The sequence below is a fragment of the Sorex fumeus genome, unplaced genomic scaffold (genome assembly GCF_029834395.1).
Source record: "Sorex fumeus unplaced genomic scaffold, SorFum_2.1 ptg000098l, whole genome shotgun sequence".
Taxonomy (NCBI): domain Eukaryota; kingdom Metazoa; phylum Chordata; class Mammalia; order Eulipotyphla; family Soricidae; genus Sorex; species Sorex fumeus.
In genome coordinates this window covers 76,243,439-76,315,527 of record NW_026606155.1, presented here as the reverse complement: position 1 = coordinate 76,315,527, position 72,089 = coordinate 76,243,439, and the positions used below count along the sequence as shown (strand labels likewise).

Genomic DNA, 72,089 nt, shown 5'->3' with positions numbered 1-72,089 from the left:
CCCCGGTGACCAGAAACCTCTACAACCACAGCTCGAGTATGCGGGAACTTGGACTTTTCCTCAAATCTGCCGGGACTACAACACCCAGGTAACCTCAGATTCCGGAAGTCACGCCCACAGCCCGCCCCCCAGCGCCATATTTACAGCATTCAGCCAAAGAGAAGGACAACATGGAGGGCGGGATCCACAGATCCCGAAGGAAAAAAAAATAAATAAAAAACAGGTTCCAAAAAGAGCCGAGACCATCGGGAAGCCCCAGATGGGGTAGGTACCGCATCCCGCCTCCCCCAGATGGAACCCCGGTGACCAGAAGCCTCTACAACCACAGCTCGAGTATGCGGGAACTTGGACATTTCTTCAAAACTGCGCGGCTGCTCATGCGGCCGCGCAACATCTCTCTATATACAAAGTGATCCATGGGAAGTAAACCACCCAACGTTTCTCTCTGAAAATCATAGTTAAGCTTGGAGCACAGCCACAGCCCCAGAAACACAAGGACTTAATGCATAACCCAGCAGCTTGGAGCAGAAAAGTGAACGGGCTATGCGTTAATCCAGGCCATCATGACTGTCCGGAGGGGAAAGGGTGTTGGTCCCTTCCACCCTCCTCCCTCTGGAAAGAAAGATGGCGGCCACATGGGAGCCTTGTGGACAGCAGGTATGAGCCGGGGGTGAGGGGGCGACTAAAACCTCATGGGAAGGGGGGCGTTCTGGTCCGTCCTTCACGCCCTACCGAGGTCGCCAGTTGCCCCCCACGAGCGGCTCTCCAGCACGGCCATGGCCCCAGAAGCACAAGGACTTAATGCAGAACCCGACAGCTTGGAGCAGAAAAGTGAATGGACTATGCGTTAATCCAGGCCATCAGGTCTGTCCGGAGGGGAAAGGGTGTTGGTCCCTTCCACCCTCCTCCCTCTGGAAAGAAAGATGGCGGCCACATGGGAGTCTTGTGGACAGCAGGTATGAGCGGGGGGTGTGGGGGCGACTAAAACCTCATGGGAAGGGGGGCGTTCCAGTCCGTCCTTCATGCCCTACCGAGGTCACCAGTTGCCCCCCACGAGCGGCTCTCCAGCACGGCCACAGTCCCAGAAGCACAAGGACTTAATGCAGAACCCAGCAGCTTGGAGCAGAAAAGTGAAAGGACTATGCGTTAATCCAGGCCATCATGTCTGCCCGGAGGGGAAAGGGTGTTGCTCCCTTCCGCCCTCCTCCCTCTGGAAAGAAAGATGGCGGCCACATGGGAGCCTTGTGGACAGCAGGTATGAGCCGGGGGTGTGGGGTCGACTAAAACCTCATGGGAAGGGGGGCGTTCCGGTCCATCCTTCACGCCCTACCGAGGTCACCAGTTGCCCCCCACGAGCGGCTCTCCGGCACGGCCACGGCCCCAGAAGCACAAGGACTTAATGCAGAACCCGGCAGCTTGGAGCAGAAAAGTGAATGGACTATGCATTAATCCAGGACATCAGGTCTGTCCGGAGGGGAAAGGGTGTTGACCCCGTCGCCTTCTCCTCTCTGGAAAGAAAGATGGCGGCCGCATAGGAACCTTGTGGACAGCAGGTATGAGCCGGGGGACTGGGGGCGACTAAAACCTCATGGGAAGGGGGGCGTTTCGGTCCGCCCTTCATGCCCTACCGAGGCCACCAGTTGCCCCCCACTAGCGGCTCTCCAGCACGGCCACGACTCCAGAGCACAGAAACCAATTTCTTAACTATCTGACTTTCAGTAGAAATACTTCCAGGGTCAATAAGTAAAATAGCAGAAATCCAAAACCAACATATAATTCTTGAACCCAGCTGTAGACAGCAAATCACTTCACAATGCTTTGTCAGCATGTCTGACTTGGGGGGGTTGGTAAACTCTAAATAATAGTGGTGAATCTTTTATTGAAACAATGAATCTAATCAAAGCAGATAGAGTGTTAACTAGAATTCATCTGCCCCACAGGGACTGGGAGGGGTGGGGGGTGGGGTTTTATTGGGGTTCTTCATGGTAAAAAATAAGTTTTGGTAAAGGGAAATGTGCTTGATATTTGCATGACTGAGACCTAAACCTGAAAGCTTTGTAACCTTTCCCATGGTGATTCAATAAATAAAATTAAAAAAAAAATCTATCTTGTTTCACACACAAAAAAGAAAAAAAATAGAAACATAGTTGTAGCATATCAGCTCCTATATTTTATAGAGTAGGATAGGTAGCTATGAACACCAAGCAACAGCTTATGTGGCACATATAATAATTTATAAAAGTTAAGCTTCAATTAGTATATAGTGATTTTTAAATTTTAAATTAAAACTAATGTCACTTTGAATTACCTCATTTTAGGAAGTTAACTATGAGCCCAAAGTTATAAAACAAATCGGTGAAAGCCAGAGAGATAGTATGAAGAGTCGGGTGCTTGCCTTGCACAGAGCTGACTTGGGTAGGATTCCCGCAATACATATAATCCTTTAAACACAGATATCTGTGACCTCTGAGATCACTGGGGGTGGACCAAAATAATAAAACAAAATAAGGAATGCCTTGAAAAATCCAAATCTGAAATGTATCTATCCTTTGTAAAAGGTAAAAGGTAAAGGCCCTCCCGTTGATCATCGATTTGCTCGAGCGGGCCCAGTAACGTCTCCATTGGAGACTTTGTTGTTACTGTGTTTGGCATATCGAATACGTCACGGGGAGCTTGCCAGGCTCTGCCGTGCAGGCGAGATACTCTTGGTAGCTTGCCGGGCTCTCCGAGAGGGGCGGAGGAATTGAATTCGGGTCGGCCATGTTGGCTGCGTGCAAGGCAAACGCCCTACTGCTGTGCTATCGCTCCAGCCCTTGGTAGTGAGTTATCATTGGACTGTTTGTTAATTATTCACTGATATGCACCATCATGTGGATGCACAATGATGGGTCTCATTCTCCTAACCCTGAAAGAGCCTTGAATATGGCATTTTTTAAAATCTCAGGGCTAGGACGAAGGAGACGTTACTGGGGCCTGCTCGAGGCAATCGACGAACAACAGGATGATAGTGATCGTGATCGTGATGCACCATCATCATATTTTGAACACCTATATATCAAACAGTTTCAACTTTGGAGCATTACTATGAAGACAATACAGTACTGGACTTTATTCAGATTTTACAAGTATTCCCATTAACATTAATTTTCTAGTATTAAGAACAATACAGGTCATGACACCACCTTGACTTACCTTGTCTTGGCGGTTCTTCTGGTTTGTAAGTTTTTGAGTCTTGTGTATCATGGTTGCAACAGTGATGACAGTATTACATATTTATATATTTGTAGAATTGTCTCTCAGTGTGGCTTGGTATGAAAATTTTTCTCCTAATAAGGATGAGTTTCTGGGATTTTGTAAATATTATAGCAATAAAGTAACTTTAAAAAATTGCATTATATTTAGGGGTACATAACACATACATACCATTACTAGTGACTCTAAACTGGCTTAGTTGTTTTGTTATCTGATCCCAATTAAAAATAAGTGATTTATTAGTACCGATCGTCATTTGTGTTCTTTCTTTCTACTGAGTAGTCATTTCCTAACCTCAAGTTTTCTATGAACTTGATGATGGTATTCTGGAATTGTCGTACCATATTTGATAGGGTTCAAATATGGTAACACCTACAAGGGTGATTAGAGGTCACCCCAAAAGCTTCTATCCCTCTCGGAAAGACTGGCAAGCTACCGAGAGTATTCCGCCCGCACGGAAGAGCCTGGCAAGCTATCCGTTGTGTATTCGATATGCCAAAACCAGTAACTACAACTGGTCTCATTCACCTGACCCTGAAGGCTTCACCGACATGGCAGCACTGAAAAGGATGAGAAAGGAGAGGCCGACAAAATCTCAAGGCCGACCTAGGCTGCCACAACGAAGGAAGACAAAAATGATCGTCTGTACTTTCAATGCACGTACGCTAGCATCAGATGCATCCATCGAGGACCTGATGGTACAAGCGCGAATGATCAAGTACGACATCATTGGTCTGACCGAGACAAGAAGGCACGAATCTCACCATGCCGTTTTCGACACTGGAGAAGAATTATTCCTCGGAACATGCGATAAAAGAGGTGTTGGAGGCGTCGGTGTCCTTGTCAACACAAACTTGGCCAAGAGCATTGATTCATTCGAATGCTTAACAACCCGAATCGGACGTTTACATTTGAATAGATGTGGCTCACTGCCTGCAGTTTCTATCTTCGTTGTCTATGCACCAACATCTCATTATGATGAAAGAGAAATCGAGAAGTTCTACATGGAGCTAGAGAAGTTCTATAAAGAAGACCACACCTTCTACAAGATCATTGTGGGTGATTTTAATGCCAAGATAGGACCGAGAAGATCAGCTGAAGAACTTCACATCAGGACCCATGGCCTAGAATGGAACGAACAGGGTGAGAGACTGTCTGAGTTCATCATGTCGACCAAGACCATTCATGGTAACTCACAGTTCCAGAAGGCAGAATCTAAACGATGGACATGGGAGTCTCCCGGTGGACGATTCCACAATGAAATAGACCACATCATATTCAATCGACGGTTTTGCCTGACTGATGTCGCTGTTGTCCCAAAATTTCGAACGGGATCGGACCACCGTCTCCTACGTGCAAAATTCTACTTCACAGAACGGGGAGAAAGGGCTGCAAAGTTCAAAAAGAGAACTCCCAGAATGACCACCAACTGGGAACTCTTTGGTACTATTGCGGCAACATGGGAAGATGCCATTGTTGACAACATTGATGAGGAATACGATCGACTGGTTCAGCACCTCCATGAATGTGCGAGGAACGCCAAGAGAGAGATAGCCACAAAAAATCGCCTATCTTTGAAAACTCTTGAGCTAATTCGCCAGCGTGGTTTGGCGCATGCCTCAGGCAACCGTAAGCTAACGTCTGAGCTCGCAAAGCAGTGCAGAGATGCGATCAAGGAAGACCTCAAAGAGAGAAGAGCAGAAGTACTGGTAGATGTGGCAGAAGCCGGGAAAAGTATTCGTAACACCCGCCTGTCCTTCGGCAACTACAAGACCAAGATGACTGCCCTCCGACGTCCTGATGGATCCATCACATCCTCCAGAACGGCAATGGAGAAGATTATCCACGACTTCTACTCAAATCTCTTCGATAGCCATGTCCACTTGCAGACATACCAAATTCCACAGGATGGATATGTCGTTCCCAATGTTATCCCTTCTGAAATCCGACACGCCATTTCGTCGGTAAAGAAACAAACAGCACCCAGCCCAGACAAGGTCACACCTGAACACCTGAAGAACCTGCCGTCAGTACTCATCAATACACTGGCTCGGCTCTTCACTCGCTACCTGTCTGAATGCAAGGTTCCGTCCCAATGGAAAACCAGCAGGACCGTACTACTGTTCAAGAAGGGAGACATCCATGACATTGGCAACTATCGCCCGATCTGCCTATTGTCTGTCATCTACAAATTGTTCACTCGAGTCATCCTAAATAGGATTGGCAGAACACTAGATGAAGGACAACCATGCGAGCAAGCCGGGTTCCGCAAAGGATTCAGCACCATCGACCATATCCACACGATAACCAAGCTCATTGAGGTTTCTCGGGAGTTCAAGATGCCGCTCTGTTTAACGTTCATTGATTTAAAGAAGGCCTTTGATTCTGTTGAGACGGAAGCGGTCATTGAAGCCCTAGCCAATCAGGGTATTCAAGCCCAATACATCAGGATCCTCCGTGAGCTGTATTGCGGATTCACTACCAGGATCTCACCATTCTACAAAGAAGTGATCGTTGATGTCAAGAGAGGGGTGCGGCAGGGTGATACCATTTCACCGAAACTTTTCAGTGCCACCCTCGAGAACATCATGCGACGACTGGAATGGGAAGGAATGGGAGTGAAGATAGATGGTCGGCAACTACACCACCTCTGCTTTGCTGATGACATTGTTTTAATAACAGCAAACATCAGCCAAGCGGCACAAATGCTGGCCGACTTTGACCGTGAGTGTGGAAAGGTAGGACTACAGCTGAATCTTACGAAGACAATGTTTATGAGAAACAGCCTTGTTCCTGACGCCCCATTCGCTCTCAATGGAACGACCATCTCCGAATGCAACAGCTATGTGTACTTAGGTCGAGAGGTCAACATGACAAATGACCTGGCACCCGAGCTGCGCAGGAGGAAGAGAGCGGCTTGGAACGCCTTCAAGAACGTCGAAGAAATAGCTAAGAGGACGAAGAACCTCCAGCTCCGGGCACATCTCTTTGATTCCACTGTTCTTCCTGCATTAACATATGCCTCAGAGACCTGGGCCCTATGCAAACAAGATGAGAACGCTATTCAGGTCTCCCAAAGAAGAATAGAAAGAGCTATGCTTGGAATTTCACGTTTCACTCAAATGAGAGAAGGAATCCGGAGTTCTGACATCCGTCGACGTTCAAGGATCAGGGACGCTGTCTCATTTGCCAAGGTATCGAAAATCAGATGGGTTGGTCACGTAATGAGATTTAAAGACGACCGCTGGACTAGAGCTGTTACCGACTGGATTCCACGGGATGTCAAAAGACCGCGTGGCCGCCCACCTACCAGATGGTCAGACTTCTTCGTCAAGATCATGAACGATCGGTTTGAGGCCCTTCATGTTCCCAGAGCGAACAGATGCCATTGGGCTACACTAGCACGCGACAGGGACAAATGGAGATGTTACTGGCGCCCGCTCGAGCAAATCGACGACTAACGGGAAGTTAAGTGATTAAGTGATTAAGTGATGATGGTAAATTTCATTTTATGTAATTTTATGTAACATATTTCTTGGGAGTGTAAATAAAAATTTCTTCCAACTTCCTTTTTTTTAGTCTAGATTACAAAACAATCTGTACATGATTGCTTATGACCTGCTTACCTTGCTCTTTAGATTCAGCCTTTCTTTCTTTCTTTCTTTCTTTCTTTCTTTCTTTCTTTCTTTCTTTCTTTCTTTCTTCCCTCCCATATATATTGGCTTTTTTTGGCCCACTCTTGGCAATGCTCAGGGCTTACTCCTGGCTCTGCACTCAGGAATTACTTCTGACAGTACTCAAACGGACCATATGGGATACCAGGAATCGAACCCAGGTTGGCTGCATATAAGGCTAACACCTTACCTGCTGTATTATTGCTCAATTCCCTATCTTAGTATTTGATGCTACCGTTTGTTCATATTCTTTCTGCCTCCAAATGACAGATTCAGTAAGAGACAGTAGAATTTCAATGAATAGATTACTTTGAGTTAAATGTGTATATAGTAATGTCCCTTGAGTATGAGTTGCTCTGGAAGAGCCAGATATTAGTTAAACAAAGTCTATATTCAAAGAACTTATTTGTAAAAAATCTTTTGTGTCATTTATTTTATCTTTTTTTTGGTTTGTTTTAATGTTAAACCTGGCAGTGCTCAGGGTACATTCCTGGCTCTGCACTTAGGAATTACTCCTGGCAGGCTTAGGGAGACCCTATGATCAAACCCAGGTCAGCTGTGTGTAAGGCAAGTGCCCTACATGCTGTGCTATTGCTCCAGACCCAATATGTCATTTAATTATTTCTGTAATTTATTTTTAAATTTACCCAATTTGTTTATGTATAGAGAAAAAATGCTTATAAACCTGTTATATATGATTTAGAAAACAAGTATTATCAAGTTATCCAGAATGTGTTCATAATAATAAGACTTAAGTTGGCAGAGAAAATGGAAGATTGATTTCTTTTTCTTTTCTTTTTTTTATTTTTTATAATTTTATTTATTGAATCACCATGAGAGCAGTTACAAAACTTTTGGGTTTAAGTCTCGGTCATACAATGAAACACCTGTACCTTCTCCAGTGCCCATTCTCCACCACCAAGAACTCCAGTATACCCCCATCCCACACACTCCCCCTGCCTGTGGGGCAGATGATTTTCACATTACTCTCTCTCTACTTTGATTACATTCAATATTTTGACACCAGACCCACCATTGTTATTTGGGATTTTACCCCAACACTCAGATCTGTAGAAAAGGCAACAATAGATAATTTGTTTTCTATTGCTGGTTAAGAATAACATATGGAGCAGAAAAGCAAATGGACTTGTGTTGATCCGCGCCACCAAGCCTGCCCGGAGGGGGAAGGGCGTTGACCAGCCCGCCTGCTCCTCTCTGGAAAGAAAGATGGCGGCCGCACGGGAGCCTTGTGGAAAGCGGGTTTGAGCCGGGCTCGGGGGAGCGGCGGGGACCTCATGGGAAGGGGGGCTTTGTGGGCCGTCCCCCACGCCCCACCAGGGTCGCCAGCTGCCCCCCACGAGCGGCTCTCCGGCACGGCCACGGCCCCGGAGGCACAAGGACTTAGCACAGAGAACCAGCCGCTTGGAGCAGAAAAGCAAATGGACTTGTGTTGATCCGCGCCACCAAGCCTGCCCGGAGGGGGAAGGGCGTTGACCGGCCCGCCTGCTCCTCTCTGGAAAGAAAGATGGCGGCCGCACGGGAGCCTTGTGGAAAGCGGGTTTGAGCCGGGCTCGGGGGAGCGGCGGGGACCTCATGGGAAGGGGGGCTTTGTGGGCCGTCCCCCACGCCCCACCAGGGTCGCCAGCTGCCCCCCACGAGCGGCTCTCCGGCACGGCCACGGCCCCGGAGGCACAAGGACTTAGCACAGAGAACCAGCCGCTTGGAGCAGAAAAGCAAATGGACTTGTGTTGATCCGCGCCACCAAGCCTGCCCGGAGGGGGAAGGGCGTTGACCGGCCCGCCTGCTCCTCTCTGGAAAGAAAGATGGCGGCCGCACGGGAGCCTTGTGGAAAGCGGGTTTGAGCCGGGCTCGGGGGAGCGGCGGGGACCTCATGGGAAGGGGGGCTTTGTGGGCCGTCCCCCACGCCCCACCAGGGTCGCCAGCTGCCCCCCACGAGCGGCTCTCCGGCACGGCCACGACTCCAGGGCACAGAAACCAATCTCTTAACTAGCTAACTTTTAATAGAAATTCTTCCAGGGTCAATAAGTAAAATAGCAGAAATTCAAAACCGCGCGGCCGCGATAGCGACATCATTTTACTCTTAAACCAAGTTGTAGAAAGCAAATCATTTCACAACGCTGTTTCAGTATGTCTGATTGTGGGGGGTGGGTCGTAAACTCTAAACAATAATTGTGCATCTTCTATCGAAATAATCTATCTAGTCAAAGTAGATAGAGTATTAACTAGAACTCATCTGCCTCACAAGAATTGGGAGGGGTGGGAGGTGGGGGTCTATTGGGGTTCGGGGTTAAAAATGAGTATTGGTAAAGGGAAATGTGTTCGGTATCTACATGACTGAGACCTAAACCCGAAAGCTCTGTAACTTTTCCCACAGTGATTCAATAAATAAATAAATTATATAAAAAAAAAAAAAAAAAAAAAAAAAAAGAATAACATATGATGTGGCGTGGCTGAGTAGTGGCTGCGTGATTTTGAAATTCAAATTTTAACACTTAAATCTGGAGGGATTTCTGCCAAAACCTGCTGGGTTCCGAGATTTGTTCCTGGGTCTCTGGGATCATGGCTGTTAAGCATCTTGATCAGGAGCCAGAAAGGTTGTTCATGGGCAGTGACTTGGGGTCTTGTTGGGACAGAGGGGAAAGGGCCGGCTCCACCCTTATCCTGTGAGGCCCTGTGTGTCTCGTCATTGAGGGGCCAAACCTGACTGTCCAATGGCCTCTGGAGGATGGCAGCTACAGAGCCGCCTAGGGGGAGCAGGCAGAGAGACAAAGCCCTTTCTCCCGTGGGGTGGCCCAGCAACAGTAATCTACTGCGGGGTCTGAAGGCATTTCTGCCAAAAGCCACTGGGTTTCGAGATTTATTTCTGAGTCTCTGGGTTCATGGCCGTTAAGCAGCTTGATCAGGAGCCAGAGAGGCCGTTCATGGGCGGTGACTTGGGGTCTCGTTGGGATGGGGAGGAAAGGGCTGGCTCCACCACCATCCCATGAGGCCCCACGTGTCTTGTCACTGTGGGCCCAAACCTGACTGTCCAGGGGCCTCTGGGCCACTCGGCGGCCAGGGGGAACAAGCAAAGGCACGAAACCTATTCCCATCTAGGGTGGCCTGGCACCGGCAACCTATTGCAGGGACCAGAAGCATTTCTGCCAAAAGCCATTGGGTTTCAAATTTTGTTTCTGAGTCTCTGGGATCATGGCCATTAAGCAGTTCTATCAGGAACCAGAGAGGCCATGCCTTCAATTATATAGCTGAGCTGGAGGTGGTTTGTGGGTGTGTCTCCTATATATCTAACTTTTGGCCGTTTACTTTCTTGGTAAACTTTGTCCCAAGTTTTTGGGGTCTGACCAAAGGCACAGCAGCAATTTTGGGGTATCTGGAAGTCTGAAGGTGCCACCAGGCTGCTGATGCATTCACCTCACAGGTGCAGATTGACCTGCTGGCGGCCCCATACCCCCTTCTTTTTCTTTTTTTCAGGTCACATCCATCTGTGCTCAGGGATTACTCATGGTTCTGAGCACAGGGATCACTCCAGGAAGTGTGGTATTGTGAACTAAACCCAGATTAACTGTATGCAAGACAAAAGAATAACCTGCAGTATTATCTCTCTGGATGAGGTTTATTTTCTTAAAGATTCCAGTGTTGTTTCTCTCTCCTGTGACTCATTATCAACATTTCCCTTTTGTTGCTTTGATTATAATGAACAGAATTTTAGGAGACAATTTCCCTGACAAATTGACTTTAATTTGCAATCCCAGGTCATTGTAGCATTATTTGGACATAACTTCTAATGCTGTTAATTTTTCCATTTATAGAAACACTTCACAGGTATCTTGTGTGTGTGGGACAATAATCTGAGAATAACTACAAGGGAAACATGGGGTAAAGTTGAAAATCGGAGAAATAGATTAAATTAGAGAAATTGCAACAACAAGAAAAACTCAGGTAATGGTCTGTGTGTGTGTGTGTGTGTGTGTGTGTGTGCTTGTACATATTAAGCTATGATCTGGAGGCAGACAGGGGAAGATTGTGGTGGTTGGAAGGGATGGTGAGCACAAGAGACTAAATATGAATTCTTGTGGATATGGAGAAAAAAAGAATTAACCTTAATTTTTAACTAGTTCTTGGAAACAGTTTGGTGAAGCAGAAATACAACTGAAGATGTTATGATATAGTTTGAGGTGTTAACCACACCAACGACTCTTAATTGAAACTGAGAGTAGAGACAAATATGCTTGCCTTAACAGTCTAGTGGGCTACTGTAATGCCTTCTTTAGAGAACTGATATATAAAGAAGAAAAGTTCACTAAGTACTAGTGGTTTGCTTTAATGCTATCTTGAGAGATCTAAGGTAAAGAAGAACAGTACATTAAGTAATAGTGATAAGTGAAATTAAAGACAATCCGGGCTTGGGGAGATGGCTGAAAAAGCTGGAGCACATACTTTGCATGCAGGAGCCTGTGTTGATGCCTCCATGGTTCCCAGGCAGAGATGGGAGTGGCTCCCAAGAACTAAGCCTAGAATGAACCTTCCCCTCCTGACTCCTGGTCATCCAAAAGTACAAATTCACAGAATTCTGTGCAGAAAGATGATTTAAAACTTGCTTAGAAGAAAAAACATGTTTGGGGCTCTAACTTATCTTAAACTAAAATAATGAGTATCAGTTAAAATTGAGTGATGAAAGATGGAGGAAACAATAGGAAATTATATGTGCAACATTTAATATTTAGCAATTAATCCTCTGTTTTAGTTTGACTTCCAGGCATTTATTAGAATTTTTACCTAGGTTCCTACAGGAAGATGTTTGGTAGTGAAATGGAGGTACAAGATAGAGTGACTAAAACAAAATGATCAAAGATGTATGAAATGAGAAAAGACTAAAGCAATGGAGACTCTTAAAATTAAAGGATACATATCAATGATTTATATTTGCTTTTACCTTTGCCATGGAGGGCCATGTTATATCTTTTACCACACACAAGGATATTAAACATTTATATGTGAGTGATTGACAATTTTTTTACATTTGTAAAGAATTTTATGGCTTTCAATTTAATAGAGTGGGTAGGAAATTTTCCTACTATAAGTCAGAAATCTCCATATTATTATGTCATGAGGAGCAGAAAACCAGAAAAGAAAATAAATTTTCACCCTCCAAACTGGGGAAAAACTAATATATCTTGGATAAACAAAAGAACGGAGCTGGCTAGACACATTTTTAGATCTCTTCCAGTTGAGTGATCTTATTAATTGGGGAAAATGAGTATCTCTCTTTTTTCTCCCAAATTTGAAATATAGAATTACCAGGAATCTGTTCTAAGAAATGTTGTAGAATCTGGAAAGGCCATGTATCCTAGTCTGAATAAATGATGGCATAATTCATGTCATTGCAATTCTTGGTAAGTTCTACTAAGAGCTAGATAACTCACAGTGGAATATCTTGTCAAGTTAGATGTGCATGCACTCTTTTCATGGAGGGTTAGGGTTTAGAGTGACCAAGTACCCAGAACTAGTGTCACTCTCTAGAAGCCATTCAGAGGCTACAAATCAGAGCCGTTAAATAAATAAATAAATACAAATCAGAGCCATTAAATACATAAATTCTCAAGAAATTTCAAATATGGAGAAAGAAGCTGGGTAAGTTTTTCAATCTACTGATACTTGCGTTTTAGAATAATTTTCTCTTCTTTTCTCTGTAAGGGGTTGTAGAGACATTTTGTCATTGACATTCAGTCTTATTTGTTACCAGCTTCAGCTCACAGTTTTGGGGTCTGCCCCCTTCCTGCTTCATTCATTTGTTGTCTGTAGCAAACTATCCTAGACAATTCTTTTTGGATAATAAAGTTTAACATGAATCACATATTTTTTTAGTGCCAAAGCTTTCACTTCTTGCACGCTTAAGATTTCAGTAGCAAAGTCATCTGGTAACTTAGCTGTTTGTAATAGCTTAATAAATCATCCTTCCCTTAGCAATGTGAGTAAAACTAGGGAAGGCAGTTTATTAACTTGCAAGAAAGTCTCTCTCAAGCTAGGTGCTAGATGGAAATAATGTGGGGCTTTGGACATTTAAAATTGCAAGGAAAAATAAGCTCTCACTCTGTCACTTTCCCCCCATTATAATTTCCCATCAGACTGATCATTGTACCTTCCTGCTGCATTCAATAATTTAGTTTTGCTTTTTCTCCCCCTTTATCATTTATTTCCTTTTCGATTTAAAAGTGTATTTAACTTCCTATTAAAAAATCCTCTTGCTCTCGAGCTAGTCTCTTTGTGAACTTTATGCTGAACCTCGTAGAGTACTGTCCTTTTGTTTATCAATTTGCTTGAGTGGGCACCAGTAACTTCTTACAACAAATTGTGAGCCTTGTTGTTGAACTTCATATATCCCCCAATAAATTTTCATCATTTTTCTTATTTTCTTTTTCTAACTCCTTTCCTTTTAAGTTAATTTATAGTCACATTTACCATTATTTCAATTCCTCTTATTTGTTGTTTTGTTAGCTAAATTTCAGTCTAATGGAATGCTACTCATATTTTCTCTTTGTAGTATACTTCCTTTGTTATTCTATTTTATGGACATCCTAAAAAATTTGGTCAGACCCATTTTTTCTTTTTAGAAACAGTTAGAAATAAATTTAATCGAAAAAATTCCTTTGCATTTATTTCCTGCCCATATCTAGAGAATCTTCCTTTAGTTATCTTATAGCTCATGACATAAGAGTTTTGTTATGTCATAGATTTATTTACACAATTATTGTTTAAAATTTTTCTGATAACTTAGTTTCACTTTATATGTGTTTATCTTATTTTATATGTTCCATTATTTACATATATTTCTTTTTGCATGTTTATATCAAAGGCTAATCTAAGGAAATTTTAGATATGTTATATAAATATTTGACAAATGACTAAATGAAAAAGACAAAAAAATCTTCCAGCATCATTTAAGAGTTGCTTTTCAATAAATAAAACAATTATGATGTATGAAACATTTCCCAAGTGTTTTATATGTTGGAGAGATTAAAATGATAGATATTTATTAGAGAACCATGAAAAAACTAAGTAGTGTGTTAAAAATAAAATATGTAAAAATTCAGATAAAGGAAGAAGTAAAAACATTGAGAGATTTCCTGAAGATGAAAACTGTGTGAGCAAGTACAGTGTTTGAGACTCCCTAGGTGTTTGATGAATCAGAGTGTTTCTTCAAATGCTCTTATCATGTCTGGAGAAGGAAGATCTGAATGTAACAAACCTAAACTCTTTTTTTAGTCATGAATATGTATGACACAAAGAAAGGAATTATTGTTATGCCTAGAACTTAAAAGTTTATTTAATTAGTGAACAAAAATCATTCAGAGTACCACTCAAGAGTTAATATATACGTTGCTCAGGAGTTTATTATATATCTACTTATCTAAGAAGATACTGTTGACTATTTATTTTTAGTGGACATTAGTTGCTCAGACTTGCTCCAGATAGTATTTTAATAATAAACTAAAATAGATCAAAGGCCGTTTATTGAGTATTTCAAATTAATAATTGAAGTTACAAAATAATGAAATAATTTCTTTTGAGGACAGGATATTCTTTTTTTTTTTTTTTAATTAGTGAAGCACCATGAGGTACAGTTGTAGATTTACAAATCTTTGTGCCTGAGTTTCGGTCATACAATGATCAAATACCCATCCCTCCACCAGTGCCCATTTCCCCCCAACCCCCCTCCCACCCTGCCTCTGTGGCAGGGCATTCCCCTTTGTTCTCTCTCTCCTTTTGGGTGTTGTGGTCTGCAAAAGAGGCATTGAGTGGCAATCATGTTCAGTCCATAGTCTACTTTCAACATGCATTTCCCCTCCTGGGAGGATCCTCCAAACACCTTTCATTTGGTGTTCCCTTCTCTATCTGAACTGCCCTTTCCCCTAGAATATCCGGCTGGCCTCTAAGTTATGGAGTAATCCTCCTGGTGTTGATCTCAGCTATTCTTAGGTATTGATCTCATATTTTGTTGCTTTATATCCCCCAGATGAATGCAATTTTTCTATGTCTATCCCTCTCTTTCTGACTCATTTCGCTTAGCATGATACTTTCCATATTGTACCACTTGTATGTAAATTTCATGACTTCATCTTTTCTAAGAGCTACGTAGTACTCCATTGTGTAGATGTACCAGAGTTTCTTTAACCAGTCATCTGTTCTTGGGCACTCAGGTTTCTTCCAGTTTCTGGCTATTGTAAACAGTGCTGCAATGAACAAACAAGTGCAGATGTCACTTCGACTACACATTTTTGCCTCTCTGGGGTATATTCCCAGGAGTGGTATCGCTGGGTCAAATGGGAGCTCAATTTCTAATTTTTTGAGAAACGTCCATACTGTTTTCCAAAAGGGATGAACTAGTCGACATTCCCACCAACAGTGAAGGAGTGTCCCTTTCTCGCCACATCCACGCCAGCATCGGTTGCTTTTGTTCTTTTGAATGTGGGCCAGTCTCTGAGGTGTGAGATGGTATCTCATTGTGGTTTTGATCTGCATCTCCCTGATGATTAATGATGTAGAGCATTTTCTCATGTGCTTTTTTGCCATTCGGATTTCTTCTTTGAGAAAGTTTCTGTTCATTTCATTGCCCCATATTTTGATGGGGTTGGATGTTTTCTTCTTGTGGAGTTCCACCAGTATTTTGTATATCCTTGTTATCAACCCCTTGTCAGATGTGTATTCAGTGAATATCCTTTCCCATTCTGTAGACTATCTTTGTATTTTGGTCACTGTTTCTTTGGAGGTGCAGAGGCTTCTTAGTTTAAGATAGTCCCATTTATCTATCTCTGTTTTTACTTGCTCGGCCAGTGGCGTGGCATCTTTGAAAGTACCATTAGCCTCAATGTCATGGAGGGTTTTGCCAACTTTGTCTTCAATGTACCTTATGGTTTCTGGTCTGATGTTGAGGTCTTTAATCCATTTTGATCTTATTTTTGTACATGGTGTTAGGCAGAGTTCTGAGCCCATTTTTTTGCATGTAGCCGGAGGACAGGATATTCTTGTGCAAACTTTGTGTAACTTGTAGCTTATCCTTGTGTAGTTAAACAGTTAGAATCAAATGTATGTGATAACTCCTGATTAATGGGCAAATGAAAACATTATTAATATGAATCTACCTGAATGATGATATTCTCTCATTATTATAGTATTATTCTTTAGTCCCATAAATTTCTCCATTTAACAAATGTGAAGCAATTAAATAGTGATTAATATTAATCACTAATGTGACTATAATGAATGTGGAGACTGTGGAGATATAACCAAGGCATTTCTTTAGACGGGTGCTTACATTTCATTTGGAGAGATGGACGTTTTTTTTTCTGTGTCATCCGAAATTTAATTTTTTTTTGCTTTTTTTAATTATTATTAGTGAAACACCATGAGGTACAGTTGTAGATTTACAATTTTTTGTGCTTGGGTTTCTATTATACAATGATCAAATACCCATCCCTCCACCAGTGCCCATTTTCCACCACCATGGATAATATCCCTCCCACCCCCATCCCTCCCATCCCACCCTGCCTCTGTGGCAGGGCAATCCCTTGTGTTCTCTCTCTCCTGTTGTGGTCTGCAAAAGAGGCTTTGAGTGGCAAACATGTTCAGGAGATGGACATTTTTATAACCATGACAGACATAGAGAAATAAATACTTAGAACAGAGGACATATAGAGATTTGTGCAGATAGTCCTGCATTTCACAAATGAAGGGCTTTTTGAGCTGGAGCTCTAAAAGCTGGATTTTGTGCATTGAAAAACAGAATGAGAAAAAAATGTGGAAGTTGAAGAAAGAAAATCGTGAAAGTTTAATTGAACAATATGAATAACATAATAGACGTAAAATGGGAGCAAGCATACCCAGCAATATTTGGCACTACTCCTATTTTGGTGATTGAGATCATCACTCCCAGTGATGCTTGGGGAGCCATATGGTGCGAGGAATTGAAACCTGACTTCCACATGCAAAGCCTGTTGCAAAGCATACTGAACTACTTCCCTAAGCCCTAGAAAGAGGTTTTGAAAATGATATTCTGGTATTGATAGGTGACTCAACTGAATCCATTCACAAGATATCATAGTCAAAAATATTTGAAGATGATCTGACATGTTACTGAAGTAAAACAATCTGGGTTTAAGGAAGTAGGGAACATTGTGTCATACTGGAGTAAAGCAGAGGGAAATAGTTTGAGAAATAAAATTATTTGGTGGTATTAGTTTTGAAAACCGTAAAACTGGCACCTCTGACTAGCTGTCTAGTGTTCACATGGTACAGATGATTTGGCTCTATGAGATGTTAATACATCACTGTTTCATGGTCTGAAGCTTTTCTTTCTTGGATACTAATAGTTGAGCAAACAGGTTTATTTTTGTTGTTCTTCTTCTTATAGGTAACATGAAAATTAATTCTGATGTCTGAGCAATGGATGGAACCAATCATTCCAGAGTATCAGAGTTTGTGTTCCTGGGACTCACAAATTCATGGGAGATTCAGCTTCCCCTTTTCGTCTTCTCCTTTTTATTCTACGTTGCAAGCATGGTGGGAAACCTTATCATTGTGCTCACTGTAACCTTGGATGATCATCTCCACTCCCCCATGTACTTCCTTCTCGCTAACCTCTCAGTCATTGATATGCTATTTTGCTCAATCACAGCTCCTAAAATGATTAGTGATATCTTCAAGAAGCACAAAGCCATCACCTATTGTGGCTGTCTTACACAGATCTTCTTTAGCCATGCAGTTGGGGGCACTGAGATGGTGCTGCTCATAGCAATGGCTTTTGACAGATATGTGGCTATATGTAAGCCTCTCCATTACCTGACTATCATGAGCCCACGGACGTGTCTATGCTTTCTAGTCACCTCCTGGATCATTGGCCTCATCCATTCATTTGTTCAATTAATTTTTGTGGTAGATTTGCCTTTTTGTGGCCCTAATATATTCGACAGTTTTTATTGTGACCTTCCCCGTCTCCTCAGACTTGCCTGCACAGATACACACGAACTGCAGTTTATGGTCACTGTCAATAGTGGGTTCATTTCTGTGGGTTCTTTTATCTTGTTGGTCATTTCCTACATCTTCATCCTGTTCACTGTTTGGAAACATTCTTCTGGTGGTTTATCCAAGGCCCTCTCCACTTTGTCAGCTCATATTACTGTGGTGGTTTTGTTCTTTGGGCCACTGATGTTTTTCTACACTTGGCCTTCTCCCACATCACACCTGGATAAATATCTTGCTATTTTTGATGCATTTATCACTCCTTTTCTGAATCCAGTCATCTACACATTCAGGAACAGAGAGATGAATGTGGCAATGAGCAGACTGTATAGTCGTTTTATGCACTACAGGAAGATTTCCTAAATAGATTGTCTATGAAGCCATGTAACTATAAATTGTTACTCAAATCTGACTGCAGAAAAGACCCTGTAATGTTTCAGAGAAATATTTGATGTTTAGGCTTTATTATATACCTTCAGATTAATTTACTAAATAATTAAATATCTCACCATAAAATTAGAAATGAGGATGTTCTTTGACACGCTGTACATCAAAAAGTTAAAACCCAAATTATATGATTAATAATCATATAATAAGTATGGTATAGGACATGTAATTAATCAGAAATATTTAGCCATTTACTACTTAGACATATTGTTCATTGAAAGACAACTTAGACATTCATATTTTTCCCTATTCACAAATAACCTTGATTTTAATTATCTTTGTTCATGATTTTTATTTCTTATTCTCTCAGTTGGGCTGGAGTGACAGCACAGCAGTAGGGCGTTTGCCTTGCATGCAGCCAACATGGCCGACCCGAGTTCGATTCCTCCACCCCTCTCGGAGAGCCCGGCAAGCTACCGAGAGTATCTCGCCCGCATGGCAGAGCCTGGCAAGCTACCCAAGATGTATTCAATATGCCAAACACAGTAACAACAAGTCTCAAAATGGAGACATTACTGGGCCCGCTGGAGCAAATCGATGAACAACGGGAAGACTGTGACTGTGACCATGTTTATTCTCTCAGTTGCTACATATTATGCTTCCTTATTTGAACCCGCAAAGCATGGAAAATCCCATATTAAAATTTTAGAACTTAAAGGTAGAATTAGTCACCAAATTCATTGTTTCTATTTCTCTCAGTTGGCAAAATTGAGGGGCTGCAGTTCGCACAAAGGCTTGCAGCCAGAAAATAGGAAGCGAATCCTGGTAACAGAAACTATTGTTGATCAGTAGTTTCCCTTTTACTTTCAAATCAATTTTGTATTTGAATTTATCATCATATCCTATTCTTTTAGCTTATTCTTGAAGGCTTGTTTCCACTCAGCTTTTAAAATTAATATATACTAATTTATTTTTCAATCAAATTTTATTGATTTACATTGGTTACCAATATTATAAAATTTCAGGAGTGCAGCATCACATAGCCTTTTCCAGAAGGGAAAAACCTAGCATTTATCATTCCTAAATATCATTAAATTATCTTATTAAGATTTTACCAAATTGAAATTTAAATTTTAAACCATTGTTTTTATCATAAAAAGATTTTTAAAATTCAGTATTAAATCACATATCTTTTCTCTCTAGAATAGTTTCCAGAGACCTTTGATTATATTCTATTTTGTTATCTTGAAGTCCCTCTAAATAATGTGATGAAATGATATTTCCTCTTCAATGAAAAATAGTAGCAACTCGTGAATCATCTACTCTTTCTCAGAAAGAGAAATTTTAAATATTTCACCAAATAGAAAATAAAGTATTAATATAATATGGGTGAAGTTTCTCTTTTTCTGGAAACTATGCAGTTGTTATTTAATACAATTACTAAGATACAGAAAGAAATATCACTGTCACTGCCCTTCCGTTTTTCATCGATTTGCTTGAGTGGGCCCAGTAATGTCTCCATTGTGACAATTGTTACTGTGTTTGGCATATTGAATATGTCGCAGGTGGCTTGCCAGGCTTTGCCATGCGGGCGAGATACTCTTGGTAACTTGCTGGGCTCTCTGAGAGGGGTAGAGGAATCGAACTCGGGTCGGCCATGTTGGCTGCTTGCAAGGCAAACACCCTACCTGCTGTGCTATCGCTCCAGTCCAGAAAGAAACGTAATTGAGACAATTCTTAAGACAATAGAGCTCTGATGCTCACTCATCACGTCCAAGGAAGATAAACACTAATTTGACTTATACTGTAATTTTATACTATAGGTATTGTTATTCAATAACCTCCCTCCCTTCCTCCCACCTGCAAAACCTGAAGAAAATTATTTAGAGTTCTCAGGGACCAGTGATATTCTACTTGACTGTGTGGGCCTGAAGTTTCCGTGCTTGGATGCTTGAGGTCACTATGGCCATAGCTGTGAATACTGGGGGTGTGGTGGTGAGGGGCAATCCACTTGGGCACATACAGATCCATAGAGTGCTGGGAATCAAACTAGGGCTTAGTATATGCAAAGTTTGCACTCCAAGCCCTTTGATTTACCTCCCAGACCAAGAATTTTCAGTTTTACAGTTGGCAAACACTGAAAACAGTATTTAGTATTTGCTACTGACAATAGTCTAAGTAGTGAGAGTAGCACTATCAAGCTCCTTCCTCTGAAGGAACTAATTTTAAACGTTGTGTGTTTATTATGCAGCATCTGCTTTGATTGTATGTTAGTGTTAAGGCTCTGTCTTAGTTTGGATACAGGTAAGTTATTTTTTGGTATAGGATACTAAATTTTTCCTTCATATAAGTGAATAGTAATTGATTATTTTCTTTACATTATATTGGTTTAAGGAAGATAGAGGAGATCTGGATGAGCAGGAGAAGTCCATCAAAGAAGTGGGGGAGCACATAGTCAATTGGGGGCTCTTAAATCTGGCATAAAGAGTATTTTTTGACAAGTATACTTTGTGGCTCAGTGATAATGAGAGCTAAGCCTTACACTGGTTTTCAATACTTATGGGTAACATCTAGATTACCAAGGCTGTCCATGCATGTTGGGGTTACCTTTACTTCTTTTATAAATTGTTCCAAAAAATTTACTTTAGTCTTATATTTGTTCCAGTTCTTCAAGTAAGCTACTTTGGTAGCTGCCTTCCCCCCCCCCCCCCCCCCCGCCCACCAAAGGAAGATTGAATAGGAATATTGGTTCAGGATAGCAGAATAAAATGATGTGGGGTTTGAACTTACTTTTCAAAAGGTTTTTGGAATTTCCTGGGCTAGAGCGATAGCACAGCAGGTAGGGCGTTTGCCTTGCACGCAGTCAACATGGCCGAATGGAGTTCGATTCCTCTGCCCCTCTTGGAGAACCTGGCAAGCTACCGAGAGTATCTCATCCGCATGGTAAAGCATGGTAGGCTACCCATGACAAATTTGATATGCCAAACACAGTAATAACAATGTCTCACAATGGAAGCGTTACTGGGCCTGCTCGAGCAAATAGATGAACAACAGGAGGACAGTGCTATAGACAGTGCTATGGAATTTCCACAGATGTATCATAATTCATTTAATTCATCATCAGTTTACATATGTTTTAGTTGTTTCATCCACCTTTTAGAATTTTAATTAATAAATTAATTATGGGATGTTTGGCCACACATGATGTGCTCAGGAGCTACTCCCAGGAGTCACCCAGATATCAACTGAAAGCAAGGCCTTAACTTAACAAAATCTTAACTCCTGCAATATCTCCTCATTCATATTTAAAAAAAATTTTTGTGCCACTATCAGCTGTGCTCAGGGCTTACTCCTGTCTCAGTATAGGCTCAGAAATCACTGCTGGTGGGCTCTGGGGACCATATGAGGAACTGGGATTGGCACTGTTCAAGGCAAGCAACCTACCCACTGTATTATTGTTGTGGCCCAAACCGTCATTCACTTTTAAGCTCTAATCATTGGAGTTAATTACATTCTAGCTAATCTTTGTTTACATCTATAATTCACAATATATTATTGTATAAAAATGAGTATTGTCTAAATTTGTTCTCCTATCAAGAAACAAACATTAAGCACATTTTACTTTTAGAGGTGATCAAGATAATTATATTTATTTTGAGTTGATAGCTATTTTTAGAGATAATATTTCTGGTGGATAATATTATATTTACAAAATGTTCAATGAAATAACTCAAAGATATAAAATAAAATTATTTGCTTATTTTCTTCTTCCTCTCTAGTGTTTTATTATGAATTTTCAGGTCCTTTGGTTGCTCTGGTCAAGACAAATAGTTCTCTAGGGACAAAGTCCCCTGATTCATGAACTTCTCATCATCCTACTGATGTTTTTGCAGTATCACTTGGTCATTGTCTTTGAGCTTTAATTAGCTTCATTTTTTTCTTATGGAAAGATTTTATATGGTACTTTGTGCTGGAGAACATAGAAAAATCTCACTCCTTGAAGAAGCGCTTCTCTTTTAACAGGTAAAAGGAAGGATTAAAATCAGCAATGGAAAAAAATTTAGTTTCTAATTTTGTTTTTGGCCTTGCTATGAATGAGTCAGATCCTCAAATGATCTAATGTTACCTTAAAGTAAAGTAGGCAATGTCTAGGTTAAGGTATTAAATAATATTAGGAAATAATTGTGAAAACTTTTGTTGCCACATTTGGATGAAGTTACTGATCTTGACTTTTGGCTAGACATTCATTGAGTCTAGGAAAATGTAAAAGACATAAGTTCAAATAATTTTGTAATATTTTAGATTCAGCATAGGTTGCAATTAATCACTGTTCTAGAACTGAAAAGAAATTTTCACTGTCACTTGATAAATAGGCAAGAAACAATGGATGACTAATGAAAAAATTGTTAAACTTTTTTTATTGAATTACTGTGAGATAAACCCTTGTAAATAGTTCATGATTAGGTTTTAGTCATACAGTGTTCCAATACGCATCCCTCCACAAGTGTACATTTCCCAGCAAAAGTGTCCCCAGTTTCACTCCCACCCAGACTTTCCTCCTCCTTCTCTTCCTCCTCCTCCTTCTCCTTCTCTTCCCTCACCTCTTCCCTTCCCTTCCCTTCCCTTCCCTTCCCTTCCCTTCCCTTCCCTTCCCTTCCCTTCCCTTCCCTGCCCTGCCCTGCCCTGCCCTGCACTGCCCTGCCCTTGCCTTCCCTTCTCTCTTTCCTCTTCCTCCTCCTCCTCCTCCTCCTCCTCCTCCTCCTTCTCCTCTTCCTCTTCCTCCTCCTCCTCCTCCTTCTTCTTCTTTCCATTTGAGTATTGTGGTTTACAATACAGATACCGAAAGGTCATTGTGTACATCCCTTTACCTACTTTTAACACTCAGTTCTCAGTTCCAACATAATTTCCAACTATTATTGTTGTACTGGTTCCTTCTCTATATTATCTACCCTCTGCTCTATATACACTTGTGGTAGATTCCAACCACTGACCGGTCCTCCTAGCCCCTATTTTTCCTGATTTTGAATATTCGTCTTCATGGAAAAATTTTAAAAGGGTAATTGTATTTTTGTCCTTGTTAGGTTTCTTTAAAGGTTAGTATAAAATAATCATCTTCTATGAAAAGGCAAGCAGCTATATTAAGGACATGTGGGAGTTATTTCAAGATGACAATGAGTTTCACAGACAACTAGGTAGGAATATAAAAAGATGGAGACCGTAAAGTAAACAAATAATCAATTCCCAATGTAATGTTATTAAAATATATATTAAAGTTTGAAACAAAATAGCACATGAAACTCCATAGAGTTTAGAATTGTTTTCTAAATGTGGGTTAGATTTAGTTTCTTTTTAACATCAATTTTATGTATAAGCTATAAGAAGAGTGAAAAAGAGATTCAGGGAAGTTTGACAAATGGACGTATAGAAATAAGTGAGAACTAGACCCTAAGAGGAAGTACAAAATGTACTGAGTTAAATTTTATAAGCAGAAAGTTAGAGTGACTTTGTTACATTTAGCATCTAAAAGTTCATTTGAAGAGAACACAGAATTGTTATTTATGTTATTCACAGTCCCACAAAGTTAAAACTGTGTCTTGAATTAGAGAAAGCAGAATTTTACTTGATGTAAAGGGTTGTGGCAATTTGAGAACGATAATGCAAAGAGTTTCAGTTGAGGGAGAGGTTAATTCAATGCTTTTAGATTGAGGGGAAATTTATAAGGATCAAGGTTTAAGATCAAACGTCTGTAGGTTCATTTCAACTTGATCACAGTTATTTGAAGGATATTTTCTTCACTATGAAGGATTAAATATTTGGGAACATGTTTGGAGAATTAATTTATTCAATACGGGTAAAGGAAAAAGAAGAATCATAATAGAAGATGGAGTTGGAACTTGTGTTTCTGGTCATAGATACTTAAGTAACTAAAAAGTTCTGTGCAAAATTAGTATGTTTAGGAAAAGTCATTTCAAATCATAGCTGATCTATAAGATACTTTCAGAACACCTTCATCTTAAAGTTTCTCCCTTGGCAAGACTTTTTTTAAAAAATTTATTTCTTTATTGAATCACTGTGGGAAAAGTTACAGAGCTTTCGGGTTTAGGTCTCAGTCACATAAATATCAAACACATTTCCCTTTACCAATACTTATTTTTAACCACGAACCTCAATAGACCTCCCACCCCTCCCAATTTCTGTGAGGCAGATGAGTTCTAGTTAATACTCTATCTACTTTGACTCGATACATTGTTTCGATAGAAGATGCACAATTATTGTTTAGAGTTTACGACCCCCCTCCCCCCCAATCAGACATGCTGAAACAGCGTTGTGAAATGATTTGCTTTCTACAACTTGGTTTAAGAATAAAATGATGTTGCGTGGCCGCTATTGCGGCCGCGCGGTTTTGGATTTCTGCTATTTTACTTATTAACCCTGGAAGAATTTCTATTAAAAGTTAGATAGTTAAGAGATTGGTTTCTGTGCTCTGGAGTCGTTGCCGTGCTGGAGAGCCGCTTGTGGGGGGCAGCTGGCGACCTCGGTCGGGTGTGAAGGACGGCCCAGAATACCCCCCTTCCCATGAGGTTACTGCCGCCCCCCCCCCCCCCCCCCCCGCGGCTCAAACCTGCTGTCTACAAGGCTCCCGTGCGGCCGCCATCTTTCTTTCCAGAGAGGAGTGGGCGAGTGGGTCAACACCCTTTCCCCTCCGGTCAGGCATGCTGGCACGGTTTAACACATAGTCCATTTGCTTTTCTGCTCCAAGCGGGTGGCTCTCTGTGCTAAGTCCTTGTGCCTCCGGGGCCGTGGCCGTGCCGGAGAGCTGCTTGTGGGGGGCAGCTGGTGACCTCGGTCGGGTGTGAAGGACGGCCCATTACGCCCCCCTTCCCATGAGGTCCCTGCTGCCCCCCCACCCCCCCACGTCTCAAACCTGCTGTCCACAAGGCTCCCGTGCTGCCGCCATCTTTCTTTCCAGAGAGGAGCGGGCGACCTTGGCAAGACTTCTAGGTGGGTATTCATGATATTCTTCGGCCTTGATGTACAAATCTCTTCTTGATGCTTGCTCTGGACTGAGATTTAAAATTGGATCCGGTCTCAAGTAATGTTAAACTTGTGTTGGGGAGCTGGAATTATAGTACAGCAGATAGGGCATTTGTCTTGCAAACGGTCAACCTGGGTTCGATCTCTAGCATCCTATATGGTCCCCTCAGCATTGCCAGAAATAATTCCTGAGTGCAGAGCCAGGAGTAACTCCTGAGCATGGCTAGATGTGACCCTTCCAAAACCTTTGTTGGCCCAAATGTTCCAATTCTTATATTATCTGATATCTGAATCACTATAGTAATCCTTTGACTACATTTAGCCTCCATATTTATATTATTTTGTGTTTTAACCTGACTTTTCTTAGAATTCACAGTTTTCATGTAGTTGCTATTAATTGCAGAGTCAGTAAACTTAGTTACATCTGAATAACCAAGAAGGTATGCTTTTTTATGCCCATCACAGGGTCTCACTCTTTATTTATGTAGTTATTTTTTTCTTAAATATTTATTAGTGAAACACCATGAGGTACAGTTGTAGACTTACAAATTTTTGTGCTTGGGTTTCAGTTATACAATGATCGAATACCCATCCCTCCACCAGTGCCCATTCTCCACCACCAACAGTCCCAGTGTCCCTCAAAACCCCCCTTCCCCCCATCCCACCCTACCTCTGTGGTAGGGCTTTCCCTTTTGTTCTCTCTCTCCTTTTGGGTGCTGTGGTTTGCAAAAGAGGAATTGAGTGGTAGTCATGTTTGGTCTATAGTCTACTTTCAGCATGCATCTCCCATGCTGGCAGGATCCTCCCAACACCCTTTATTTGGTGCTCTCTTCTCTATCTGAGCTGCCTTTTCCCCTATCGTGTGCGGTTGTCCTCAAAGCCATGGAGTAATCATCCTGGTACTTATCTCGGCCATTCTTGGGTGTTAGTCTCCTATTTTATTACTTTATGTTCCCCAGATGAATGCAATCTTTCTATGTCTGTCCCTCTCTTTCTGACTCATTTCACTTAGCATGATACTTTCCATGTAGTACCACTTGTATGTAAATTTCATGATTTCATCCTGTCTGACAGCTACATAGTATTCCATTGTGTAAATGTACCAAAGCTTCTTTAACTAGTCATCTGTTCTCCGGCACTCAGGTTTTTTCCAGATTCTAGCTATTGTAAACAGTGCTGCAATGAACAGACAACTGCAGATGTCGCTTCGACTATACTTTTTTGCCTCTCTGAGGTATATTCCCAGGAGTGGAATTGCTGGGTCAAATGGGAGCTCAATTTCTAGTTTTTTGAGAATTATTATACTGTTTTCCAGAAGGGCTGAACCAATAGTCATTCCCACCAGCAGTGAAGGAGGGTCCTTTTCTCACCACATCCACACCAGCACCGGTTACTTTTCTTCTTTTGGATGTGGGCCAGTCTCTGTGGTGTGAAATAATATCTAATTATTGTTTTGATCTGCATCTCCCTGGTGATTAATGATGTAGAGCATTTTCTCGTGTGTCTTTTAGCCATTCGGATTTCGTCTTTGAGGAAGTTTCTGTTCATTTCGTCGCCCCATTTTCTGATAGGGTTGGATATTTTCTTCTTGTGGAGTTCAACCAGTACTTTGTATATCCTTGATATCAACCCCTTGTCAGATGTGTATTTGGAGAATATTCTTTCCCATTCTGTGGACTGTCTTTGTATTTTGGTCAGTGTTTCTTTTGAGGTGCAGAAGTTCTTGGTTTAAGATAGTCCCATTTGTCTATCTCTGTTTTCACTTGCTTAGCCAGTGGCGTGACATCTTTGAAGACACCATTAGCTTCAATGTCATGGAGGGTTTTGCTGATTTTGTTTTCAATGTACCTTATGGATTCTGGTCTGATGCTGAGGTCTTTAATCCATTTTTATCTTACTTTTGTATATGGTGCTAGGCAGAGATCTGAGCACTTTTTTTTTGCATGTAGCCATCCAGTTTTGCCAGCACCATTTGCTAAAAAGGCTTTCCTTGATCCACTTCACATTTCTAGCTCCTTTATCAAAGATTAGGTGATCATATGTTTGGGGGGATATGTCAGTATATTCAACCCTGTTCCATTGGTCTGCTGTTCTGCTTTTGTCCCAGTACCGTGCTGTTTTATTTATTACTGCTTTGTAGTAGAGTTTGAAGGTAGGGAGTTTGATTTTTTCCATTTTCTTTTCCCCAAGAATTGCTTTAGCTATTTGTGGGGGCTCATTCTTCCATATAAATTTCAGGAGTGTTTGCTCCAGTTCTTTGAAGAATGTCATGGGTATCCTAAATGGGATCACATTGAATTTGTACAGTGCTTTGGGAAGTATTGCCATTTTGACAATGTTAATTCTTCCGATTCATGAACAGGGGATATTTTTCCATTTCCTTGTGTCCTCTTTTATTTCCTGAAGCAGGTTTTGTAGTTTTCTTTGTACAGGTCCTTTATTTCTTTAGTTAAGCTAATTCCTAAGGTAGTTGAATTTCTGGGGCACAGTTGTGAACGGGATTGTTTTCTTCATGTCGTTTTCTTCTCTCTCACTATTTGCATATAGGAAAGTCATGGACTTTTGGGTATTGATTTTATAGCCTGCAACTTTACTATACAGATCTATTGTTTCTAGGAGTTTCTTGGTTGAGATTTTAGGGTTCTCTAAGTATAGTATCATATCATCTGCGAATAGTGAAAGCTTGATTTCTTCCTTTCCTACTCGGATGCCCTTACTATCTTTTTCTTGCCTAATTGCTATCGTAAGTACTTCCAGTACTATATTGAACAGTAGTGGAGAGAGTAGGCATCCTTGTCTCGTCCCTGATCTTAAGGAGAAGGCTCTCAGTTTTTCCCCATTGAGGATGATGCTTGCTATAGGCTTGTAGTAGATGGCTTTAACAATATTGAGGAAAATCCCCTCTATCCCCATTTTGGCAAGGGTTTTCATCACAAACCGGTGCTGGATCTTGTCAAATGCTTTCTCTGCATCTATTTGTATGATCATATGGTTTTTATCTTTTCTTTTGTTGATATGATGGATTATGTTGATTGATTTTTCTGAATGTTAAACCATCCTTGCATCCCCGGGATGAATCCCACTTGGTCATGGTGTATGATCTTTTTGATGAGCTGTTAAATTCTATTTTCTAGTATTTTGTTGAGAATCTTTGCATCCGTGTTCATCAGGGATATAGGCCTGTAGTTTTCTTTTTTTGTGGTGTCTTTGTTTCCTTTTGGTATTAGGGAGATATGGGCTTCATAGAAACTCTTTGGGAGAGTTTCTGTTTTTTCAATTTCCTGGAATAGCTTGAGAAGTACTGGCAATAGGTCTTCTTTAAATGTTTGGAAAAATTGTCTAGTGAATCCATCTGGATCTGGGCTTTTGTTTTTAGGTAGACTTTTGATTACAGTTTCAATTTACTTGATGTTAATAGGTCTATTCAGGTACTCTATATCTTCTTGATTCAGCTTCGGGAGATGATAGGAATCCAGGAATTTATCCATTTCTTCTATGTTCTCTTGTTTCGTGGCATACAGACTTTCAAAGTAGCCTCTGATGATCTTTTGAATTTCTTTGGTTTCTGTTGTGATATCCCCATTCTCATTTTTTAATTCAATTTATTAGGGTTCTCTCTCTCTGTTTCTTTGTGAGTATTGCTAGTGGTTTATCTATCTTATTTATTTTCTCGAAGAACCAACTCTTAGTTTCATTGATCTTTCGGATTGTTTCTTTGGTTTTCATGTCGTTGATTTCTGCTCTAAGTTTTATGATCTCTTTCCTTCTGCCTACTTTGGGCTTTTTCTGTTGATCCTTTTCTAAGATCTTGAGCTGTGAAGTCAAGTTGTTTATGTGCATCCTTTCTTCTGTCTTGAGATATGCTTGCAGAGCTATAAATTTTCCCTTAATATGGCTTTCGCTGCGTCCCATGAGTTCTGGTAGCTTTTGTCTTCATTCTCATTTGTTTCCAGGTATCTTTTTATTTTGTCCTTGACTTCCTTCCTGATCCATTCGTTGCTCAGCATTGAGTTGTTTAATTTCCAGGTGTTTGATTTGGTTCTCCGTGTTTGTGTGTGATTCATTCCTATTCTCAGTGCATCTTGGTCTGAAAAGATTGTTGGTAGTATTTCTATCTTCCTGATTCTACTGAGGCATATTTTGTGGCCTAGTACATGTTCTATTTTGGAAAATGTTCCATGCACACTGGAGAAGAATGTGTATTCTTTCTTTTTGGGGTGTAAATCCCTGTACAGGTCTATAAGTCCTTTCTCTTCTATTTTTTCTTTCAAAGTCGATGTTTCCTTGCTGAGTTTTGTTCTTGTTGATCTATCCAGAGGTGATAAGGTGATGTTGAAGTCTCCAACTACTATTGTTTTGCTAGCAACATCCTACTTAAAATCTGTTAGCAGTTGTTTTAAACATTTAGCTGTTCCCTCATTAGTTGCGTATATGTTTAAGAGTGATTTAAGAATTTAACTTGGGTTGGACAGATATTACAGGGGTTTAGATGAAGTGTTTACCTTGACTCATTTTTAATTCCTGCAAGAAATGTCTTGAGTACTGCTTGGTGTGGCCCATACTGCTCCCCTCCAAAAGAATTAGGCTTCCTTACATAATTTTACCAGTGGCTGGATTATGGTATATATATTGATTTTATGAATCCAAAGTTCATTTCCTTTCCGTTACGCTATGTATATTTTTCTAAAACTAAAATAACAAAATAATCTGAAAAGTTCTTGTTTAGAGGTTTAAACAAAATGCTCTCCACTACACTTCTGGTGCTCTTCATAGTTTTAAACTTCTCAGATTATGTGCTAAGGGCTTTGAAATGCTGATTCTCATATTATCTTTTGTGAAGAACCAGACTTCCTCCTATTAATGTTGGTTTAATAATTTAATAAATGCAAATTTATACACTTAAGTTTTTGATGTAAAACTGTTAGAGATATTTATAATTACTTTCAATTTGTGGTAAAAACTGCTAACAGAGATTTCATGGATCCACACCTCTCTGTGAACTGCTTTTTCATTACTTCAGGGAATCAAAATGTGAATGTCATAAGCCCTGCCTTAAATAGGCTTATAGTTGGGGCCAGAGCAATAGTATAGTGGGTAGGACATTTGCTTTGCATATAGCCAACCCTGATTTGGTCCCTGGCCTAGCATATGATACCCCAAGCACTGCCACAAGTGATTTCTGAGTGCAGAGTCAAGAGTAAGCCCTGAACCTGACTGGGTGTGACAAAAAAGCTAAAAATCAAAAGAGAAAAGTAAAAAAAACTTTATAATCTACTTGGTAAGTTAGAACTATTCTCCACACTTCCAAATACAAAGGAGAGTAAAATGAATGCTAGTAATAATAAACAGACCATCACATAAATGGGTAATATTAATATATTCTGATGGTAAAAATGTTTTAGAAGTAGGATTGGGAAGAATTTGCTTGCCAGTATAAATCTTGAAGGCTTGGCAATGGATAGAATCGTTGAAAAATGATAAAAGTGACTATTCCCAGGTTGTAAAGTAAAAGAAATATTGGGCTGAAACCTTATTCCTCATAGAAAACAACCTTGCATTTCTGAATAACATCAAAATATCTCTCCTAAAATGAAGGAGAGGGGTATTAATATTGAGATAACTTAGTGACAGAGAGCAGTTTTCATGTGACAGATGCCAATTTTCTGGTGATTACATTTCAGAGGCTATATAGTCATATAGTTCAGTTTTAATGCTAAGTTAAAATAGGTTTTATCACCTTTGTTTTCTTACTTTTTAATTTATTAACATAATAACTATTAATTTACATTTGTCTAATTTCTTCCTTTAGGTAGCAAAGTTTACAAACCAATAATGGATGGAACAAATTACTCTGTGGTGACAGAATTTGTGTTCTTGGGACTCACCGATTCCTGGGAGATTCAACTTCTTATCTTTGTGTTCTCATCCATGGTTTACGTGGGAAGCATGATGGGAAACTCACTTATTATGATCACTGTGATATTTGACTCTCATTTACACTCTCCCATGTACTTCCTTTTAGCTAACCTTTCCTTCATTGACTTGGGTGTTTCTTCTGTCACTTCTCCTAAAATGATTTATGACCTTTTCAGAAAGCGAAAGGTCATCTCCTTCAGTGGCTGCATTACTCAAATATTCTTCATCCATGTCATTGGAGGTGTGGAAATGGTGCTACTCATTGCCATGGCTTTTGACAGATATGTTGCCATATGTAAACCTCTCCACTATTTGACCATCATGAGCCCCAAAATGTGCATCTTCTTTTTAGTGAGTGCCTGGATAATTGGTCTTATCCACTCCTTGATTCAATTGGTCTTTGTGGTAAACTTACCCTTCTGTGGTCCTAATGTGTTGGACAGCTTTTACTGTGACCTTCCTCGGTTCATCAAGCTTGCCTGCATAGACACCTACCGACTAGAGTTCATGGTCACAGCCAATAGTGGATTCATTTCTGTGGGCTCCTTCATCATACTAATCATTTCCTATATCATCATTATTCTCACTGTTCAGAAACATTCTTCAAGTGGGTCATCCAAGGCTCTGTCCACACTCTCATCTCACATCACAGTGGTAGTCTTGTTCTTTGGTCCACTGATTTTTTTTTATACATGGCCTTCTCCTTCCACTCATATAGATAAATTTCTGGCCATCTTTGATGCGGTTCTCACTCCTTTTCTAAACCCTCTAATTTATACATTCAGGAATCAAGAAATGAAGGTGGCAATGAAAAGAGTATGTAGACAGCTAATAAACTATAGGAAGATATCTTAAGTGTTGCCTGAAAGAAAATCCCTTGCAGATGAATACTATTTTTGGCTAAAGGTCAAGTTCAGTGATAAAATTATTTTTGTTTACCTTAACTTGATTATTTACACTGATGATGTGTCTATTTTGAGGACATTCCTTTTTGAAAAAAAAATGGTTATTATGCATATGAATTGATTATGATAAAAGATTATGATAATCTTGGGTTTTCATTCCTAAGGAATAATTATTAGGGTTACACGTTCTAGGATTACATTGTATTTTAATATAAGTATAACTTTTCACTATTGATAAATAAAATCCTATTATTGGATAGCTAATTATTTTTTAAAGTTAAATCACGCTGAAATACAGTTACAAAGTTGTTGCAGATTGGGTTTCAGTTGGGCTGGAGTGATAGCACAGCAGGTAGGGTGTTTACCTTGCATGCATCCGACACGGGTTTGATTTCTCTGACCCTCTCGGAGAACCTGGCAAGCTACCGAGAGTATCCTGCCCACACGACAGTGTCTGTCAAGCTTCCTGTGGCATATTTGATATGAAAAACAGTAACAACAAGTCTCACAACGGTAATGTTACTGGTGCCCACTTGAGGAAATCGATAAACATCAGGAGGACAGTGTGACAGTGCTGCAGTGGGTTTCAGTCATACAAAGATCCAACACCTGTTCTTCCACCCATAGAAAATATTTTTTTACTGCTACCTCTGAAACAGTTCCAGCCATCCATAATAAGAATTTTAATCAGCTTAACTTCAACTATGGCAAGAAATATTGAAATTGTATAATTGAGAATTATTAAACATATACTATGATCTTAGTAAACCAACAAAATTGATGAACACAAAAATATAACATTAATGTGCTACATAATTCCTACTTAAACCTTTTATTTGTTTATTAAAATTTTTATTTTCATAAAGTTATTCACAATAATTGATTATATTCAATATTTCAACATCAATCCTACCACCAGCACACCTTCCCACCACTATTGTTTTCTAATTTTCCCATTACCACTCAAGCCTGCCCAATAGGCAGATCCTAGATAATTTATTTTATATTGCTTGTTATGAATAGCATGAGATGTCAGTGGCCACATGCTCCTGGAATTCTAAAATTTTAAATAATTAGTGTCTGGAGGCATCTCTGCAGTGAGCTGCTTGGTTCTGAGATTCATTTGTGAGTCTCAGGATAATGGCTGTTAATGCACTTAAATGGCACTCAAGGCAGCTTGTGTGACAGTCAGGATCCCGTAAGGGGTGGTGAGACAGGAAGAACCAGCCTGTCCCTTGAGCTTTTGAGCCTGGAGTTTGCAGTCACTGGTGCTGTGTACCTGGGTTTTTCATTGGGTTCTAGAAGTTTGCGGCCACTGGGGTTCACAGGGGCAAGTGGAGGGACGACGCCTGCTCCCATCTCAGGCACCCCAGGGTAGTGCTTCCATGAATATTGGGAAGTGGGGAGAGGTAGCCCATACCAACTCTGAGAATGCCTGGAGATTTCAGTCACAAAACCTGCATACCAGAATTTTCAACATATTATATCTTGTTGAGGTCTGTCACGAGGTGATGGAGTCAGGTCGGGGGTATAGCAGTGATTTTGGATTATGGAAGCAAGCGGCTGTTGAGGATTCTGCTTGGGCAGGCACAGGATAACCTGCACCACTCCGATTTACCTTGGTCTATTCAGCCATGTGCAGGTCTGAGTTTAATTGTGGCTTTTGTTCTCTTTCGAGATTTATCTATGGGTCTCTGAAATAAAGCCAATATATGAGCTTGTATAGCTGAGCTGGAGGTGGTTTGTGTGCGTGGCTACCACATACCTAAATTTTGGTTGTTTAACTTCTTGGTAAACTTGGTCCCAAGTTGTTGGGGTCCAGACCAAGACACAGCAGCAATTTTGGGGTATCAGGAAGCCTGAAGTCACCATCAGGCTGCTGATGCACTCTCCCTGCAGGTACAGGTTGACCTGCTGGTGGCACCATATAATTTTTATAGTTTTTAAAAAATTTTATATAGTTTTTATCCTTTTTATAATTTTTAATGTATAGTTTGTACTATCATGAGACTCCTGTAGCTATGGCAACTGATATTGAATTCATGTTTAATTTGAGGCTGGAGGCGTAGTACAGGGATTAAGGTATTTGCCTTGTTTGATCCTGGGCAATGATCTGCTTTAAGATTGACTCTGAGAACAGAGCCAGGAGAATGTCTGAGCACAGTCAGATGAGGTTCAACTCTCTCAATACAAAAGGGATCACAGACATCTGCCTGCTGAATTTTATTTTAAAATTTTATTACTACTGTTATTATTATTTAGTTTTTGGACCACCCTCCACTTTATTCAGAGCTTACTCTTGGCAGTCTTTTGCCCCCGCGCCTGGGTGTCCCTCGCCGGGACCCCTTGGAGGGGAGCAGGTCGAGCTTTCCTCCCCGCCCCGACCGGGGCTCCGGCAGCCAAAGACCTCCAGGACCAGCCACCACCATGCTGAGACCACTCTCCGCACACATGAAGGTACTGGCAGAGGGACAAAGCCACGCGGGTTCCGGGGCCGAGACCTCCAAGCCTACTCGAATTGGAGTCGAGCATCTTCCACCCAGATCCTCCAAATTCCTGTAGGCGGGGGTCACACCCACCACCTGGCCCCCTGGCGCCGTGTAATCCCATCAGCGGCCAAGACTCAGAGACTATAAAATCCAGATCCCGGACGAGAACAGTGCAGTCTTTTGCCCCCGCGCCTGGGTGTCCCTCGCCGGGACCCCTTGGAGGGGAGCGGGTCGAGCTTTCCTCCCCGCCCCGACCGGGGCTACGGCACCCGAAGACATCTTATTACCTCATTCCTACTTTGGACAAACTTGCAGGCTATCGAATGTAGCCTGCCCACAGGGCAGAGTCTGGCAAACTCCCCGTGGCCTACCAAATATGCCAAATACCAGTAACAATGATGGGTCTCATTCTCCTAAAGAGCCGTGAATATAATCTCAGGGCTAGGATGAAAGAGACGTTACTGGGGCCTGCTCGAGGCAATCGACGATTAACAGGATGATGAAATGAAAATGAAATGAAAACTCTTGGATCTGCTCTCAGGGATCATTCCTGGTAGGGTTCAAGGGAGAAGATAGAGTCCTGGGGAATGAACCTGGGTCAGCCATGTGCTAGGTATGTGCTCTACAAACTGTATATTCTTTTTTTTAAAATGTAGAAGTACTGCTATTTATTCAGCCACTGATTAGCTGAACACCTGTACCTTCACCAGTGCCTATTCTCCACCACCCAAAACCCCAGTATACCCCATTCTACACCCCCTACCTGTGGGGCAGGCGATTTCCACATTACTTTGTCTCTACTTTGATTACATTCAATCTTTTGACACTAGATCCACCATTATTATTTGAGATTTTACCCCAACACTCAGATCTGCTGAAAAGGCAACAGTAGACAATTTGTGTTCTATTGCTGCTTATGAATAACATATGATGTTGCGTGGCTGCAGTAGGGCCATGTGATTTTGAAATTCCGAAATTTTAACACTTAAATCTGGAGGGATTTCTGCCCAAAGCCACTGGGTTTCGAGATTTGCTCCTGAGTCTCTGGGATCATGGCTGTTGAGCAGCTTGATGAGGAGCCAGAGAGGACGTTCGTGGGCGATGACTTGGGGTCTCATTGGGACGGGGAGGACAGTCCCGGCTCCCCCCTCATCCAGTGAGGCCCAAAATGTCTTGTCACTGTAGGCCCAGACCTGACTGTCCAATGGCCTCTGGAGGATGACGGCCACTGAGCCGCCAAGGGGGAGCAGGCCGAGGGACAACACCCTTTCCCCCTGGGGCGGCCCGGTGACAGTAACCTACTACAGGGTCCAGAGGTATTTCTGCCAAAAGATGCTGGGTTTTGAGATTTGTTTCTGAGTCTCTGGGATTAAGGCCATTAAGCAACTTGATCAGGAGCCAGAGAGGCCGTTCATGGGCGATGACTTGGGGTCTCGTTGGGATGGGGAGGACAGGCCCGGCTCTCCCCCCATCCTGTGAGGCCCTGTGTGTCTCATCACTGTGGGCCCATGCCTGACTGTCCAATGACCTCTGGAGGATGATGGACACTGAGCCGCCAAGGGGAAGGAGGTAGAGTGACAACACCCTTCCCTCCCTGGGGTGTCCCGGTGACAGTAACGTACTGTGGGGTCCAGACGCATTTCTGCCAAAAGCCACTGGGTTTCGAGATTTGTTTCTGAGTCTCTGGGATCATGGCCGTTAAGCAGCTTGATCAGGAGCCAGAGAGGCCGTTCGTGGGAGTTGACTTTGGGTCTCGTTGGGGTGGGGAGGACAGGACCGGCTTCACCCCCATGCCATGAGGCACTGCGGGTCTCGTCACTGGGGGCCCAATCCTGACTGTCCAGTGACCTCTGAAGGATGGCAGCCACTGGGCTTCCACTTGGCCTGTTCCTGGAGGAACAGGCCAAGTCACGAAACCTATTCCCACTTGGGTTGACCCAGCACCAGTAACCTACCGCAGGGACCAGAAGCATTTCTGCCAAAAGCCGCTGGGTTTCGAGATTTGTTTCTGAGTCTCTGGGATCATGGCCATGAAGCAGTTCAATCAGGAACCAGAGAGGCCATGCCTCCAATTATATAGCTGAGCTGGAGGTGGTTTGTGGTTGTGTTTCCCACATACCTAACTTTTGGCCGTTTACTTTCTTGGTAAACTTTGCCCCAAGTTTTTGGGGTCTGGCCAAAGGCACAGCAGCAATTTTGGGGTATCTGGAAGTCTGAAGGTGCCATCAGGCTGCTGATGCACTCGCCTCACAGGTACAGATTGACCCGCTTGCAGCACCATACCCCCCCCCCCCCCATACTCTATAATCTTTCTAGTTCTGTCTTCTGAATTTTAATAAAAGTTATTTGTATCAAACATTTATTGAGAGTCTACTCTGTGTTAAAAATTATTTTATACTTGCTGATGGACAACTTTTGGAAAAAAATATTAAGGGGAATTATTCTTTTACAAAGTACGCAATTCATTGAATTTATTTTCTGTATATTTTCAGGTTGGGTTTGCTTATACTTGTACCTGACAGTGATTAAAATATATGAAGTAATCAGGTTTGGGAGAACTGGCATCAGGTTTGGAGACTTCAGGAGAAGAAATGCTTTCATTAGGTTTTTAATAGGTGAAATTTAATGCCAACTATCTTTTGCTTGTGGCTTCATCAGGTTCACCATGGGTATTAAAACCAACTGGCAACTCAGTTATGGTCATATGTAACTATATAATTAGTGCCCAAAAAAGAATTTATCAAGTTTTTGTGAAAGGCTTAGTTAATATTTGACTTTTGAAATTTGCATATTCTCCTACAGAGGGCAGTACCATAATAGTGTTAATTTGAATGGTCTTATTTTCTTTCTTTAGATAACAGGACATTGGACCTACCAAATGAACAAAGGAAAGAAGCCAACCACTCAGTGGTGTCTGAGTTTGTGTACCTGTGCCTCTCCAATTCCTGGGAGATTCAACTTTTTCTTTTTTTTTTCTTGTCTTTTCTATGTATCTAGCATGATGGGAAACTTTCTCATTGTGATCACTGTGACCTATGACCTTTATTAACACTCCCCCATGTGTTTTCTGTTAGCTAATCTCTCTATCACTGACCTGATATTTTGCTCCACTGCAGTACCCAATATGACCTGTGATCTTTTCAGAAAGCAAAAGGTCATCCTTTTTGGGGGCTGCATAGCTCAGATCTTTTTAAGTCATGCTGTTGGAGGCAGTGTGATGGTATTGCTTACAGAAAAGATATGGCTTTTGACAGGTATGTGGCCATATATAAACCTCTTCACTATTTGACCATCATGAGGCTACGTGTGTGCACTTTGATTTTAGTGGTTGCTTGGACCATTAGTGTTATTCACTCATTGATCCAAATAGTTTTTGTGGTAAACTTGTCTTTCCATGGCTCTAATGTATTTGATAGCTTTTTTTTGAGATACACCTTGGTAAATGAAACTTCCTTGCACAGACACCTATAAACTAGAGTTCATAGTCATTGTCTGTTAGTGGATTTATTTCCTTGGATGCTCATTCTTTCTTACATCTTTATTTTGCTGACTGCTCAGAAACATTACCAGATAGTTTATCCAGGACTCTTTCAGCTCTGCAAGCTCATGTTATTCTAGTGATTTATTTTGGCCCATTGATTGTTTTCTATGTATGTTCTTTTCTTCAACACATATAGACAGACAAATTTCTAGTGACATTGGAGCAGTTTTAACTATTTCCAAATCCATTCATTTATACACTCAGGAACAGAGATATAAAGAGAGCAATAATGAGAATATTCAGAATACTTATGGGTTTTGGAAAAAAACTTTAAACATGAATTTTTCTGGTAAAGATTAATCTTCTGCCCTTAGCAATTGATCCAGAGGAAGAAGTGGGCCATAGTTTTGAGTTTTATTTTGTTCCTACGGGACTCTGCGTCAAGGTGTGGGGCAGGTGAGAGCCCTCCTCACCCAAAGGGACTCAGCCCCAGCAGCCGACCTCCACTACCCAACTACCTCCATGCTCCAGGCCCCTTTCCGGACTGCATGACTGTAGAGGCCGCATGACACATTATAAGACACTTCCTACCCATTTTCCACAAATACTACACTATATCCTATGAGTTTCAGACAGTAGGCAACAAATCATAGAGAGAAATATATGAACATATGCCTCTTGGAGCGCCTGGGAAGCTACCCAAGTGTATCCCGCCTGCACAGGCAGATCTGGCAAGCTCCATGTGGCATATTCGATATGCTAAATACAGTAACGACAACAGGTCTCATTCCCCTGACCCTGAAAGAGCCTCCAATCATTGGGAAAAGACTAGTAAGAAGAAGCTGCTAAAATCTCAGGGCTGTGAGGAATAGAGACGTTACTGGCATCCTCTTGAGGAATTCAACGATCAACGGGATGACAGTGACAGTGATTTTGTTCCTCTATTTTTCTTCATTTTAATTGACTCTCTGTGTTAATTCTTTATGAATCAGGTAAAACAATCAGCTCTTCCAATTTTGAAGGAGTGACTTCAGGTAGAACATTTTTGTTCTATCTTGTCCCAGCTCTTGGTTGTTTCTTAAATCTTTGTGAATTTCCAGATAGTTTATTTCATTTTTATAGTTCCCAGTTCCAAGACACTTGTAGGTGTCTCAAAGGGGGAATAGCTCAGTAAACACCTACAAGCATAGGCCCTCTGATTACTGCCCTGGTATCTAAAGTTTGTTTTTTTTCCATGGCTCGTAATACATATAGAAATTGTTGCTTTGGGTTGAATGAAAATTTTAGCAATAGTAAAAAAAATTCTGAACAAGCAACCTCTAAAAAAATCAATTCAAAATCAACTGAATAATTTATGTGGGTGTTTATTGTAGCCCTTGCTTTTGAATGTAGAAAATGTAAGAAGTCCCATATAGTGGCAAAAATTGGGATTCCAGACAAAGTTTCAGTGCAGAGATGTTGGTGAGCCAGGACAGGCATGGTGGGCAATGCGATGCTCTGGCTGATGCTCCCAGAGAGCAAGTTCCACCATGTACCCTCACATGTGAAAAGCAAATGTGAAGCTCGACCCTCACCTACGGTTCCAGGGCAAGCGAATAGGACTCAGAGTATGCTTCACTCTGCTACCTGGGCAGTGCCCAGGGCTGGTAGTCCACTAGAAGAGTCCTCTCTGATGCTTCCAGTCCGGTAACCCAGGAGTACAGTGCCCTTGGTCCGCAGAATCAGGAACTGAAGAGAGCTTCAGGGCGGAGGGGTGGCGGAGGGGATGCATCACGCCCAGCTGTGAGATGCAGCGCAGGAGGAAAGGCCATGAGGATGGGCGCCACTCAGTCAGGGTCTGTCTCCCGAGAGTCTCAGAGTCGCAGGGACAGCAGAAACCTGCGGCGCAGGCCAACCTCTGGGACAAGCAGAGGGCAACTGAGCCTCTCCTGTGTGGGAGCTGGTGCTTGGCAGTTTGTCCATCACTCTGGGCCTGTTATAGGTGCGTCCCAGCACCAGGTCTCCAGGTGCTGGTGGTGTCTGCACGCGGGTTGTATTGGTTTTCCAAGTTAAAGGTTTAGGAAGTTGTTGGTTGCAGGATTTTAAACCTGGGGCACCGCAGGGAGACGTTGAGAGGTTTAAGTTCCCCGATGACTGTACGTGACTGTGCAAAGCTGCGGGAGTGGTGGGCTCCAGGCGCACTTGTGGTGTGGCTTCCCGGACCTGCTTCCTCGTGTCCTGGTGCTGTCCTCTGGTGAGCAATTGCGTGTGACTCCCCCCAGTCTTCATTGCTCACCTAAGTTGTTCCATCTTAGTTGTAAATTGGCCGTGTTATGGGAGGGGTGAATCCAGGATTCTTTAACAGTAAAGGCTCCAACAGGCAATAGACTCCCTATTCCTGTTGAGCTGGGAATTTTAACAACTTAGTATTCATTGACCTTCACCCACGTGATTGGTCTGACTTGTTCTTCTGAATGGGATGGCTTTCTTTCTGGTAAAGAAAATATAAATTTTATATTTAAGGTATAGCAGTCATATTTTCTTACTCTTGTCATTCCCAAATAACAGTGCCAAGTATACTTTTTATGTACAGAAATAATGGTGTAATAGGTTTTTAAATCTCCCCTACCTCAGGAAAACCGTACTATTACTGTCTTCAAGCCTCTTCATTATCATTAGTATACTGAATCATGGTTACTCACAGTTGGATATGCGAACTCTGGACACTGCAGTTGTGGTGTCTGGGATAGAACCCCACTCTGATTTGTTATTGTAGCTGTTCAGTTCTGTTAAGTACCAATAGTGTTTAGGACTTGTAAATATGTAATTATACTTTCTTGCTTTCATAGTTTTTTCCTGTATCTTGAAGAATATTCTCAACTTGATTTTCTATCAAGTGTCGGCAGAGTTTATTTGTAAAAGGGACGATTGTATTTAGTTTTAGATTCGTGACCCTATGTTCTTTCTTGCATCTGAATGGTCTAGTTGTTGTAATATTGAAATAGTCTTAGACAATGGAAATGATTAGTCATTACTGAATTACACTAAACATTTATTTTCAGAAACAGAAAGCAGGTCAGGGGTGGGGTGTGTAAAATATAGATTTTCTTATTGTCTTAAACATAACCGTTTGTCTTCAAATGACTCCAGATGTAAGTATGGCGTTCTTCCTGGTAAAAACACTGCACAAAGTTTTTGACTGCAATTCATATTCTCATCCCACCAATACCAACTCATTAATTGTTAATGCTTTCCTGGGTCATACAGTTCCTCTAAATTTAAGTGTCTTTAAAGGTTGCAACCTCACAGGTTTATAGCTATGACTAAGATGTTCTTGGAAAGACTTTATCAATTTCTTTATTTTTGGGGTCCCACCTAGCGATGCTCAGTGGTTACTCCTGACTCTACACTCAGGAGTCACTCTTGGTAGTATTTGGGGGACTAGATGGGTGCTAGTGATTGAACCTGGGTGGGCTGAGAGCAAGGCAAGTGCCTTATCTACTGTACTCTCCCTCTGTTCCTATATCAAATTAAATATTGACTGGTTTCTTCTTGAACTGTAACCATTTGCCGGGATCCTATAAGTTTTAAAATAAAATTTTATTTTCTAACACACATTAAATATACCTTCTCTCTTTTTTTTCTATAACATACACACATATATTGTTAGAGTAGGCTGCAAGAAACCAGACAAGACTCCACTTGCAAGTGTGAAAAGCTTTATTGAAAGGAAAGCTCTGCCCACAGACGCCCCCAGAATTAAGGCACTGGAGTCAGGGTGACCTCTTTGTATAGATTTTATGTTGCAAGGAGGAGGGAAGGGAGGGTTATCTCGCCTCAACCACATCAGTAGCTTAGATATTCACACCTAACTAGGGTGTAATGGTTTGTGAACAGAGAACATTCTGGCTCCTCTCTTTCTCAGGAAAACCTCTTAGTCAATTTTTTTTCTGCCACAGGTGGTTGAGTCCTGTAGCCATCTGGCGATCTCTCCCTGCAGATATCTTCTGATGTAATTTTATTATCTTGTATTTTTATAGTGTTAAAGTATGTACTTCATTGTTTTGTGTCACTTTCCAAATTGAAGACTTAGAAGTTTACTTTGTTCTTCATCTCATTGGTTAAAAAAATAATGGAAAATAGTTACAGACTACATACTATATGTCAGACACTGCTATTAGCTTTCTTGTACAAATTAAGATTGTTAATAATTGTCTTATTTTTCTTTTTATAAAATTGTTTTTTTAAATTTTGTTTGTTTGTTTTTGGGTCACATCTGGCTGTCCTTAGGGACTACCTGGCTCCCTGCTTGGGAATTGTCCCAGTGGTGCTTCAGGGACTACATGGTCCCAGGAATTCAACCTTGACTTCTTGCATGCAAACATGTACTCCAGCCCATTGAGCGTTCTCTCTGACCCTGAGTTGCAAATTTTATAAGATCTCCGGAGAGCCATCATTTACTTTCCTACATTGAGGGCCAGTTTGTTTATATTCTTCCCCAGGCTCTTATATTTATATTAGTTCCTTGTTTACAATAAAACAATTCTGAATATTTTATGAGCACAGTGGAATTTTGCTAGGTACACATAGTTAATTAGTATTTAATGAATAGTTAATAACAAGCTCGTTGAAAATAGATTAATAAATGGAGGAGGTAATAAAACAAGATTCAAAAATTAATCTATTTTTAAAGATTTTAACGTAACATATGTATAAAAGCCAAAATTTCTCCCTGGGGGATATATATGGTTTTAGAAATAATCTTCTTGCACTTAGCTGTAATTCATATATATTTTATAACAAGTGTAATGTGCTCATACAATAAGTTAATAAAATGTCCAATAGTAAAAATATATTTTAAACTCTAGTAGTTTTCAAAGATTTTTTTTATTATTAAATCTTGACAGAGACTTTTAAAAAAACTATTTTTATTGGGTTCAAAATTATGAGAAAGGTAACTGTGCTTTCTCACAGACATCATTCCAACACCACACCCATCACCAGAATGCTTACTTCCCCACCATCAACTTCCCAAGACCTCTCTCAGTCACCTGCCCTCTCATGGAAGCTCATTTTATGGACAAGATCTCTTGCTTAAATGACTTTATCCACTTGCTTCCTTACTATGTTCCTTTATATTCCTAACAGAAGAGAGATTTAAAAATTTTTTTAATTATGGACGTGATGACACATACACTAATGTACATGACTAAAGTTAAATTGAAATTTCACAAAATGGTAAATCAATAAATGATTTTTAAAAAATAACTACAAATCTTTCTTTTTTTACATGTATGTAGCACTGCACTGCAGTGTCCTCCTGTTGTTCATCGATTTGCTCAAGAGGGCCCAGTAATGTCTCCATTGTGAGACTTGTTGTTACTGTGTTTGGCATATCGAATATGTCATGAATAGCTTGCCAGGCTTTGCCGTGTGGGCGAGATATTCTCAGTAACTCTTCGACAGGGTCAGAGGAATCAAACATGAGTCAGCGAGGGTCTCCGAGAGGGATGGAGGAATCGAACCCAGGTTGGCTGGGGTTGGCTGTGTGCAAGGCAAACACCCTAACAGCTGTGCTATTGCTCCAGCCCTATTTAAATGTAAATCTGTCATTTACAAATTTTTCCTTTCGTGTGTGTGTGTGTGTGTGTGTGTGTGTGTGTGTGTGTGTGTGTGTGTGTTGGGGCCACACCCAGCAGTGCTCAGGGCTCACTCCTGACTGCACCCAGGAACTACTCCTGGTGGGCTTGGAGAACCACATGGAGTGCCAGGAACCAAACCCAGTTCAGCTGCAGACAGGGCAAGCGCCCTCCCCTCTGTACCATCTCTCCAGCCCTTTTTCTTTCTAAACATTTACTCCGTTTCTCTTTCTGTGTCCTGCCTTCATAAGGGGCCAAGGCTTCTCAAGGGATGTTAGGCTGGCTCCAGCTGCCCCACTCCCACTTTCCTGGGAGTCCCCTAGGCTTAGTTTGTGTAAATGGTCACTGACTTCACAAAGGATTCAAGTTCAACTCGAATATATATTTTTCAGCTCAATATATACTTTTACATGTATATAAATTAAAAATAAATAGTGTTAATGATCCTGTGATTATATATTTTAAAATTTACATAAAACTGGGGAGAAGACAATTGGGATAGAGAAGGGACCATTATGACAAAGATAGTTGGAAATGATCACTTTGCATAAGAACTGTGTGCTGAAATTAGGTAAAGGAACAAATATGATAGCCTCTCAGTATCTGAATTGTAAACCATAATGCCCAAGAGGAAAGGGAGACAGAGAAAGAGAGAGAGAGGCAGACAGACAGAGAGAGAGAGAGAAGGAAAATGCCTGTCATAGAGTCATAGGGTCAGGCTGGGGAGGGGGTGTGTGTGGCGGGAGGGAAACTGGGGTCCTTGGTGGTGGGAGATGGACATTGGTGGAGGAATGGTTGTTGGATCATTGTATGACTGAAATCCAATCACGAACTGCTTTGTAATTGTATATCTCATGATCACTCAAAAAAAATTTAAGTTTACATGAAGTAGATAAGTCCTTCGAATATAAAATTTAGCAAGAGTGAGGAGTGAAGAATTAAGTTTTAAAGGAAGAATTTAAATAGGCCTATAAAAGTATAAAAGCATGTTTTATTCTAAAAAGGAATTTATGTTAGAAGATATTCTCTTATAGATAATATATTTATAAATGTACAGGTTCCTCATCTTTACACCATAGAAAAGGCCCTTATTCCTTTATGAGGCACTACAGCAATGAAACATACAATTCCAAAAATAGCTTTTAATTTGAGGAAGTGCATCATCATGTTTATGGCTTATTAATTGATCTCAACATCATTAAAGCAAGACAGCAAAAACAAGAATGGTCTCTGAGCAGGAACTGATGTAGGGAAGCAAGGTTTTGAGTGTAAAGGAAATTGTTCTATTAATCCTAAGAGTCCTGGTTGTAGTTACATAATTGATGGAGACTGTTGTTTGAGCTCTGTTTTACACAGCTGATGGCTGTTCCCTGGCAAAATCACTTGATCACTTGATCACTTGACATTCTGTTACTCATCAATTTGCTTGAGCAGGCGCCAGTAACGTCTCTATTCAGCCCTGTCGCGTGCTAGTGTAGCCCAATGGCGTCTGTTCGCTCCAGGAACATGAAGAGCCTCAAACCAATCATTAAGGGTCTTGACGAAGAAATCTGACCATCCCGGAGGTGGGAGGCCACTCAATCTTTTGACGTCCTGTGGAATCCAGTTGGTAATGGCTCTAGTCTGGCGGTTGTCTCCAAATCGCATTACATGTCCAGCCCATCTGATTTTCAACGCCTTGACAAGTGAGACAGTGTCCCTGATTTTCGATCATTGAAGGTCGGAACTCCGGATTCTTTCTCTCACTTGAGTGAAGTGTGATACTCCAAACATAGCTCTTTCGATTCCTCTTTGGGAGACCCGAATAATGTTCTCATCCTGCTTTCGTAGGGTCCAGGTCTCTGAGGCATATGTTAATGCAGGAAGAATGGTGGAATCAAAGAGATGTGCCCAGAGCCGGAGGTTCTTCATTCTCTTAGCTATATCTTTGATGCTCTTGAAGGTGTTCCAAGCCGCTCTCTTCCTCCTGCGCAACTCAGGTGCCAGGTCATTTGTCATGTTGACTTCTTGACCTAGATACACATAACTGTTGCATTCAGAGCTGTTCATTCCATTGAGAGCGAATGGAACGAGACTGTTTCTTACAAACATTGTCTTCGTGAGTTTCAGCTGTAGTCCGACCTTTCCACACTCATGGTCGAAGTCGGCGAGCATTTGTGCTGTTTGGCTAATGTTTGGTGTTATTAAACGATGTCATGAGCAAAGCACAGGTGGTGTAGTTGCCGACCATTTATCTTCACTCTCATTCCTTCTCATTCTAGTTGTCGCATGACGTTCTTGAGGGTGGCACTGAAGAGTGTCGGTGAAATCATATCATCCTGTCAAACCCGTCTCTTGACATGGATGATCACTTCTTTGTAGAATGGTGAGATCCGGGTAGTGAATCTGTAATACAGCTCATGGAGGATCCTGATGTATTGAGTTTGAATGCCCTGTTTAGCTAGGGTTTTGATGACTGCTTCAGTCTCAACAGATTCAAAGGCCTTCTTTAAATCAGTGACCATTAGACAGAGCAGCATCTTGAATTCCCAAGAAGCCTCAATGAGCGTGGTTACCATGTGGATATGATCGATCGTGCTGAATCCTTTTCAGAACCCAGCTTGCTTGCATAATTGTCCTTCATCTAGTGTTCTGCCAATCCTATTCAGGATGACTTGAGTGAACAGTTTGAAGACGATGGACAGCGTGCAGATTGGGGGATAGTTGCCAATGTGATGGATGTCTCCCTTCTTATACAGTAGAACAGTTCAGGCTCAATGGGACCTGGAAACAGAGATCCTCTGCTCCCAACAATATCTGGTGACCCAGGGATCACACCCAGAAGCTCCACCCTGCCAGTACCAGATAAATACCTCATCGGCTGACCTCCACTACCTTCACTACGTCTACTACCAAGTCACCGCCACACTCCAGGCCGCTTTGCAGCCATGCGACACATCATAAGACATTTAATATCCATCTTCCAAGATTACTGCACCATATCTGATGGGGTTTAGATATGGTTTGAACCATGGGAATACCTGCGAGGGCAAATAGAGGATGCCCTAAAAGTCTCTATCCCTCTCAGAGAGCCTGGTAAGCTACTGAGAGTATTCTGCCCACATGGTAGAGCCTGGCAAGCTATCCATGGCATATTAGATATGCCAAAAACAGTAAATAAAATGGGTCTCATTCCCATGACCCTGAAAGAGCCTCCAATATGGCAGCATTAAGAAGGATGAGCAAGGAGAGGCTGATAAGATTTCAGGGCCGAACTAGGCTGCCAAAACGAAGAAGGATTAAAATGACTGTCTGTACTTTTCAATGCACATATGTCGGCATTGGATGCATCCATTGAGGACCTGATGGTGCAAGCGCAGATGATCAAGTAGGACATCATTGGTCTGACTGAGACAAGAAGGCATCAATCACATCACGCCATCTTCGACGCTGGAGAAGAAGTGTTGCTAGGAACATGAGACAAAAATTTGGCCATGAGCATTGATGCATTGGAATGCCTAACAACCCGAATCAGATGATTACACTTGAATAGATGTGGCTCACTGCCACAGTTTCTATCTTTGTTGTCTACGCACCAACATCCCATTATGATGAAGATGAAATTGAGAAGTTCTACATGGAGCTGGAGAAGTTCTATAAAGAAGACCTCACCTTCTACAGGATCATTGCCAGTGATTTTAATGCCAAGGTAGGAACGAGAAGATCAGCCGAAGAACTCCACATCAGGACCCATGGCCTAGAATGGAACAAGCAGGGTGAGAGACTGTCTGAGTTCATCATGTCTGCCAAGACCATCCATGGTAACTCAGTTCCAGAAGGTTGAATCTCAACATGGTGGGCAGTTCCACGACGAAACTGACCACATCATATTCAATGATCAGGTTTGCCTGACCGATGTTGCTGTTGTCCCCAAATTCCAAACGGGATCGGACCACCGTCTCCTTTGTGCAAAACTCTATTACACGGAGTGGGGATAAAGGGCTACAAAGTTTAAGAAGAGAACTCCCAGAACGACCACCAACTGGGAGCTCTTTGGCACTATTGCGGCAACATGGGAAGTTGCTGTTGTTGACACATTGACCAAGAATATGATCAAGTGGTTCAGCACCTCCATGATTGTGCGAGGAATGCCGAGAGAGAGAAAGCCACAAAAGAACACCTGTCTTTGAAACCTCTAGACCTCATTTGCCAGTGTAGCTTGGCGTGAGCCTCAGGCAACTGCAGGCGAAAATCCAAACTCGCAAATAGTGTAGAGAAGCGATAAAGGAAGACCTCAAAGAGAGAAGAGCAGCAGTGTTGGCTGATATTGCAGAAGCCAAGAAAAGCATTCGCAACACCAGCCTGTCCTTCGCCAACTACAAGACCAAGATGACTGCCCTCCGACGTCCTGATGGATCTATCACATCTTCCAGAAGGGCAATGGAGAAGATTATACATTACTTCTACTCGGATCTCTTCGAAAGCCATGTCGACCTGCCCACATACCAAATTCCACAGGATGGATATGTTGTTCCGAATGTTCTCCCTTCCAAGATCTGACATGCCATTTGATTTTCTGAATCCAGTCATCTACACATTCAGGGACAGAGAGATGAATGTGGCAAAGAGAAGACTTTAGAGTCGTTTTATGCACTGCAGGAAGATTTACTAAATAGATTGTCTATGAAACCATGTAACTGTAACTTGTTACTCAAATCTGACTGTAGAAAAGACCCAGTAATGTTTCAGAGAAATATTTTATGTTTAGGCTTTATTATATACCTTCAAATTAATTTACTAAATAATTAAATATCTCATCATAAAATTAGAAATGATGATGTTTGACACGCTGTACTTCAAAAAGTTAAAACCCAAATTTTATGGTTAATAATCATATAATCAGTATGGTATAGGACATGTAATTAATCAGAAATATTTAGCCATTTACTACTTAGACATATTATTTATTGAAAGACAACTTAGACATTCATATTTTTCCCTATTCACAATTAATCTTGATTTTGATTATCTTTATTCATAATTTTAATTTCTTATTCTCTCAGTTGCTACATATTATGCTTCCTTATTTGAACCCACAAAGTGTGGAAAATCCCATATTAAAATTTTAGAACTTAAAGGTAGAATTGATCACCAAATTCGTCGTTTCTATTTCTCTCAGTTGGCAAAATTGAGGGACTGCAGTTTGCACAAAGGCAGAAAATAGGAAGCCAATCCTGGTATCAGAAACTATTGTGATCAGTAGTTTCCCTTTTTCTTTCAAATAAATTTTTTATTTGAATTTATCATCATATCTATTCTTTTAGCTTATTCTTGAAGGCTTGTTTCCACTCAGCTTTTAAAATTAATATATACTAATTTATTTTTCAATCAAATTTTATTGATTTACATTGGTTACCAATATCATAAAATTTCAGGAGTGCAGCATCACATAGGCTTTTCTAGAAGGGAAAAACCTAGCATTTATCATTCCTAAATACCATTAAATTATCTTGTTAAGATTTTACCAAATCGAAATTTAAATTTTAAACCATTGTTTTTATCATAAAAAGATTTTTAAAGTTCAGTGTTAAATCACATATCTTTTCTCTCTAGAATAGTTTCCAGAGAGAGCTTTGATTATGTTCTATTTTGTTATCTCGAAGTCCCTCTAAATAGTGTGATGAAATGATATTTCCTCTTCTATGAAAAATAGTAGCAACTGGTGAATCATCTACTCTTTCTCAGAAAGAGAAATTTTAAATATTTCACCAAATAGAAAATAAAGTATGAATATAATATGGGTAAAGTTTCTCTTTTTCTGGAAACTATGCAGTTGTTATTTAACAGAATTACTAAGAAACAGAAAGAAACATCACTGTCACTGTCCTCTCGTTGTTCATCGATTTGCTCGAGTGGGCCTAGTAATGTCTGCATATCGAATATGTCACCGGTAACTTGCCAGGCTTTGCCATGGGGGCGAGATACTCTTGGTAGCTTGCCGGGCTCTCCGAGATGCCCGGAGGAATCGAACTCAGGTCAGACATGTTGGCTGCTTGCAAGGCAAATGCCCTACCTGCTGTGCTATCGCTCCAGCTCAGAAAGAAACATAATTGAGACAATTCTTAAGACAACAGAGCTCTGATGATCACTCATCAGATTCAAGAAAGATAAACACTAATTTGACATATACTGTAATTTTATACTCTAGGTATTATGGAGTCTACATTGATTATCGCAAAGTGGAAAATCTACAAATCATTCCCATTTTATTTAGAAAAGGGTCTTACTGAGACACAAAAACATGAAATACCTTTAAAAAATTAATTCACTGTGAGATCAGTTACAAAGTTGTTTATGATTGGCTTTGGTCATGTTTCAAAATGGAATTATCAAACCATAAGACAAAGAGTTTGCTTTAATTTTGTATATTTGTATTAGTCAAAAATATAAGTATTTTTGTCAATACTTGTATTTTTGACTAATACAAGTATTAAAATACAAAGCATGAGGCCCACTTTTCCAATAATGTTCCAACACCCATTTCTTCATCAGTGCGCATTTCCTACCACCAATGTTCCCAGGTTCCCTGCTTCCACTCCCCACAGCCAGTCTGCCTCAACAGCAGCCACTTTTCTTTTCTCTCTCTGTCTCTCTGGCTCTCTGTCTCTTTCTCCTCTCTCTCTCTCCCTCCCTTTCTCCCTCTCTCTCTCTGTCTGTCTCTCTCTCTTTCCTTTTGGCCATATGGTTTGCTTCTCAATACAGGTACTGAAATGTTATCACTTATAGTCCTTTACTTACTTTCAACACTTAATTCTTGTCTAGAGTGATCATTTCCAGTTATTGTCATAGTGATCCCTTCTCTATCCTAGGCCTTTTCTCACCATTTGTGTGAATAAACTTGGAGTTCAAGGGAAAATAAGGATAGAAGGTAACAGGGGCAGGGGGCACGGACTTTTGGAAAACTGGCAATGGAGAGGTAGTTCATAACTATATATCTGAATCAGAGAACCAGTAAATCTGAAAGCATGAGACCAAACTACAGCATATAAAGAAACTATACATCTCAAAATTTGGATGCGTGAGTGATTCTAACAGGGAGTATGCAAAATGAAAGAAAGGAATTATGCACCCTATAATTTGATTTCTTTTTTCTTTTTTGGGTCATACCTGGCAATGCACAGAGGTTACTCCTGGCTTTGCACTCAGGAATGACTCTTGGAAGTGCTCAGGGAGCCATATGGGGTGCTGGGAATTGAACCCGGGTTGGCCGTGTGCAAGGCAAATGCCCTACCTCGTATATTATGGCTCCGGCCCAATTTTTTTTTTTTTTTAGCTTTTTGGGTCAAACCTGGCGATGCACAGGTGTTACTCCTGGCTCTGCATTCAAGAACTATTCCTGGTGCTGCTCAGGGGATCATATGTGATGATGGGAATCGAACCGGGGTTAGCCGTGTGCAATGCAAATGCCCTACCCACTGTGCTATCTCTCCAGCCCCTCCAGCCCAATTTTTGACTAAAGAAGTATACAGGACTGGAGCCACAGCAGCAGACCTGGGTTCGATTCCTCCACCCCTCTCAGAGAGATCCACAAGCTACCAAGAGTATCCCACCCACACAGCAAAGCCTGGCAAGCTCCCTGTGATGTATTCGATATGCCAAAAACAGTAACAACAAATCTCACAAGGGAGACGTTACTGGTGCCTGCTCGAGCAAATTTATGAACAACCGGAGCATAGTGCTACAGTTTACAAAATTAAAGCAAACTCTTTGTTGTATGGTTTAATAATTCTATTGTTTTGAAATACTAATTGAAGAAAGTCTGTAGTCTCTTTGGTCAGATATGTATAAATGTACAACAACAAACTATACTTCGTATTTTGTTATCCAGAGTTTCATTTCATAAATTTAGTAGTGTAACTATACAGGAAATTCCTCCTTTTGAAATGTTCACGTGTGCCTTCAGGCTTCCTGATGGTGCCTTTTTGGTGCCTTTACACTCTTTGGTAACCACCCTCTACACCCCAAAAGGAAGATTGGGAGGGTTTTGGGGACGGTGGGAGGGAAATGGGAAACACTGGTGGTAGAAAATGTACACTGGTGGAGGGATGGTTGTTGTGTGACTGAAAGATTGGAACCCAATCATGAACAGCTTGGCAATGGTCTAGCTCATGGATATTCAATAACCTCCCTCCCTTCCTCCCACCTGCAAAACCTGAAGAAAATTATTTAGAATTCTCAGGGGACCAGTGATATTCTACTTTACTGTGTGGGCCTGAAGTTTCCGTGCTTGGATGCTTGAGGTCACTATGGCCATAGCTGTCAATACTGGGGGTGTGGTGGTGAGGGGCAATCCACTTGGGCGCCATACAGATCCATAGAGTGCTGGGAATCAAACTAGGGCTTAGTATATGCAAAGTTTGCACTCCAAGCCCTTTGATTTAACTCCCAGACCAAGAATTTTCAGTTTTACAGTTGGCAAACACCGAAAACGGTATTTAGTATTTGCTACTGACAATAGTCTAAGCAGTGAGAGTAGCACCATCAAGCTCCTTCCTCTGAAGGAACTAATTTTAAACGTTGTGTGTTTATTATGCAGCATCTGCTTTGATTGTATGTTAGTGTTAAGGCTCTGTCTTAGTTTGGATACAGGTAAGTTATTTTTTGGTATAGGATACTAAATTTTTCCTTCATATAGGTGAATAGTAATTGATTCTTCGCTTTACATTATATTGGTTAAAGGAAGATTGAGGAGATCTGGATGAGCAGGAGAAGTCCATCAAAGAAGTGGGGGAGCACATAGTCAACTTGGGGTCTCTTAAATCTGGCATAAAGACTATTTTTTGACAAGTATACATTGGGGCTCAGTGATAATGAGAGCTAAGCGTTACACTTACTTTCAGTAGTTATAGGTAACGTCTAGATTACCAAGGCAGTGCATGCATGTTGGGGTTACCTTTACTTCTTTTATAAATCGTTCCAAAAAATTTACTTCAGTCTTATATTTGTACCAGTTCTTCAAGTAAGCTACTTTGGTAGCTGCCTTCTGGCCCCTCCACCCCCAATACCAAAGGGAGATTGAATAGTAATATTGGTTCAGAATAGCAGAATAAAATGATGTGGGGTTTGAACTTACTTTTCAAAAGGTTTATGGAATTTCCTGGGCTGGAGTGATAACACAGCGGTAGGTGTTTGCCTTGCATGCAGCCAACATGGCCGGCCTGAATTCTATTCTTCTGCCCCTCTTGGAGAACCTGGCAAGCTACCGAGAGTATCTCACCCGCATGGTAAAGCGTGGTAGGCTACCCATGACAAATTCGATATGCCAAACACAGTAATAACAATGTCTCACAATGGAAGCGATAATGGGCCTGCTCGAACAAATCGATGAACAACAGGAGGACAGTGCTACAGACAGTGCTATGGAATTTACAGAGATGTATCATAATTCATTTAATTCATCATCAGTTTACATATGTTTTAGTTGTTTCATCCACCTTTTAGAATTTTAATTAATAAATTAATTATGGGATGTTTGGCCACACATGATGGTGCTCAGGAGCTACTCCCAGGAGTCACCCAGAAATCAACTGAAAGCAAAGTCTTAACAAAATCTTAACTCCTGCAATATCTCCTCATTCATATTTAAAAAAATTTTTTGTGCCACTATCAGCTGTGCTCAGGGCTTACTCCTGTCTCAGTATAGGCTCAGGAATCACTGCTGGTGGGGTCTGGGGACCATATGAGGAGCTGGGATTGGCACTGTTCAAGGCAAGCAACCTACCCCCTGTATTATTGTTGTGGCCCAAACCGTCATTCACTTTTAAGCTCTAATCATTGGAGTTAATTACATTCTAGCTAATCTTTGTTTACATCTATAATTCACAATATATTATTGTATAAAAATGAAGTATTGTCTAAATTTGTTCTCCTATCAAGAAACAAACATTAAGCACATTTTACTTTTAGAGGTGATCAAGATAATTGTATTTATTTTGAGTTGATAGCTATTTTTAGAGATAATATTTCTGGTGGATAATATTATATTTACAAAATGTTCAATGAAATAGCCCGAAGATATAAAATAAAATTATTTGCTTATTTTCTTCTTCCTCTCTAGTGTTTTATTATTAATTTTCAGGTCCTTTGGTTGCTCTGGTCAAGACAAATAGTTCTCTAGGGACAAAGTCCCCTGATTCATGAACTTCTCCTAAAACATGATATTTTTGCAGTATCACTTGGTCATTGTCTTTGAGCTATAATTAGCCTCATTTTTTTCTTATGGAAAGATTTTATATGGTACTTTGTGCTGGAGAACATAGAAAAATCTGACTCCTTGAAGAAGCGCTTCTCTTTTAACAGGTAAAAGGAAGGAATAAAATTAACAATGTAAAAAACTTTAGTTTTTGATTTTGTTTTTGGCCTTGCTATGAATGAGTCAGACCCTCAAATGATTGACTGTTACGTTAAAGTAAAGTAGGCAATGTCTAGGTTAAGGTATTAAATAATATTAGGAAATAATTGTGAAAACTTTTGTTGCCACATTTGGATGAAGTTACTGACCTTGACTTTTGGCTAGACATACATTGAGTCTAGGAAAATGTAAAAGACATAACTTCAAATAATTTTGTAATATTTTAGATTCAACATAGGTTGCAGTTAATCACTGTTCTAGAACTGAAAAGAAATTTTCACTCGCACTTGATAAGTAGGCAAGAAATAATGGATGACTAATGAAAAAAATTGTTAAAGTTTTTTTATTGAATTACTGTTTGATAAACCCTTGTAAAGTTGTTCATGATTAGGTTTTAGTCATACAGTGTTCCAATACGCATCCCTCCACAAGTGTACATTTCCCAGCAAAAGTGTCCCCAGTTTCACTCCCACCCAGACTTTCCTCCTCCTTCTCTTCCTCCTCCTCCTTCTCCTTCTCTTCCCTCACCTCTTCCTTTCCCTTCCCTTCCCTTCCCTTCCCTTCCCTTCCCTTCCCTTCCCTTCCCTTCCCTTCCCTTCCCTTCCCTTCCCTTCCCTTCCCTTCCCTTCCCTTCCCTTCCCTTCCTTTCCCTTCCCTTCCCTTCCCTCTCATCACTTTATGTACTTTTAACACTCAGTTCTTGTCCAACATAATTTCCAGCTATTATTGTTGTATTGGTTCCTTCTCTATATTATCTACCCTCTGCTCTGTACACACTTGTGTTAGATTACAACCACTGACCAGTCCTCCTAGCCCCTATTTTCTCTGACCTTGGATATTAATCTTCATGTAAAAATTTTAAAAGGGTAATTGTATTTTTGTCCCTGTTAGAATTTTTTAAAGGTGAGCATAAAATAATCATCTTCTATGAAAAGGCAAGCAGCTGTATTAGGAACATGTGGGAGTTATTTCAAGATGACAATGAGTTTCACAGACAACTAGGTAGAAATATAAAAATATGGACACTGTAAAATAAACAAATAAGCAATTCCCAATGTAATGTTATTAAAATATATATTAAAGTTTAGAAACAAAATAGGACATGAAACTCCATAGATTTTAGAATTGTTTTCTAAATGTGGGTTAGATTTAGTTTATTTTTTTAACATCAATTTTATGTATAAGCTATAAGAAGAGTGAAAAAGAGATTCAGGGAAGTTTGACAAATGGACGTATAGAAATAAGTGAGAACTAGACCCTAAGAGGAAGTACAAAAATATACTGGCTATATCTTATAAGCAGAAAGCTAGAGTGACTTTGTTACATTTAGCATCTAAAGGTTCATTTGAAGAGAATACAAAATTGTTATTTATGTTATTCACAGTCCCACAAAGTTAAAACTGTGTCTTTAATTAGAGAAAGCAGAATTTTACTTGATGTAAAGGGTTGTGGCAATTTGAGAAGGATAATGCAAAGAGTTTCAGTTGAGGGAGAGGTTAATTCAATGCTTTTAGATTGAGGGGAAATTTATGAGGATCAAGGTTTAAGATCAATTGTCTGTAGGTTCATTTCAACTTGATCACAGTTATTTGAAGGATATTTTCTTCAGTATAAAAGGATTAAATATTTGGGAACATGTTTGGAGAATTAATTTATTCAATACGGGTAAAGGAAAAAGAAGAATTATAACAGAAGATGGAGTTGGAACTTGTGTTTCTGGTCAGAGATACTTAAGTAACTAAAAAGTTCTGTGCAAAATTAGTATATTTAGGAAAAGTCATTTCAAATCATAGCTAATCTATAAGATGCTTTCAGAACACGTTCATGTTAAAGTTTCTCCCTTGGGAAGACTTCTAGGTGGGTAGACATGATATTCTTGGGCCTTGATGTAGAAATCTCTTCTTGATGCTTGCTCTGGACTGAGATTTAAAATTGGATCCGGTCTCAAGTAACGTTAAACTTGTGTTGGGGTGGAATTATAGTACAGCAGATAGGGCATTTGTCTTGCAAATGGTCAACCTGGGTTCGATCTCTAGCATCCTATATGGTCCCCTCAGCATTGCCCAAAGTAATTGCTGAGTGCAGAGCCAGGAGTAACCCCTGAGCATTGCTAGATGTGACCCTTCCAAAAGCTTTGTTGGCATAAATGTTCCAATTCTTATATTCTCTGATATCTGAATCACTATAGTAATCCTTTGACTACATTTAGCCTTCATATTTATATTTCTTTGTGTTTTAATCTGACTTTTCTTAAAATTCACAGTTCTCAGGTAGTTGCTATTGATTGCATTGTCAGTAAACTTTGTTACATCCATATAACCAAGAAGGGAAGCTTTTTTAGAAATGCTTCCAAGAGTCTTATCACTTAAAAATAGTTGAAAATGTGATATCACAATTTACAGTTACAAATTTCTGAGGGTTGGAGCGATAGCACACTGGGTAGGGCGCTTGTGCTGCATGTGGCGGATCTGAGTTTCATTCCTCCACCTCTTTTGGAGAGCCCGGCAAGCTATTGAGAGTATCTTGCCCGCATGGCAAAACCTAGCAAGCTACCTGTGACGTATTCGATATGCCAAAAACAGTAAGAATAAGTTTCACAATTTTTCTGAGACGTTACTGGTGCCCGCTCGAGCAAATCAATGAACAATGGGAGGACAGTGCTACAGTGCTACAGAATTTCTGAAGAATGCATACAGAAAGTAATTGAAATAATACCTTGTAAATTAAAGTGAATTTTATACTTTTGTGTTTTGTCACCATATACATATTTCCCGAATTATTTCATCCTTTTAGAATATTAATCTTTAAAGTCATTTCCTAATTTTCTCTATTACGTAAAAACCATTCAGTCTGTACTAAATTTCTTTGATATAATTTATATGTTTCCAGGCATTTGTAGGTCATTCAAATACATCCTCTTCTCTCAGCAAATATTAATTCCTTGAGATATTTATATATCCCTTTATATATAATTCGTCTGATTCAAGTTTTGGAAATCATTGAATAACAAGACAATTTTGATTTCAACTTTAAGGAAGTTACAAATCTCTTCAGACAGAGCATTAGAAAATAAAAAATTACATTTTTAAATAAGTACTACAAAGAAGGGCTGGAGCGATAGCACAGCAGGTAGGGCATTTGCCTTGCATGCGACTTATTCGATTCCTCCATCCCTCTCAGAGAGCCCAGCAAGCTACCGAGAATATCCTGCCTGCATGACAGAGCCTGGCAAGCTCCCTGTGGCATATTCGATATGCCAAAAACAGTAGCAACAAGTCTCACAATGGAGATGTTACTGGTGCCTGCTCAAGCAAATTGATGACAGTGCTACAGAAATAGTGATTTTGTTTCTATTCACTAAATAATTTTTTTTCTTTTTGGGTCACACCTGGCGATGCACAGGGGTTACTCCTCGCTCTGCACTCAGGAATCACTTCTGGCACTGCTCCGGGGACCATAGGGGATGCTGGGAATCGAACCTGGGTTGGCAGTGTGCAAGGCAAATGCCCTACTCGCTGCACTATCGCTCCAGCCCCCTCACTAAATAATTTTTAAAAATTATTTCTTATTTTAATTTTTTGGTGTTTGGGCCACACCCAGTGATACTCAGGGGTTATTTCTACCTCTGTGCTCAGGAATTACTTCTGGCAGTGTCTGGGGAACCATTTAGGGTTCTGGGGATTAAACCTGGGTCAGCTACATGCAAAGGCAAATGCTCACTTTACTATCTCTCTCGCCCTACTAAATAAGTTTTTATTGCAAAATTAAATAAATGAAAGCCCATTTTATTGATTGCCTTAAACATACCATATGAATTGCTTTCAAGATTGAAATCTACCTTCATGAAAGAGAATGTCTATTTTAAATAGATTATTTTAAGTATTTTACAAAGCATACAGAAGCATGTAAAGGATTAAGTTCTCTAGAAATTTTATGCAAATATCAATGACAGCTCCTGTTCAAAACCTTTGAACTGTGATTATGCTGGGCTATATCCCAAATGCTCATGTTTTACATAAGACTTGTTCAACTTGAGCTCTCTGCTCTTCCTTCTGTGAATTGGAAATTTCTAGCAAAATCCATAAGTAAGAAGGATCTGCGTTTTCAGAGAATTATCACTTGAGTGTAATTTCTCTAAAGGTGCCTGCAATTGTAACTAGTTTGAGCCACAAAGTGGTCACAAGCCATGATCAATTAGGTATTGATAAAAGCAAGACTCCGTTAATTGAGAATCCAGTATAGTACTAAGGAGTAGATTTTTTCCTAGGACAGAAAGCTATTGATGTCTCTGAAATGGTGTGTCATTTTACATCCCCATCTTCTTTTTGCTGTTGTTATTTTTATTTTGGGTCACATCCAGCAATGCTCAGGGGTTACTCCTGGCTCTGCACTCAGGAAGAACTCTAGGCTGTGCTGGTGTTACGATTTGGGTGCCCATATGGGATGCTGGAGACTGAACTAGGTCAACCACATGCGAGACAAGTGCCCTACTCATTATACACTCTCTCTGGCCCCACATCTCCACCCTCTAATCAATCAAAAGAGGAGGTGAATGGCTAATGTGTATTCTCTATTTGGTGTATTTTTGTAATATGTATTTGATAAACTTGACATGTTGTATTTTGTTAGTGTAAGCATGCTATTTTGATACATTTTAATATTGTATCATTTAATATGATTGCTGAAGAAATATTTATATTATAGCACTATAGTACATTATGTTTTTTTAAAAATCATTTTGTGCATTAGACCTCCATGTCCTATTTGCTACTACTAAGTTCGTACGTTAAACACATCCAATCCTAATCACCCCCTTTATTCTTTGGTGATGACTGTTTTATTCTTGCTTTTTTTCCTTTTTTAAAAAAACAGGCTTGAACTTTTTAGATTTGACCATAAAATACTTGATTTTATCTGATTTAGCTTACTTAGTATGTGTTTATGGTTCATTCACGCTATTGCATAAGGCAAGGTATCATTTTTTTCATGGATGAATAACATTACATTGTGATGTGTGTTTGTGTGTGTGTGTGTGTTTAAAAGTCAATTTATCCATTAAAGGACTACTTATAGTGTTGTTGACTCTGTGGTTTAGATATATACATCAGAGCATCTCTAACTACCTACCCATTATCTCCTACCTGCCTCTCCTTTCTTCCCTCTCAAATTCTTTCCTTTTTTGTCTTTCTCATTTCTGTCTGTGGGGGTACAGGGTAATTGAGGTATTGTCCCTTTTATGCCTTACAGTCCTTTGTCCTATTATTCTAAGTACCACAGATACATGATATTTTATATATTAAGTCCTTTGTCTGACACACAGTTTACATAATTTCTCTTTGATTCTGGATTCTGTAATTTAATTTTGTTGATATTTTTGTTTTTTTAATTTTTTTGTTGATGTATTTCATTTCTGATTTTTGTTTTTGTTTTCTATTCATTCGATAGTGCAAAAAAAATTAATGCCTAGGTCATTATTGATGAACTTGCCTAAATTTTCTTTAAGAGATTTATATTATGAGGTTTTGTTTTTAAGCCTTTGATCTATTTCCACTTGATCTTTATAAATAGTATGAGATAAAGTTTTAGCTGCCTTGTTCTGCATGTTTCTTTGGGTTTTATCACATCATTTCTTTTTTAAGTGTTGTACTGGGTATCCAGCATCTCACACAAACAAGACAAATGTTCAACAATGAAGCCATTTCCTTGGCAGGTTGTTTTTAGGGAGCACACCTGGTTATATTTGGGGGACTATTCATTGCTGGTGTATGCAAAGCATGCACTCCAGTCCTTTGAATCATTTCCCCAATGTGGTTAAACAGAGTATTCTTTCTTCATTAGGATTTGTGACTTCATTGTCAAATATTAGTTTGTTTATAATTATCAAATGTTAGTTTTTTTCTAAAGAAAAAAAACAGTGTATTTTTACAGCAAATATATTTACATAATAAATTTTATGTGGGCTGGAGTGATAACACAGTGGTAGGGTGTTTGTCTTGTGAACAGCCAGCCTGGCTGAGCCGGGTTCGATTCCTCTGCCCCTCTCAGAGAGCCCAGCAAGCTACCGAGAGTGTATATTCAATATGCCAAACACAGTAACAACAAGTCTCAAAATGGAGACGTTACTGGGCCCACTTGAGCAAATCGATGAACAACAGGAGGGCAGATTTTTATGATTAAAGTGTATGAATGTTATATTTTATTATGATATGAGATAATTATTAAAATAGCTTTTAGCACAAATAACAGGCATTGTACCCCCTTTTTTCCCGCTCCACCCAGCAGTTCTAAGGGACAATTCTTGATTAGGCAACCATATACAGTGGCAAAGATCAAACCTAGACCAACAGCATCCAAGGCAAGTGTTTCAAACCCCATACCATTTTTCTAACCCCTAGGTAAAGAATTTTGATGGTTTCTGCTGGTCACAAATTTTTTCCTCCCTCCCTCCCTCCCTCCCTCCCTTCCTCCCTCCCTTCCTTCCTTCCTTCTTTCCTTCCTTCCTCAGGGATCAAAATTCATAACCTCACACATGTAAAGAAAGTGCTGTATTACCTAGCCACATTCCTGACCCAATACCAATAAGCCATCTTATTTTCTAATTCATTTGTTTTAATGTGTTAAATAGTACTATGAAAAAAGTGAAAGAAAAATAAAATTAGCACTTATTTATTTATTTATTTTTAAGGGAATCACTGTCACATACACCATCACAAAACTTAATGATTGGGTTTCAGTCATACAATATTCCAACACCCATCTCTCCACCAGTGTACGTTTCCCATCACCAATATCCCCTGTTTCCCTTCCCACCCTCCTCTCCTACTTCGCCACCTGTCTCTGTGGTAGGCACTTTTCCTCTTTCTCTCTGTTTTTTCCTTTTGGGTATTATGGTTTGGAATACAGAGCTAAGAGATCATCATATTTATTCAGGGCATTTAGTATTTTTATCAGGAAGGTACAGCTGGGGTAGCTCTTTTTAAAACTGGGTGGAAGCTTTGGGGTGTGTATGTGACTTCTGGGGCTTCTGGTGGAGTCTGGCCAGGGTTGTGGTGGTGATTTTGGATTGTGGGAGCAAGTGGCTGCTGGGGGCTCTATTTGGACAGGCATTGGAGTAACCTGCCCCCTCTGATATATTTCAGGTCTGTTCAGCCTTGTGTGGGTCTAAGGTTAACTAGCTTTTGATCTCTTTTGAGATTTATTCATGGGTTTCTGAAGCAAGGTCAATGAATGAGTTTATATGGCTGAGTCAGAGGTGATTTGTGGGCATGGCTCCCACATATCTAATTCTTGGTGGTTTAATTTCTTGGGAAACTTGTTTCTGAGTTGTTGGAGTGTGACCAAAGCCAGAGTGGTGATTTTGGGGTACCAGGAAGTCTGAAGGCACCATTAGGCTGCTGATACACTTGTCCCATGGCACCAGGTTGACCTGATGGTGCTGCTGTGTCCCCTGAGCCCAGTGGTGATGGCAGCAGCACCCCCAGCAGGGACCAGGACCCGGACTAGGGTTGCTACCATTTGTGGTCTGGGCACTCTGGGTGCTGCAACCACCAGTCCAGCAGAGTCTGATCAGGGGCACATGCCCCCATCCGGGTTTCGAGACAGTTGATGCTCAGGGAGGTTTTCTTTCATAATATGTTGCAAGCAGCATGGCCTGGTATGGGGAAGAAATGGCATTAGGGCTGTTCCATGAGCAGAGAATCACTGTGGCCCCGTGGTGGGTACTTGGGGTGCCCCTCAAATCCTGGACCTGTGCTTCGCAGCGATTTGAGTTGGACTCGAAGAGCCTTATTCAGCACGTTAAAACTCTGCTGCTGCACATAGCACTGAGAGCTGCAGGGCTCTGCCACTGGCAGTTGAGCGACAGCCATCTTCATGACTTCAACTCAGTGGTGACCAGCTGGTTTTGTTTAATGGCGCTTTCCCTGAGATAGAATATCCAATAATCAAGAATACCCACATTCACTCTTGCAGAAATTTTATGAACCCATCATCTGTTCAGAGTTCTGAGAGTTTCCTTACCTTTTTCAGCTCGGGCACTCACTACTGTACTGCCAACATCTTGACCGGAAGCACCAAGATATAAATTAGATAGCACAGCGGGTAGGGCGTTTGCCTTGCACGCAGCCAACATGGCCGACCCGAGTTCGATTCCTCTGCCCCTCTCGGAGAGCCCGGCAAGCTGCCGAGAGTATTCGATATGTCAGACACAGTATTAAACATTAACATATTGAATACACACTGAATGTATAATGATAAAATCTAGTTTATTTTATCCATACAATTTACTCAGGAATTGTACTGCAGTTTTACAAGTTCAAAAACTGATTTAAGAATTTAACTTGGGTTGGACAGATATTACAGGGGTTAAGACGAAGTGTTTACCTTGACTCTATGTTTCATTCCTGCAAGAAATGTCTTGAGTACTGCTTGGTGTGGCCCATACTGCTCCCCTCCAAAAGAATTAGTCTTCCTAACATAATTTTACCAGTGTCTGAATTATGGTATATATCTTGATTTTATGAATCCAAAGTTCATTTCCCTTCCATTATGCTATATATATTTTTCTAAAACTAAAATAACAATAATCTGAAAAGTTCTTGTTTAGAGGTTTAAACAAAATGCTCTCCACTACACTTCTGGTGCTCTTTATAGTTTTAAACTTCTCAGATTCTGTGCCAAGGGCTTTGAGATGCTGATTCTCATATTGTCTTTTGTGAAGAACCAGAGTTCCTCCTATTAATGTTGGTTTGATCACTTAATCACTTATGTCTTAACTTCCCGTTAGTCATCGATTTGCTCGAGCGGGTGCCAGTAATGTCTCCATTTGTCCCTGTTGCATGCTAGTGTAGCCCAATGGCATCTGTTCTCTCTGGGAACATGAAGAACCTCAAACCGATCGTTCATGATCTTGATTAAGAAGTCTGATCATCTGGTAGGTGAGCGGCCATGCAGTCTTTTGACATCCCGTGGAATCCAGTCGGTAACAGCTCTAGTCCAGTGGTCGTCTTTAAATCTCATTACGAACTGGTTTGATAATTTAATAAATGCAAATTTATACACTTAAGTTTTTGATGTAAAACTGTTAGAGATATTTCTAAGTACTTTCAATTTGTAGTACAAACTGCTAACAGAGATTTCATGGATCCACACCTCTCTGTGAACTGCTTTTTCACTACTCCAGGGAATCAAAATGTGAATGTCATAAGCCCTGCCTTAAACAGAGCAATAGTATAGTGGGTAGGACATTTTCCTTGCATATAGCCAACAATGATTTGATCCCTGGCCTAACATATGATACCCCAAGCACTGCCACAAGTGATTTCTGAATGCAGAGTCAGGAGTAAGCCCTGAACCCGACTGGGTGTGACAAAAAAGCTAAAAATCAAAAGCCAAAAAGAAAAAAAAACTTTATAATCTACTTGGTAAGTTAGAACTGTTCTCCATACCTCAAAATACAAAGGACAGTAAAATGAATGCTAGTAATAATAAACAGGACATCACATAAATGGGTAATATTAATATATTCTGATGGCAAAAATGTTTTAGAAATAGGATTGGGAAGAATTTGCTTGCCAGTATAAATCTTGAAGGCTTGGCAATGGATAGAATCGTTGAAAAATGATAAAAGTGACTATTCCCAGGTTGTAAAGTAAAAGGAATTTTGGGCTGAAATCTTATTCCTCATAGAAAACAACCTTGCATTTCTGAATAACATCAAAATATCTCTCCTAAAAGGAAGGAGAGAGGTATTAATAATGAGATAACTTAGTGACAGAAAGCAGTTTTCATGTGACAGATGCCAATTTTCTGGTGATTATATTTCAGAGTCTATATAGTCATATAGTTCAGTTTTAATGCTAACGTGAAGATAGGTTTTATCACCTTTGTTCTCTTCCTTTTTAATTTATTAACATAATATCTATAATTTACATTTGTCTAATTTCTTCCTTTAGGTAGCAAAGCTTACAAACCAATAATGGATGGAACAAATTACTCTGTGGTGACAGAATTTGTGTTCTTGGGACTCACCGATTCCTGGGAGATTCAACTTCTTATCTTTGTGTTCTCATCCATGATTTACATGGGAAGCATGATGGGAAATTCACTTATTGTGATCACTGTGATTTTTGACTCTCATTTACACTCTCCCATGTACTTCCTGTTAGCTAACCTTTCCTTCATAGACTTGGGTGTTTCTTCTGTGTCTTCTCCAAAGATGATTTATGACCTTTTCAGAAAACGAAAGGTCATCTCCTTCAGTGGCTGCATTACTCAAATATTCTTCATCCATGTCATTGGAGGTGTGGAAATGGTGCTACTCATTGCCATGGCTTTTGACAGATATGTTGCCATATGTAAACCTCTCCACTATTTGACCATCATGAGCCCAAAAATGTGCATCTTCTTTTTAGTGAGTGCCTGGATAATTGGCCTTCTTCATTCCCTCATTCAATTGGTCTTTGTGGTAAACTTACCCTTCTGTGGTCCTAATGTGTTGGACAGCTTTTACTGTGACCTTCCTCGGTTCATCAAACTTGCCTGCATAGACACCTACCGACTAGAGTTCATGGTCACAGCCAATAGTGGATTCATTTCTGTGGGCTCCTTCATCATATTAATCATTTCCTATATCATCATTATTCTCACTGTTCGGAAACATTCTTCCAGTGGGTCATCCAAGGCTCTGTCCACACTCTCATCTCACATCACAGTGGTAGTCTTGTTCTTTGGTCCACTGATTTTTTTTTATACATGGCCATCTCCTTCCACTTACCTAGATAAGTTTCTGGCCATCTTTGATGCAGTTCTCACTCCTTTTCTAAATCCTCTCATTTACACATTCAGGAATCAAGAAATGAAGGTTGCAATGAAAAGAGTATGTAGACAGCTAATAAACTATAGGAAGATATCTTAAGTGATGCCTACATTAAGAAAATCCCTTGCAGATGAATACTATTTTTTGCTAAAGGTCAAGCTTAGTGATAAAATTTTCTTTGTTTACCTTGATTATTTACACTGATGATGAGTCTATTTTGAGGACATTCCTTTTAAAAAAAAAGGCTATTATATACATATGAATTGATTATGATAAAAGATTATGATAATCTTGGGTTTCCATTCCTAAGGAATAATTATTAAGGTTACACGCTCTAGGATTACATTTTATTTTAATATAAGTATAACCTTTTATTTTTGATAAACAAATAAAATCCTATTATTGGATAGCTAATTATTTTTTAAAGTTAAATCACGCTGAAATACAGTTACAAAGTTGTTGCAGATTGAGTTTCAGTTGGGGTGGAGTGATAGCAGAGCAGTTAGAGTGTTTGCCTTGCACGCAGCCGACCCGGGTTTGATTCCTCTGTCCCTCTCGGAGAACCTGGCAAGCTACAGAGCATATCGTGCCCACATGGCAGAGTCTGTCAAGCTTTCTGTGGCGTATTCGATATGCCAAAAACAGTAACAACAAGTCTCACAATGGAGATGTTACTGGTGCCCGCTCGAGCAAATCAATGAACATCGGGAGGACAGTGTGACAGTGCTACAGTGGGTTTCAGTCATACAAAGATCCAATACCTGTCCTTCCACCCATAGTAAATAATTTTTTACTGCTACCTCTGATAGAGTTCCAGCCACCCTTAATAAGAATTTTAATCAGCTTAACTTCTATTATGGCAAGAAATATTGAAATTGTATAATTGAGAATTATTAAACATATACTATGATCTTAGTAAACCAACAAAATTGATGAACATAAAAATATGACATTAAAGTGCTACATAATTCCTACCTATACCTTTTATTTGCTTATTAAAATTTTTATTTTCATAAAGTTATTCACAATAATTGATTATATTCAATATTTCAACATCAATCCTACCACCAGCACACCTTCCCACCACCATTATTTTCTAATTTTCCCATTACCACTCAAGCCTGCCCAATAGGCAGATGCTAGATAATTTATTTTGTATTGCTTGTTATGAATAGCATGAGATGTCAGTGGCCACATGCTCCTGGAATTCTAAAATTTTAAGTAATTAGCATCTGGAGGCATCTCTGCAGTGAGCTGGTTGGTTCTGAGATTCATTTGTGAGTCTCAGGATCATGACCGTTAATGCACTTAAATGGCACTCAAGGCAGCTTGTGTGACAGTCAGGATCCTGTAGGGGTGGTGAGATGGGAAGGACCAGCCTGTCCCTTGAGCCCTTGAGCCTGGAGTTTGCAGTCACTGGTGCTGTGTACCTGGATTTTTCATTGGGTTCTAGAAGTTTGCAGCCACTGGAATTCGGAGGGGGTAGGTGGAGGAATGACGCCTGCTCCCATCTCAGGCACCCCAGGGCAGTACTTCCATGAATATTGGGAAGTGGGGAGAGGTAGCCCATCCCAACCCTGAGAATGCCTGGAGATTTCAGTTACAAAACCTGCATACCAGAATTTTCAACATATTATATCTTGTTGAGGTCTGTCCTGAGATGGTGGAGTCAGGCTGGGGGTATGGTAGTGATTTTAGATTATGGAAGCAAGCGGCTGCTGAGGGTTCTGCTTGGGCAGGCACAAGAAAACCTGCCCCACTCTGATTTACCTTGGTCTATTCAGCCACGTGCAGGTCTGAGTTTAATTGTGGCTTTTGATCTCTTTCGAGATTTATCTATGGGTCTCTGAAATAAAGCCAATATATGAGCTTGTATAGCTGAGCCGGAGGTGGTTTGTGTGCGTGGCTACCACATACCTAAATTTTGGTGGTTTAACTTCTTGGTAAACTTGGTCCCAAGTTGTTGGGGTCCAGACCAAGACACAGCAGCAATTTTGGGGTATCAGGAAGCCTGAAGGCACCATTAGGCTGCTGATGCACTCTCCCTGCAGGTACAGGTTGACCTGCTGGTGGCACCATATAATTTTTATAGTTTTTAAAAATTTTTATATAGTTTTTATCCTTTTTATAATTTTTAATGTATAGTTTGTACTCTCATGAGACTCCTGTAGTTATGGTAACTGATATTGAATTCATGTTTAATTTGAGGTTGTAGGTACAGTACAGGGATTAAGGTACTTGCCTTGTATAAAGTAGACCCTTGTTTGATCCTGGGCACTGCAAATAATCTGCTTTAGGTGTTATTCTTTTTCTTTTTCTTTTTTTGCTCTATTATTAATCTAGTTAGTATATGTGTACAATTTATTTCTGTATTGGTGAAATAATTACAATACCATCTTAACATATTATTATGATTTTTATTTATTTACTTTTTATTGTTTCTTTTTTATTTTATACTTTTTTATATATATATATATATTTTAAACACCATGAGGTACAGTTGTAGATTTACAATTTTTTGTGCTTGGGTTTAGATTATACAATGATCCAATACCCATCCCTCCACCGGTTCCCGTTTTCCACCACCATGGATAATATTCCTCCCACACCCATCCCTCCCATCCCACCCTGCCTCTGTGGCAGGGCGATCCCTTGTGTTCTCTCTCTCCTTTTGGGTGTTGTGGTCTGCAAAAGAGGCTTTGAGTGGCAAACATGTTCAGTCCATAGTCTACTTTCAACATGCATCTCCACTCCTGGGAGGATCCTCCAAACATCCTTTATTTAGTGCTCCCTTCTTTATCTGAGCTGCCCTTTCCCCTAGAATGCCTGGCTTCCTCTAAGCTATGGAGTAATCCTCCTGTTGTTGATCTCAGCTATTCTTGGGTATTAATCTCATATTTTGTTACTTTATATTCCCCAGATGAATGCAATCTTTCTATGTCTATCCCTCTCTTTCTGACTCATTTCGCCTAGCATGATACTTTCCATGTTGTACCACTTATATATAAATTTCATGACTTCATCTTTTCTAACAGCTACATAGTACTCCATTGTGTAGATGTACCAAAGTTTCTTTAACCAGTCATCTGTTCTTGGGCATTCAGGTTTCTTCCAGTTTCTGGCTATTGTAAAGAGTGCTACAATGAACAAACAAGAGCAGATGTCACTTCGACTATACATTTTTGCCTCTCTGGGATATATTCCCAGGAGTGGTATTGCTGGGTCAAATGGGAGCTCAATTTCTAATTTTTTGAGCATCATCCATACTGTTTTCCAGAAGGGCTGAACCAGTCGACATTCCCACCAACAGTGAAGGAGTGTCCCTTTCTCACCACATCCTCGCCAGCACCGGTTACTTTTGTTCTTTTGAATGTGGGCCAGTCTCTGAGGTGTGAGATGGTATCACATTGTGGTTTTGATCTGCATCTCCCTGATGATTAATGATGTAGAGCATTTTCTCATGTGCTTTTTTGCCATTTGGATTTCTTCTTTGAGAAATTTTCTGTTCATTTCATTGCCCCATTTTGTGAAGGGGTTGGATGTTTTCTTCTTGTGCAGTTCAACCAGTATTTTGTATATCCTGGATATCAACCCCTTGTCAGATGTGTGTTCGGCGAATATTCTTTCCCATTCTGTAGACTGTATTTGTATTTTGGTCACTGTTTCTTTGGAGGTGCAGAAGCTTCTTAGTTTAAGATAGTCCCATTTATCTATCTCTGTTTTCACTTGCTCGGCCAGTGGCGTGACATCTTTGAAGATACCATTAGCTTCAATGTCATCGAGGGTTTTGCCAACTTTGTCTTCAATGTAACTTCTGGTTTCTGGTCTGATGTTGAGGTCTTTAATCCATTTTGATTTTACTTTTGTACATGGTGTTAGGCAGAGTTCTGAGCCCACTTTTTTGCATGTATCCCTCCAGTTCAGCCAGCACAATCTGTTAAAGAGGCTTTCCTTACTCCACTTCACATACTTGCACCTTTATCAAAGATTAGATGATCATATGATTGAGGGGAGATGTCAGTGTATTCAACCCTATTCCACTGGTCTGCAGCTCTGCCTTTGTTCCAGTACTATGCTGTTTTAATTATTACTGCTTTGTAGTAGAGATTGAAGTTAGGGAGGTTGATTCCTCCCATTTTCTTTTTCCCAAGAATTGCTTTAGCTATTCGTGGGGGCTTATTGTTCCATATAAATTTCAGGAGTGTTTGCTCCATTTCTTTGAAGAATGTCATGGGTATCCTTATAGGGATTTCATTGAATTTATACAATTTTTTTCGGTAGTATTGCCATTTTGACAATGTTACGTATCCCGACCCATGAGCAGGGGATATCTTTCCATTTCCTCATGTCCTCTTTTATTTCCTGAATTAGCGTTTTGTAGTTTTCTTTGTACAGGTCCTTTACTTCCTTAGTTAATCTGATTCCTAGGTACTTGATTTTCTGGGGAACAATTGTGAACGGGATTGTTTTTTTCATGTTGCTTTCTTCTCTCTCACTGTTTGTGTATAGGAAAGCCATGGAATTTTGGGTATTGATTTTATAGCCTGCAACTTTACTATACGAGTCTATTGTTTCTAGGAGTTTTTTTGGTGGAGCTTATTGGGTTCTCTAAGTATAGTATCATATCATATGCGAATAGTGAGAGCTTGATTTCTTCCTTTCCTACCTGAATGCCCTTAATAACTTTTTCTTTCCTAATCGCTATTGCAAGTACTTCCAGTACTATATTGAACAGCAGTGGAGATAGTGGGCATCCTTGTCTCGTCCCTGATCTCAGAGGGAAGGCTCTCAGTTTTTTCCCCATTGAGGATGATGCTTGCTGTAGGCTTGTGGTAGATGGCTTTAATTATGTTGAGGAAAGTACCCTCTATACCCATTTTGGCTAGGGTTTTCATCATAAAGGGGTGCTGGATCTCGTCAAATGCTTTCTCTGCATCTATTGATATAATCATATGCTTTTTATCTTTTCTTTTGTTGATATGATGGATTATGTTGATTTCCGAATGTTGAAGCATACTTGCATCCCTGGGATGAATCCTACTTGGTCATGGTGTATGATCTTTCTGATGAGTAGTTGGATTCTATTTGCTAGTAGTTTGTTGAGTATCTTTGCATCTGTGTTCATCAGGGATATCGGTCTGTAATTCTCTTTCTTTGTGGTATCTCCGTCTGCTTTTGGTATCAGTGTGATATTTGCTTCGTAGAAACTGTTCGGAAGTGTTTCTGATATTTCAATTTCATGGAAAAGCTTAAAGAGAATTGGGAGTAAGTCCTCTTTAAAAATTCGGAAGAAATCACTAGTGAATCCATCCGGGCCAGGACTTTTGTGCTTGGGGAGACTTTTTATTACCATTTCAATTTCCTTGATGGTGATAGGTCTGTTCAGGTATTCCAGGTCTTCTTGGTTCAGCCTTGGGAGTCTGAAGGAGTCTAGGAATTTATCCATTTCCTCGAGGTTTTGATGTTCCGTGGCATAAAGCTTCTCAAAATACTCCCTGAGGATCCTTTGAATTTCTGTAGTTTCTGTTATAATGACCCCCTTTTCATTTCTGATTCGGTTTATTAGGGTTTTCTCTCTCCCTTTCTTTGTGAGTTTTGCTAGAGGCTTATCGATCTTGTTAATTTTCTTGAAGAACCAGCTCTTGGTTTCATTGATCTTTCGGATTGTTTTTTGGATTTCCATCTCGTTAATCTCTGCTCTGAGTTTTATTATTTCCTTTCTCCTGTTCGGGTTGTGCTCCTTTTTTGGTCCTTCTCCAAGCTCTTAAGCTGTGAGGTTAGGTTACTTATGTGTGCTAGCTCCTCCTTCCTGAGGAATGCTTGTAGAGCTATAAACTTTCCTCTTAACACAGCTTTTGCTGTGTCCCATAAGTTTTGGTAACTCATGTTCTCATTTTCATTCGTTTCTAGGAATCTTTTGATTTCCTCCTTGATTTCCTGTCTAAGCCACTCGTTGTTCAATAGCGCACTGTTTAATTTCCAGGTGTTTGATTTAGTTTTCTTTTTTTTGTGTGTGATTTACTTCTAAGTTCAGTGCATTATGGTCTGAGAAGATTGTTGATACAATCTCTATCTTCTTAATTTTATGGAGGCATGTTTTGTGGCTCAGCATGTGGTCTATCTTGGAGAATGTTCCTTGTACGGTTGAGAAGAATATATATTCAGCTTTTTGTGGATGAAGTGTCCTGTATACATCTACTAAGTCCCTTTCTTCCATTGTTTCCCTCAGATGAAGTATGTCCTTGCTAAGCTTGAGTCTGATTGATCTATCAAGAGGTGACAAAGCGGTGTTGAAGTCTCCCACTAGTATTGGGTTGTTATTGATGTCTTTTTCCAAATCTATGAGTAGTTGCTTTATGTACTGGTCTCTCATTAGGTGCATATACATTTATTATTGTAAGTTCTTCCTGTTGTACAGATCCTTTGATCTATAAGAAATGGCCCTCACTCTCTCTTATGACCTTCTTCACTCTGAAATCGATGTGGTCTGATATTAGGATGGCTACCCCAGCTTTTTTATGGGAGCTGTTTGCCTGTTGGATTGTTTTCCAGCCTTTGACTCTGAGTCTGTGTTTGCTTTGACTATTGAGATGTGTTTCTTGCAGGCAGCAGAATGTTGGGTTCAATTTTATAATCCATCCTGCCACTCTATGTCTTTTAATTGGTGCGTTTAGCCCATTGACATTGAGAGAGATTATTGTTATGGGATTTTGTCCCATTGTTCTGTTGAAATTTGGTGTATTTGAGGGGCCTTTCTTGCCTTAACGTAGCCCATGTAGTTGTTCTTGTAGCCATGGTTTTGAGTCTATGAGGTTCCTGAGCTGTTGTTTGTCTGTGAAACTGTGTGTTGTTCCTTCTATTATGAATGAGAGTCTTGCTGGGTAAAGTATTTTTGGAGAGGCATTTATTCCATTGAGTTTTTTCACTATGTCCCACCACTGTTTTCGGGCCATGAGGGTTTCATCAGAAAAATCAGCTGTGAATTTTAAGGATGCTCCTTTGTAAGAGATTTCTTTCTTCGATCTTGCCGCTTTCAGAATTTTGTCTCTGTCTAAGGTTTTTGTCATTTTGATCAGAATGTGTCTTGGG

At 40.4% G+C, this 72,089-nt stretch overlaps 3 protein-coding genes and 1 pseudogene across 3 annotated transcripts; all 4 read left to right on the top strand.

Annotated features, from left to right (window-relative positions):
* The first annotated feature begins 17,387 nt into the window (after positions 1-17,387).
* LOC130041899 (olfactory receptor 4F15) lies at positions 17,388-18,326 on the top strand. The gene has a single exon (XM_056134178.1). It carries the CDS (start codon positions 17,388-17,390, stop codon positions 18,324-18,326), a length of 939 nt encoding a protein of 312 aa, XP_055990153.1.
* A 12,891-nt stretch (positions 18,327-31,217) lies between these two features.
* LOC130041885 (olfactory receptor 4F3/4F16/4F29-like) lies at positions 31,218-32,156 on the top strand. Its single transcript, XM_056134166.1, has one exon. It carries the CDS (start codon positions 31,218-31,220, stop codon positions 32,154-32,156), a length of 939 nt encoding a protein of 312 aa, XP_055990141.1.
* Positions 32,157-37,360: 5,204 nt separating this feature from the next.
* On the top strand, positions 37,361-39,172 carry LOC130041717 (olfactory receptor 4F15-like; annotated as a pseudogene).
* A 24,988-nt stretch (positions 39,173-64,160) lies between these two features.
* Positions 64,161-65,099, top strand: LOC130041877 (olfactory receptor 4F3/4F16/4F29-like). Its single transcript, XM_056134160.1, has one exon. The coding sequence runs from the start codon at positions 64,161-64,163 to the stop codon at positions 65,097-65,099; it is 939 nt and encodes a 312-aa protein (XP_055990135.1).
* Positions 65,100-72,089: the final 6,990 nt, after the last annotated feature.

Excerpts from the sequence above, each read along its gene's own strand:
- LOC130041899 (XM_056134178.1), top strand. The coding sequence starts at position 17,388 with ATGGATGGAACCAATCATTCCAGAGTATCAGAGTTTGTGTTCCTGGGA.
- LOC130041885 (XM_056134166.1), top strand. The coding sequence starts at position 31,218 with ATGGATGGAACAAATTACTCTGTGGTGACAGAATTTGTGTTCTTGGGA.
- LOC130041877 (XM_056134160.1), top strand. The coding sequence starts at position 64,161 with ATGGATGGAACAAATTACTCTGTGGTGACAGAATTTGTGTTCTTGGGA.